Here is a 72,089-nt window from a genome sequence, read left to right on the forward strand (position 1 = left end):
TGTTCTATCTTTTTTTAAAACGGTCGTTTGATCTGTATTAATGTTTAATTGGAAAATGAGTTGTTGTCCTATTCAAACACCTTTCTTAGGTTTATTAAAATTGAACTGGAGAAGAGTCAGGCGTGGGCTGGCACCCGGCAGCGACATAATTTTTTTTAGCCATGGAGTAACGTACGTGTGAGCACAGAAGTGAGTGGGCTAAGGGTCGGGCCTCAATAGAATGGGCCAGACCAAAACTAATGGGGAGAATTTTTGGCTTTTTATTATTAGGGGTATAGAAAATATTTTGATAGTAATTTTCTCTCGTTTGCAACGCTCGCTAGTGGAGGCCATGGAGAAAATGTTTGACGAACGTTTTCCTATGGTGCGCGGTCGGGCTAAACAACATAGCTCAGCCAACTCTCGCCGTGGTCTCTTTGGCCACAGTGGACAACATGGAGGAGGTGCTTATGGGCATAGCATTCGCCCCCGTGTGCTCATTGATGATGAAGATTACTGCGTGTCCCCTAAAAGAAAAATTCAGCAAGAGTGCCACCAACCAAAATTGAGTGAGAAAAATCAAAAGGAAAAGATGAGACATTCCACCATACGTGAGAAAGAGTGGCACCAACCAAAATTCAGTGAGAGAGTTCAAAATAAGAAGATGAGGGATTCCACAATATTTAAGGAGAGCCACCAAACTCTACGTGAGAGTGATCCATAGAAATTGAGAGAAAAAAGAGATGAATCATGTGAGGAATTATGTACTTCTAACATCATAATACCTTCTATTCTTGTTCTTTTTGCGATGCAGGTTCATGAAGAAAATGATGTTGTGAATTATGATCAACCCCCAATCTTCGATGAGGAAGAACAAGTGATTGTCAATGACAATGATACACATGCATATGTGGCTTCACAAGACGTTGAAGTAATTGTGCATCAAAACCTATGTGAGAATGAGAGCCACATTGCCAAAATGAGAGAGAGTGAAGACAAAGGAGAGTTGAGTGATTCCACCCACTATAAGGTTGATAGTGTCAACAATGAGAGTGTGAGGGATACACCACAAAAAAATAGATATTTAGAATGCAGGCCAAGTGAGGATATCTTTGAAACTAACACTCTCATCTCTACTTCTAGTTTTGTCTTTCCAAATGTGCAGGTTGGTGATAGGAATAGGGAAGAGATGGATGCTCAAGACAACACCATACTTGTTGAGATAAATCAGAAGGTAGCCATTCAACTAAACCCATTATGTGTTGCCCAAAATCTAAACCCTGACATGGATAACGGTAAGATTGCGGGTAACTAGCTTTATACCTAACAAAGGTTGGATGCGACCAAGCGACGGGGAGAGAGGCACCGAAACCACGAAGACTTCGACTCGATCTCCAAACGACCGCAGAACCACAATCCGGAACTAATCCACACAATACGGCGTAGCCGAACGGAAGCCGTAGAGCACGAAGTAGGGGAACCCAGAGGATTCACTTCACAAGTCCAAGAAGAACAAGGAAGAACCAAGGTTGATAGGTTACCAATATGGATCGGTACGAGGGTGGCCCGATCTTCACGACAGTAGATCAAAAGAACAAGGATAACTTGCTGCGAACAGCGGGTAACTAGCTTTATACCTGACAAAGGTTGGATGCGACCAAGCGACGGGGAGAGAGGCACCGAAACCACGAAGACTTCGAAACGTTGTAGATTGGTACAGTTTTGCACGGCAAGTTGCACCAACATTCTGTCACGGCAGACAGTTGATCTTCTGAGCAGTCTGTACTAATTCTGTTCTGCAGGCAATATGGAGTATCAAAACTGGTCGCCACTAGATTCATTGGAAAGTAGACTTGACAAGCTTTCCAACAAGTCCTCATGGGCCTTCATAGCTTTTGTGATTAAAAAGTTATGAAGATTTCTTTGCACTGGTCCGTTTTTGACATCCACTGGTCCGTTTTTGACTTCCACTGGTCCGTTTTTGACGTGTCTTCTAGGACTTGCACTGGTTCGTTCTTCAGGGTCCGATTCATCCTTCTCTTCTTCTATATACCTGAGTACAATCAAGGTAGAACACTTAGGTAGTATATAATTCTCATTAATGTTAAAATGAATCTCACAAAGTAGCGCGTGGACCTCTTGTTGTAGCTTCTTTGCACGACTACGTGTAGCTGGTCCATCGATGACTTGGGCTGGTGTCGGTGTAGGTAAAACTTGAGTGGTTGTAGCTTGACTTGGAGCTTGTGACATCTTGCTTGCTGGCATGGTCATATCATCCTCCCCCCTTCAAAAAGAGTCGTCCTCGACTCTTCCAATCCAAAGAATGGAGAAAGGTCGGAGACATTGAAACTTGTACTCACACCATAAGTACTTGGAAGATCAATTTCATAAGCATTGTCATTGATCTTGCGAAGCACTTTGAATGGACCATTGGCTCGGGGTTGCAGCTTGCTCTTGCGTTGTTCAGGAAACCGATCCTTGTGCAGGTGCACCCAAACCAAGTCTCTCGGTTCAAATAACATCTTCTTACGACCCTTGTTGGCGTGCTTCTCATATAACTTGGTCATCTTCTCAATGTTTGCTTTAGCTTGATCATGAAGCTTCTTGACAAATTCTGCTCGCTTGCTTGCATCAAAGTTCACATGTTCCTGCATAGGCAAAGTCAAAAGATCGATGGGAGCAGTAGGTTTGAACCCATAGACAATCTCAAATGGACAAAATTTTGTGGTCGAATGTACTGCCCTGTTGTATGCAAACTCCACATGAGGCAAGCTTTCTTCCCACAATTTCAGATTCTTCTTTACGACAGCTCGCAGCAATGTTGATAATGTGCGGTTCACAACTTCAGTTTGTCCATCCGTTTGAGGATGACACGTTGTGGAGAACAGCAGCCTTGTCCCCAGTTTTCCCCACAAGGTTTTCCAAAAGTAACTCAAAAACTTGGTGTCACGATCAGACACGATGGTACGTGGCACTCCATGTAGACGCACAATTTCTCTGAAAAACAATTCAGCAATGTGTGAAGCATCATCGCTCTTATGACAGGGAATAAAGTGTGCCATTTTGCTAAATCTATCAACCACAACAAATATGGAATCCTTTCCCCTCTTGGTTCGTGGTAAACCAAGGACAAAGTCCATAGAAATGTCCTCCCAAGGGACACTAGGGATAGGTAGAGGAGTGTATAAACCATGAGGATTCAAACGGGACTTAGCTTTATGGCAGGTTTCACAGCGAAGAACATGCCTCTCCACATCTCTTCTCATCTTAGGCCAAAAGAAATGGTCAGTCAGCACTTGTTCTGTTTTCTTTGCACCAAAATGGCCCATAAGTCCTCCTGACCAAAATGGCCCATAAGTCCTCCTACATGAGCTTCCTGCACTAGCAAAATGCGAACAGAGCAATCTGGAATGCAAAGTTTATTAGCTAGAAATAAGAAACCCTCATGCAAATGGAATTTTTCCCATCCCTTGCTGCCACAACACTTGGAATATGGTTCAGCAAAATATGAATCCTTAACATATAGTTCTTTTATACTTTCTAATCCAAGAATTTTAGTATCAAGTCGTGAAAGCAAAGTATGACGTCGAGTCAAAGCATCAGCTACAATGTTATCTTTCCCTTTCTTGTACTTGACAACATAAGGAAAGGACTCAATGAACTCACTCCATTTTGCATGTCTTCGGTTCAGTTTTAGTTGGCCTTTAAGATGTTTCAAAGATTCATGGTCTGAATGTATCACAAATTCTTTAGGCAAAAGGTAGTGTTGCCAAGTTTCCAAGCTTCTAACAAGAGCATATAATTCTTTATCATAAACTGAGTAATTCAGAGTTGGACCACTTAGCTTTTCACTGAAGTATGCAATCGGCCTCCTTTCTTGCATGAGAACGCCACCAATTCCTATACCACTTGCATCACATTCAATTTCAAATGTCTTACCGAAATCTGGAAGTGCAAGAAGTGGGGCTGTTGTCAACTTCATCTTCAGTTCTTCAAATGCCTTCTCTTGTGCTTCTCCCCAATTAAAAGGCACTCCTTTCTTTGTCAACTCATTGATTGGAGCAGCAATGGTGCTGAAATCTTTCACAAATCGCCGGTAGAAACCAGCAAGTCCAAGGAAGCTACGCACTTGACTTGCATTCTGTGGAGGCATCCACTCACGAACAGCTTTGATCTTATCCTCATCCACCTCCACACCATGTCCTGAAACAACAAAACCAAGAAAGACTACCTTGTCGGTGCAAAATGTGCACTTGTCAAGGTTAGCATACAATTTTTGCTCACGTAGGACAGCAGGCACACTTTGGATATGCTCAACATATTCATCAAGAGACTTGCTGTAAATTAATATATCATCAAAGTAAACCACAACAAACTTGCCAATGAAAGATCTAAGCACATGATTCATCAATCTCATAAAGGTACTTGGTGCATTAGTCAATCCAAAGGGCATTACCAACCATTCATACAACCCAAACTTGGTTTTAAAAGCTGTCTTCCACTCATCTCCTTCTCTCATTCTTATTTGGTGATAGCCACTTCTCAAGTCAATTTTAGTGAAAATTGTTGCACCACTAAGTTCATCAAGCATATCATCAAGTCTAGGAATGGGATGCCTATATCTTACTGCGATGTTATAAATAGCTCTACAGTCAACATACATTCTCCATGAACCATCTTTTTTTGGAACTAAAAGAACAGGGACTGCACAAGGTGAAAGACTTTCCTGCACATACCCTTTTCTCATCAATTCTTCCACTTGTTGCTGAATTTCTCTTGTTTCCTCCGGATTGGTGCGGTATGCAGCTCGGTTTGGAAGTGAAGCACCGGGAACAAGGTCAATTTGATGTTCAATTCCTCTCTTGGGTGGCAGCCCTGGTGGTACCTCCTCTGGAAAGACATCCTCATATTCCTGTAACACATTAAAAATAACACTTGGCAAAGTAGAGGATAAGTCGTTAGGGGAAAGAAAATTTTCCTTGTACAGGAGTACAACGAATGTGGCATTGGGTTCACTCAATTCTTTTAAATCCCCTTTCCTAGCCATCATAACTAATCCCTCTTTTCCCTTTGTCTTGGTCATTTGTGGCTGTGGGGTTTTAATTGGCTTTGGAAACACTCCCTCACTATTTTTGTGGGTCACTCGCAAGTGGTTGTCACTCTCTCGCTGTTTTCTTTTTAGATCATCATTCAAAATCTCCTCCGGTGTCAAAGGGAGCAAAGAAATTCGCTCTCCTTTGTACATGAAAACCAGCTTGTTGGTTCTTCCAAAGATCTGAACATCACGATCATATAACCATGGTCTACCTAGCAGCAACTGGCATGCTTGCATAGGCACCACATCACACTCCACATGATCATTATACCTCCCAATGGAGAAAGGAACTGTCACAACATGGCTCACACGCAGCGCACCACAATCATTCAGCCACTGCATCTTATATGGATTAGGATGACGCCTTTGTTTTAGCTCCATTCTATCAACCAATTCTTGGCTAGCAATATTGTTGCAGCTGCCATTGTCAACATTAATTCTACACAACTTCTCTTTGATCATGCCTCGAGTGTGGAAAAGATTGTGTCGCTGCCCATTCTCTTCCTTTGCAGCAGTAACACTAAGCACACGAAGAGAAATAAAGCAGTTGTTATCACCTTCATCGGGTTGGATCTCATTATCATGGTTCTCATGATCCTCATCATATCTTGGACCTTCTTCCTGTCGATCACTTTTAGATTCCCATTCACCATTCTCATTCACAATCATGGTCCTCCTACTAGGACATTGTGCAGCAATATGTCCACGACCATGGCACTTGTGGCACACAATTTCTCTACTACGTGCAGAGGAAGTAGTAGCTGAGGAAACAACAGTTGGGCTGCTACACTTTTAGTAGGTCGCTGCTGATATGCAGGGGATGATGCTGTAGAAACCACCATCTTTGAAGGAGCATTAGATGAAGAGGGCCTAGCTGCAGCACCTTGGGAGCGTCCCCCACCAAAAGAAGTGCTGGACTGCTGCTTGCGCCATGGGGCTGCAATAGAATGACTTGTATAAGATTTTCCACGTGTCTGATTTGATTATTTCACATGTTCACCCGTGTGCTGGAATTTTGCAAGTTGATAACCAAAGTTCAATCATACATGATCTTTTCTATGGTTTGATATGGTTCATGTACATGATGATTTGCATTCACATGTGTGATACGATGCATTATGTTTCAATACTCATACATCTTAGAGATGGCTGCACATTTCTCAACCCTTTAGTTAATTTATCAAAACCATCTAAGATCAACAATGATGGTAAAAATTCAGAGATTCAAACCTTGATACATGTAGAGTCATTGGATTTAAAATACATGAAAAATAAATCAAATCTGATTGTTCAACACACACTGAGTACCTGTGATATCACTGTTTCAGCAATAAAACATAACCAAAACATTTGTGCTGATTTGGCTGGAACTCATGTTGATGCAAGTGCTGAGTTTCTTTTTGATGAGAGTCTTTGTGCTTTGAATGATCCTTGCAACACTTCATATAACAACAAACACCTCATCCAGTCGGTTACTTGTGCTGATTTGTTTACAAGGATATCTCCTCTTGAATGTTTGTGTTATATTATGCTTAACATGCCTATCAATATTGAACAAATGCTTGAGAAAATTTCTAACATAACATCTTTGAGTTCATTGAATACTACTCATAGCTTCCAGTTTACATTTGTCGTGATTGGAGAACATGTTGTAGATACCTTCCAGGTTCATGCAATTTGTGTAACATATAACAAGCTTGCTGATTTAGACTCAAAAATGTTGAGAGATAAACAAAGTGAGAAATCTTTTAAGATGCCACAAATGCTTGGTGCTTATGGTTTCGATCAATTCATGTTGTCAGTATGTTCGTACCATCCACTTAAAGATAGAAATCTTGTGCAAAGCAAAGCCTATACACCGAAAAGTTGTTCATCCACACCTTGGAGCATTGAGTTTAAAAATTATACTTCTAAACCCTTCAATAAATTTTGCTGCCACAATAATTTTTGGAATAACATTAGTTCTCAACATCCATTTGATGAAAAGTTTGATCTTCTAAAGATAAAACATGACAACATGAATCAAATGATTGGATTGGAAGAAATTTTTGTGCTAACATGCATCCTCTAAACTGTTTGTAGGTTCACCAAAGTTGAGAGAATGTTTCTTACATGGAAAAAGAAATAATGCAAAAATAATTCATAATGGCACAAATGAACAGAACAAAAGGAATGATTATTTGAATTATCAAGTACATCCACCCTCTATTTTGTCTAAGCTGTTTTCAGGTAAACAAAAGTCGTGGACGACTTTTCTTGAAGGGAGGGAGGATGATGAGACCATACCAAGGCAATCAACATTCAAGCATCCACTCAAGGTGAAAGCTAAACTTAATTCCAAATCATTTAGGTTTCCACATTCAAGGCTACTACTTGGTTTATATGATTATAGATTCAAACACCTTGCTATCATGGAACAAGAAGATTGCGATGTTATCACAACATTACAAACCGATGTCCTAGCACAACTCTTTGGATCAAAAGAGTTAGAGTCGAGGACGACTCCTTTTCAAGAAGGGGAGGATGATATGACCATGCCAACAAGCAAGATGTCACAAGCTCTAAGTCAAGCTACAACTACTCAAGTTTTACCTACACCGACACTAGCCCAAGTCATCGATGGACCAGTTACACGTAGTCGTGCAAAGAAGCTACAATAAGAGGTCCACGCGCTACTTTGTGAGATTCATTTTAACATTAATGAGAATTATATACTACCTAAGTGTTCTACCTTGATTGGACTCAGGTATATAGAAGAAGAGAAGGATGAATCGGACCCTGAAGAACGAACCAGTGCAAGTCCTAGAAGACACGTCAAAAACGGACCAGTGGAAGTCAAAAACGGACCAGTGCAAAGAAATCTTCATAACTTTTTAATCACAGAAGCTATGAAGGCCCATGAGGACTTGTTGGAAAGCTTGTCGAGTCTAATTTCCAATGAATCTAGTGGCGACGAGTTTGGATGCTCCGTATTGTCTGCAGACCCGAATTGGTAAAGACTGCTCAGAAGGTCAACAGTCAGCCGTGACAGAATGTTGGTGCAACTTGCCGTGCAAAACGGTACCAATCTACAACGTTTCGAGGTACATGGCATACATTGCTGGAAAGCACTTCGAGTCTGATTTCACACCCAAGAAACGGTTCGTCATTTGGACATCCCAATAAAAAGTTATGGTCAGTTTATTGAAAACTGCTCTGGAGGCCAACAGTCACGCGAAGCCAGTTCGGGAATCCTTTCCGAGGGGTCTTTTCACATTGCCTTCACCCAGAAACTCAATTTCGTTTTCATACCTATCTAGGAGGGTTGACAGAACAAGTGCTGACTGACCATTTCTTTTGGCCTAAGATGAGAAGAGATGTGGAGAGGCATGTTCTTCGCTGTGAAACCTGCCATAAAGCTAAGTCCCGTTTGAATCCTCATGGTTTATACACTCCTCTACCTATCCCTAGTGTCCCTTGGGAGGACATTTCTATGGACTTTGTCCTTGGTTTACCACGAACCAAGAGGGGAAAGGATTCCATATTTGTTGTGGTTGATATATTTAGCAAAATGACACACTTTATTCCCTGTCATAAGAGCGATGATGCTTCACACATTGCTGAATTGTTTTTCAGAGAAATTGTGCGTCTACATGGAGTGCCACGTACCATCTTGTCTGATCGTGACACCAAGTTTTTGAGTTACTTTTGGAAAACCTTGTGGGGAAAACTGGGGACAAGGCTGCTGTTCTCCACAACGTGTCATCCTCAAACGGATGGACAAACTGAAGTTGTGAACTGCACATTATCAACATTGCTGCGAGCTGTCGTAAAGAAGAATCTGAAATTATGGGAAGAAAGCTTGCCTCATGTGGAGTTTGCATACAACAGGGCAGTACATTCGACCACAAAATTTTGTCCATTTGAGATTGTCTATGGGTTCAAACCTACTGCTCCCATCGATCTTTTGCCTTTGCCTATGCAGGAACATGTGAACTTTGATGCAAGCAAGCGAGCAGAATTTGTCAAGAAGCTTCATGATCAAGCTAAAGCAAACATTGAGAAGATGACCAAGTTATATGAGAAGCACGCCAACAAGGGTCGTAAGAAGATGTTATTTGAACCGGGAGACTTGGTTTGGGTGCACCTGCACAAGGATCGGTTTCCTGAACAACGCAAGAGCAAGCTGCAACCCCGAGCCGATGGTCCATTCAAAGTGCTTCGCAAGATCAATGACAATGCTTATGAAATTGATCTTCCAAGTACTTATGGTGTGAGTACAAGTTTCAATGTCTTCGACCTTTCTCCATTCTTTGGATTGGAAGAGTCGAGGACGACTCTTTTTGAAGGGGGGAGGATGATATGACCATGCCAGCAAGCAAGATGTCACAAGCCCCAACTCAAGCTACAACCACTCAAGTTTTACCTACACCGACACCAGCCCAAGTCATCGATGGACCGGTTACGTGTAGTCGTGCAAAGAAGCTACAACAAGAGGTCCACGCGCTACTTTGTGAGATTCATTTTAACATTAATGAGAATTATATACTACCTAAGTGTTCTACCTTGATTGTACTCAGGTATATAGAAGAAGAGAAGGCTGAATCGGACCCTGAAGAACGAACCAGTGCAAGTCCTAGAAGACACGTCAAAAACGGACCAGTGGAAGTCAAAAACGGACCAGTGGATGTCAAAAACGGACCAGTGCAAAGAAATCTTCATAACTTTTTAATCACAAAAGCTATGAAGGCCCATGAGGACTTGTTGAAAGCTTGTCGAGTCTACTTTCCAATGAATCTAGTGGCGACTAGTTTTGATACTCCATATTGCCTGCAGAACAGAATTAGTACAGACTGCTCAGAAGATCAACTGTCTGCCGTGACAGAATGTTGGTGCAACTTGCCGTGCAAAGCTGTACCAATCTACAACGTTTCGAAGTCTTTGTGGTTTCGGTGCCTCTCTCCCCGTCGCTTGGTCGCATCCAACCTTTGTCAGGTATAAAGCTAGTTACCCGCTGTTCGCAGCAAGTTATCCTTGTTCTTTTGATCTACTGTCGTGAAGATCGGGCCACCCTCGTACCGATCCATATCGGTAACCTATCAACCTTGGTTCTTCCTTGTTCTTCTTGGACTTGTGAAGTGAATCCTCTGGGTTCCCCTACTTCGTGCTCTACGGCTTCCGTTCGGCTGCGCCGTATTGTGTGGATTAGTTCCGGATTGTGGTTCTGCGGTCGTTTGGAGATCGAGTCGAAGTCTTCGTGGTTTCGGTGCCTCTCTCCCCGTCGCTTGGTCGCATCCAACCTTTGTCAGGTATAAAGCTAGTTACCCGCAATCTTGCCGTTATCCATGTCAGGGTTTAGATTTTGGGCAACACATAATGGGTTTAGTTGAATGGCTACCTTCTGATTTATCTCAACAAGTATGGTGTTGTCTTGAGCATCCATCTCTTCCCTATTCCTATCACCAACCTGCACATTTGGAAAGACAAAACTAGAAGTAGAGATGAGAGTGTTAGTTTCAAAGATATCCTCACTTGGCCTGCATTCTAAATATCTATTTTTTTGTGGTGTATCCCTCACACTCTCATTGTTGACACTATCAACCTTATAGTGGGTGGAATCACTCAACTCTCCTTTGTCTTCACTCTCTCTCATTTTGGCAATGTGGCTCTCATTCTCACATAGGTTTTGATGCACAATTACTTCAACGTCTTGTGAAGCCACATATGCATGTGTATCATTGTCATTGACAATCACTTGTTCTTCCTCATCGAAGATTGGGGGTTGATCATAATTCACAACATCATTTTCTTCATGAACCTGCATCGCAAAAAGAACAAGAATAGAAGGTATTATGATGTTAGAAGTACATAATTCCTCACATGATTCATCTCTTTTTTCTCTCAATTTCTATGGATCACTCTCACGTAGAGTTTGGTGGCTCTCCTTAAATATTGTGGAATCCCTCATCTTCTTATTTTGAACTCTCTCACTGAATTTTAGTTGGTGCCACTCTTTCTCACGTATGGTGGAATGTCTCATCTTTTCCTTTTGATTTCTCTCACTCAATTTTGGTTGGTGGCACTCTTGCTGAATTTTTCTTTTAGGGGACACGTAGTAATCTTCATCATCAATGAGCACACGGGGGCGAATGCTATGCCCATAAGCACCTCCTCCATGTTGTCCACTGTGGCCAAAGAGACCACGGCGAGAGTTGGCTGAGCTATGTTGTTTAGCCCGACCGCGCACCATAGGAAAACGTTCGTCAAACATTTTCTCCATGGCCTCCACTAGTGAGTTTTGTAGTTGACGTAACTCAGCCCGCGAAACTGGTGTTTCTTTTTCTCCATATCGACCACTACGAACGCTCGAATTGGATCGTGGCATGTTAGCACTTATGCAAAATATAGTAGAATGGGTAATTTTGTGGAATCACACAATCTCACCTCTTACTTACCAATGCTCTTTCATGTTCTCAAGGACAGTGAATTGTGCTAGTGTAGCAGCTTAACAGAAGTGATTCTGAGGTCGCAAGGATTACGAGTCGAATGTCCTGGTTTCAGTTTTAGGTGGAGCTATAGGTGGCTAAACAAGGGAGGCTACGGTACTGAAAATCAAGTGGTTTTATGTGCTCAAAAGATATAATTTTGCTGGTATATAGATCACCGAGAATCTGAATGTGTAAACTGATTTTTTCAGTGAGCAAACCGCAATATAACCCCTTTCCTCTTCTTTTACTTTTCTTTCGGATCTTTCTGTTCTTCCTTTTTTTCTTTCTTTCTCTGAATTTTTTTTTCTCTGATTTTTTTGGACTCTTTTTTTATACTAACAGGGGTGCGGATAACAAATGAAACACAACACAATATATGTAAAGAGGGTGACTAGCAACTTGATGAACACAAAAAACACAAGATAACAGTACCGTTCAAAGGGCTCTAGGATTTTTTTTGTGGCTTTTCAGTGGACTACAGGTGATGAACAAAACAAGTAGCAAATGATAGATAAACTAAATGCAGATAAGTGGATGATTGTGAGACCTACCGTGACAACGAAACCATGCCAGCAAGCAAGATGTCACAAGCTCCAAGTCAAGCTACAACCACTCAAGTTTTACCTACACCGACACCAGCCCAAGTCATCGATGGACCGGTTACACGTAGTCGTGCAAAGAAGCTACAACAAGAGGTACACGCGCTACTTTGTGAGATTCATTTTAACATTAATGAGAATTATATACTACCTAAGTGTTCTACCTTGATTGTACTCAGGTATATAGAAGAAGAGAAGGATGAATCGGACCCTGAAGAACAAACCAGTGCAAGTCCTAGAAGACACGTCAAAAACGGACCAGTGGAAGTCAAAAACGGACCAGTGGATGTCAAAAACGGACCAGTGCAAAGAAATCTTCATAACTTTTTAATCACAAAAGCTATGAAGGCCCATGAGGACTTGTTGGAAAGCTTGTCGAGTCTACTTTCCAATGAATCTAGTGGCGACCAGTTTTGATACTCCATATTGCCTGCAGACCAGAATTAGTACAGACTGCTCAGAAGGTCAACAGTCTGTCGTGACAGAATGTTGGTGTAACTTCCCGTGCAAAACTGTACCAATCTACAACGTTTCGAGGTACATGGCATACATTGCTGAAAAGCTCTTCGAGTCTAGTTTCACACCCAAGAAACGGTTTGTCATTTGGACTTCCCAATAAAAAGTTATGGTCAGTTTATTGGAAATTGCTCTGGAAGCCAACAGTCACGCGAAGCCAGTTCGGGAATCCATTCCGAGGGGTCTTTTCACATTGCCTTCACCCAGAAACTCTATTTCGTTTTCATACCTATCTTGGAGGGATGTTCCTAGTATAAATATCCCCTACCTCTATCTAGGAGGGATGTTCCTTTGATCATTTGATAAACTACATGATATTGCAGCCGCGCTGCTGAGTGCCTTACTCAACCTTTGTTCTTCCTTGTTCTTCTTGGACTTGTGAAGTGAATCCTCTGGGTGCCCCTACTTCGCGCTCTACGGCTTCCGTTCGGCTGCGCCGTATTGTGTGGATTAGTTCCGGATTGTGGTTCTGCGGTCGTTTGGAGATCGAGTCGAAGTCTTCGTGGTTTCGGTGCCTCTCTCCCCGTCGCTTGGTCGCATCCAACCTTTGTCAGGTATAAAGCTAGTTACCCGCTGTTCGCAGCAAGTTATCCTTGTTCTTTTGATCTACTGTCATGAAGATCGGGCCACCGTCGTGCCGTTTCATATCGGTAACCTATCATTTTCATACAGAGCAACACATGTGTATTAAGGTCAACACAGAGTTACAATCAACGTAGTCAACAGATTTCTAAAGGCAACACCGATAGTCCGTTTTGGCTTGCACAGTGCTGGTCCGTTTTGTTTCAGCAACATGCTGCTGCCAGGAAGATTGGTTGTGATGTTTTTGTTGTGATGTTCCCTTCCAGAATCAGCCTTCTTGCGCATTGCTCTGGGCGGCACCAGCGACCCCTTGCCTTAATCTTGGCTGGAGGGATGCGCGCGGGCTGCTGCCACGCGCTCGCTGTGGTACGCCTCGATGAGATCGAAGAGCTGCGCACCCCTGCGGCGGCGGTGGTCTCGGCCGTACGTCGGAGGCTGCCACGACCTCGCACAGCGGGGGGCCGCCGCGGCGGACGACGAGTGCGGAGTAGTCTTCTTGTCTATGTCACTACTCTATAAACTGTTTGTAAAACAAACTGGCATGTAAAAGGTATAAAGTGGCATGTAAAAGCGACAGGTACTGTTATAAGAGACATAGACAAGAACAGCTACATATCCGTTAAAGGCGATATATTGGTATCAAGTGCGACACAACTCTTTGTTTTACAAACTGGCACGTACTAAGAGAGACAGGTCCAAGCACAAAGTAGTGTGCAGCCAATTGTTAAAGTGTTTTGTAGTGCAGTGAGGAGCGCCAAAGCTTCTGCCTCTAGTACAGAGTAACAGGAACTGAGTTTAGCTGCCACAAACAATGTTTCCTTAGCAGAGCAGCTTTCAAAGTGAATGCCGATTCCCACTTTCCTGGGAGTGAGGTTGATATCATCTGGCAAGATGGCTGCATCGGTGTAACAGGAGAAGCCTTCAGCTGGGTCCTGAGAAATCTTCTCCATCGGTATATTTACCTGCATTAAAAGATGTAATAGCGAAGCGTCCTCCTTGTTCATTTTGGACTTTATGCATTTCCCTGCATTCTGAGGCAAGGGAGACAGCAAATTGCACACTGTCATGGTGGAGTGAGTCGCCTTAGAAAAGGCAGGCTCTCCTTCACATTTGATCTCCATTTTGAATGTCGCCATGAGAGTTTTAGCGGCATGATGAACCTGCAAAACAGACCACCGTTTTCCCCCAAAGCGAAGCTCATTTCGAGCTTTCCAAATATACCATAATGTAGATAGTAGATCAGCTAAGCGCACATCGCTGATGGTGGATGGGATCATGGCAGCCAGACTCCTTTGGACACCATCATGCTCAACTGGCAAATCAGTAGAGCGCAGCGGTGATTTTGAGGAAAACCAGACCGCCCTTGCAAAGTCACAAGTGAAGAAAATGTGAGCATCAGTTTCGAGTGCACCGCAAAAGGTGCAGTTCGTGCTGATTTTAGGAGCTAGGCTGCCAGCCCTATTGCTAGTGGCAAGAGCACACCGGATGAGTCTCCACAAAAAGGTTTTAATGACCGGAGGGAGGTATTTGAGATTCCAGGTTCTCCTGAGCAGCATGAGGGAGTGAGCAGAGATGCTCCTAGGTCCCTGGGCGGGAAGGTGTACCTGCACATGGTTGTTGAGGAACTTAAAAGCATCTTTAGTAGAGCATTCCCCTTTTTTTGAAGGCATCCAAACAATCCTGTCATTATGATTGTTGCTTATCGGCTTTAGACAGGAAATAGTTGAAGCAAAATTATCATCGAAAATAGCATGAATAAGATCCTGGTTCCAAAGATCCGAGATTTTGCTGGGAGAGGTCTAACAGTGACGGGGAGTTTTAAGTGGTCATGTATATTAATCCAGTCAGAGCACCAAGGGGTGGACCAGATGCACGAAGAACCGTTGGAGATTTGGACCTTGAAGTTTTGAATTAGGGTGGCTTTGACTGCCATCGCAGATGACCAAAATGCCGAAGTGACAGGGTGACTGGTGGCTTTCCAGAAGCTAGTGTTGGGATAATATTTGGACTTTAGGATGGCAGAAAGATAAGAGCTTTTACCTAATGCAACCTTCCATGCAGCATTAAGAATGAGGCTTTTGTTGACTAGCCTGAGGTCTCTGATCCAGAGGCCTCCTTCTTCCTTCGGTCTGCAAATATCCTTCCAGGATCTGAAACTGAAACCTGACTCTCTATTTTCATCCTGCACACCAGACCACCAGAATTTCCTAGTGATAGAAGTGATTTTGGCAATGAAACCTTTGGAGAAGAGAATGGTGGCCATGTAATAGATAGGAATAGAGGCAAGGACAGAATTTATATATGTGAGTCTGCCGGCATGGTTTAATTTATTCGCTTTGAGCTTGGTGAGTTTCATTTTAAATTTGTTTATAACAAAATTGTAGGCACAGGTTCTGTCCTTGTGGTTAAAAATCAGAGGATGACCTAAATAGATAGTATTTGGACTAAGATCCTGCACAGGGAACACAGATCTTACCTGTTGCTGAGCAAAAGAATCGACATTCTTGCTCAAAAGGATAGAGGATTTGCTCAGATTAGGTGTTTGGCCAGAAGCTATGCAAAAGTTGTGAAGAACTTTTTTAATTTTCTCAGCTTCGGCATGAGTGGCCTGCCCACAGATGATAAGATCGTCGACAAACATGAGGCAATGAATCTTGGGGCAGCCAGGGCCCAGAGTAATACCCTGAATATCATGATCAGAAGACATATGCTGTAGCTTGATAGCAAGTTCATTAACGGCAAGAATGAAGAGGTATGGAGACAGAGGACAGCCTTGCCTTATACCTCTTTGAGGGATGAAGTAGTCAGTTAGAGAGCCATTAATATTAACAGCCATGGAAGTTGAGGATATGCAACTGTAAACTAGAGTCACAAATTTATCAGAAAAACCTTGTCTTTTGAGAGCCGAAATGATGAAATGCCATTCAATACGGTCAAAAGCTTTAGCAAGATCTACTTTGAGCAAAAAAGCTTTGTGCTTCCAGGATTTAAGATTGAAACTGTGGATGATTTCCTGGGCAATAATAATGTTGGTGGCAATGTGCCTCCCTTGGATGAAAGCTGTCTGCGAGGGATGAATGATATGAGGTAGATGGGCTTTAATTCTGTCAGCAAGTGATTTGGCAATGACCTTATAGATAACATTGCAAAGACTAATGGGCCTGTAATCTTTAATAGTTTGGGGGGCATTAACTTTAGGAATAAGAGTGATGTGGGTTCTGTTTATTTCAGGGGGAATACAGGCAGTGTTATAAAAGTTACTTACCAAGTTCGGGGGAATTCCAAGCACCATTCAGAGTTTGCAAGAAATCTATTTAATCCTGTTCAAAGTTCTTCACTGACTCCAAGCTTCTTGCTGACTATCTTAGAGAGCCTAACAGTGACAGTCCTCCTGAATGGAGATGTGCAAGCTCGCTTTATCACATTCAAAGGAAAATTGCTGAACTCAAAGTATATGTTCAGTTTGTGCCTAGAGAGCAAAATCTACAAAGTCACTTCTTGGCCTCCCTTGCTTACGGCTATAACTCGGAGTGCTCCACATCTGCAAACTTTAGATGACTCAATCAGGCTCATCTAGATTCATGTCTATATGCTGAGCGAGTGGCTGATGTATCGATTGCACATTGTACCAACTTTGCGGCGGCTTGCCGTTAATTAATATAAGTTTACCTTGTCAAAAAAAAATTGTTAAAGTGTTGGAATTACAAAGGCACAAAGCACAACATATTATTCTAACCTGATAGCAACGTACCCACTAGGCCGGCCATGTAAATAAAGAGCAATTACAAAGGACTAGGCAGCAGGCTAGAAGCAAAACAGTTTTACAGTGACACCAGTACCAAACGGGCAGAGCACAAAAGGAGATAGCCACACCAAGCGCAGATGGAGGCACTCGATGGTAGGGGAAGAAGCCACTGTGGTGGAGGTGCCCGCCGTCATCAGGTGCGCCACCAGCCCTCTCTTTCCCTCTCTCAGGTCTGCCTGCTAATGCTCCCATGGCTAGGTTGAGCTAGTGGGCCTCTGTTTCCCTCTCTCAGAAAAAGCTGGGATCAAGCTTATCTCCTGCTAAGCTGTTATCTCCTTCTGCAGCTTACAGTTCAACCTCTTGATCTCAGCTCCCTGCACAGAGACAGACACCTTGGCCAGCAAAAGCTAGCCAAGGTAGTGCGACACTATTGACTCAAAGAACAGCTACATACTTGAAAAACAGCAACATTTATGTGAGCGACAGATGTGTACAAAGTGCGATACTACTGTTAAAAATAGACAGAGACTCAATTCAAATTGGATACTACAACTATGCCAACGAGAAGAACCTCCTATGATACTACATATAAAGTTCACATTACAACTTTAAGCACCACTGTTCCATAAGTATTTCAAAAGCAAAGTTTTTAAAAAGACCTAGGAGAGAAGCATCTCCTAGTCCTGCCATATTACATCCTCAAAGCATCTCTTCTAGCCTTGCCTTCTCTTAGCCTTTTTTTCTTGCCACCTTTCTAGGCTTCTCATTTGACTAAGACACTTGCAAGTCAGGCAACTTCTTCCGGCATTTCATTTTTCCTTGTGCTTCAATGCAGTTTTTCAATGCACCGGTCAAGGTTGCTTTGTTTTCCTTGTGAACTAAAAGGTATGTCACAACTTCTTTCTTGTATTGTTCAAACCATGTCTTCAACCTTTTCTGCAAAGAACGTTGAAAGCAGAAGAAGCTGTCAAGTTATGGCTGCTAAATCCTCACCACCATAGTTGAAAGATAAACCCCAGCCCTGCCCTTAAGAAGGAAACTTCACTAACCTCTTCCCATTTCTTTTGTTTCATATAGTTTGAATCACGTTCGAATTTTTGGAAAAAATGTATGACAGCAATATAGTCATCAGACTGGAAATTGTTGAAATAAAGCGTTGGCACTAGATTTGGCTTTTTAGAAGTTTCGATGCCAAAGACTCTATCTATTTGTGATGAAAAAGAACAGCACATTTCTCCAATCTTGTTGGTCAGGTGCGGAAGGTGATGTATAGCAAAGATTTGGTGGTTTCCAGACTGAATTAGGATACAAAACCCAATCCATTCTGTATAGAAGACAGCGCCAAGTATCTGCAAAAATGAACATTGTATCATGGCCCCTAAACCCTAAAACAAACATGTAATAAATGCTCCAGAACTTACGTTAACAATGGGCAAGTTTATCACATTTTGGGGGAGTGCAGATAAAATATCTTCATCGGTATATTTCTGCACTCAGAGCGAAATGATAAGTGCAAGGGGGTGAAATGATAAGTGCAAGGGATACAATATTTTCTACAGAATACTTACATCAATCACTGGCGGGAGAAAGAATTTGGGTATAATACTTGTCTTACAATCTTGCTTGAAGCATTTTATGAATGCCTTGAGAATGAGAGTGGCCTTTTCACCTCCCTGCTTTAAATACTCTTCCATTTGACCACCCGTCAGTGTTGAATCTGTTGATTTCTCATCCAAAGCAAGTATTACCTGTTTCCCACTTCTTCAAATTGGGAACATGATGTCAGTCCCCAGAAAATATCATGTAAGTCACTATAAGTTCTAAAACTCAAACTTACTCCAAGGCTATTCTGAAGATCTTTTCCATCAAGTCTCCAGGTACACATTTCTCTATTGCTGTATTCTCCACTGCTTTTTCGTTAACATTACATGGTGTCTTTCTGTGCCTCTTCGCCCCTGAAGCTAGTACATCGGAATGATCAGGGAGATTTTGATTTCGCTTTCGCCCATTTTTTTTAACTTGCTGGTGCTTCTTATCATCTGTATCCTCCACATTGTCACATTTCTGATTCTCCTTCTCATGATCTGTCTCACTACTGTCCTCATCTGTCTCATCGCCAGTCTTTGTCTCACTACCCTCATGCTCATCCCTACCTGTCTTATCGCCGGTCTTTGTCTCATCCGTACCATCCTGGTCCTCCTCATCCTGGTCACCTGTACGTGTGCCATGCACACTGGCATCACCCTTGGTGTCATCCTCCGCACTACCCACAACACTGATCAGGGGCTGGCCGTTTTTCTCCTCATCTGTCACCCTTGCCTGTTTCTGCTCACTCTCAGCATGTCATGGAATTGTCGTCATTGAGCTGCTTGGCATCCTTAGCATCACCCTGGCTGCCATCCTCTGCACCAACCACTTCAGTCTTGGCCCTTGCCTGTTTCTGCTCACCATCAGCATCAGTCTTGGAATGGTCGGCACTGTGCTGGTTGGCATCGTCAACATCACCCTCACTACTGTCATGCCCGTCACTCGTCTCCACCTCCTCCTCATCATCTCCTTCATTTGCCTTCTTTGTCTTCTTATTCACATTCACAAAATCGGTACCACACACAATCTGGTCACCTGTGCTTGGAACATCCACACCATCAGCATCAGTCATTACATGGCCACTATCCGAGGGATTCCCAGCAGCAGCAGTCACTCTATGGTCAGCAGCAGTCATTCCCTTGTCACCATCAGCATCAGCCGTAGCAGTCATTTTCTTGGTGGTCAGGACGGCATCCTCAGTATGCACACTAGCACTGGCATCACTCTTGGTGTCATCCTCCACACTACCCACAGTATTGATCAGGGGCTCGTCTCTGCTCACCCATGCTTTTGTCATGCACACTGGCATCACCCTGGCTGCCATCCTTCTCACCACCCGCAACAGTCTTGGGCTGGTTGTCATGAGGCATTTCAAGGGCATTGCTCACAACGAGAACATCCTCTTCATTTTCCGTGCTTGAAAAGATATCCTTCGCACCACCCGCAAGAGTCTTGGGCTGGTTGTCATGAGACATTTCAAGGGCATTGCTCAGAAGGAAAACATCCTCTCCATTTTCCATGCTTGAAAAGATATTGTCAAAATGACTCTCCATATACATGAAAGGATAATCTGACTCAACATCCAACTCATCATCATCAATGTAAACTCTTGGAGCTCTTTTGTTGGTGATCAAGTGTTTAATCAGGTCGGTTGCTAACATTATCCTAAAATTTCTCACTGTTTCCTGCAATTTAAAGGTATAAGTGATTCTGCAATTTAAAGGTATAAGTGTATACATGAGTAGAAATGTTTTAGAAAAAAAAAAGCATTTACCTTGCCAAAGTCATAGATTTCACATTCTCCATAATTTTGAATATACAACAGAACATGGAAACCGCAATCGTACCTGCAAAAAAAAAAACACACACACACACAAATCTTGTCAAAGACAGCAGGAAATTGAATGACAGGTAAAAAGAGACAAGGCCAGTAACAAAATTACCCGTTTCTTTGTCTCCTACAATTTGGTATTTGAGGCTTGTAACTCGAGATATCAATATCCATGTAGGATTTAATGGGATTGGTCAGTTCTAAAATCTTTCTTTTGATAAACTCAATGCGTTCCTTGCAAGGTAAGGAGTCAAACACGGATATGGTGTTAAGCTGAATATCATTCACTATTAGGAACCAATGGTTAACATGCCAAATTGGGCAGAATATCTGGGGAAAAAAAATCCTATTGTCAAACTCAGAAATATATAAAAAATAGAACTGTACTATGCTGAATTAGTACATACCTGTGTCGCTTTATTTTTCTTTCCTTCTTGAAGCTCTGATTCCAGTGATATTTTACCCACATTCTGAGAAAGGAGGATAATTATGTCATTCTCAGTTTTATAGACACATAAAATAAAATCAAATAAAAAATCGTTGATAAAAGAAAATCAAATAAGTTGAACGACTACTTACAAGTGCAGCTTGTGAAAGGATTACGATTTCCTTCCTTTTTTCACCCCATATCTTGCATTGTACATCTAATATTTCGGAATGCATGCGTCCTTCATATTTAAAGCATTCAACAAACATTCCTTGCGTCACATTATGGCCAAACATGTCTAATACTGTGTCATCCCTTGTTTGATCTAAAACATATTTTTGATACAGAGCTTGTAGATTCATAGATTCTTTGTTCCTGAAAAGTTGAAGCGGAGGTTAGGAAAATTGTTGGAAGCGAAGGTTAAGAAAATTGTTGTTAATGTCGCAAACATTGAAGCGGGGGTTAAGGAAATTGTTGGAAATATCTCAATAATTTTAGATAACCTTACCTCTGTTCATTCTGTTGAGACGCATGTGGCTCTTCCACATTATGTTGAGACACAACCATGTTATTTTCATCTGTTGGCACCGGTTCTGCCACATTATCCGGTGGCAGAACATCCTCTATGAGGCTGTCCATGTTTCCGTAGCAAGTGTCTTTGGAATTTAGTAACTGAAAAGCGAAAGGGATATGTTAAAAGGGAACGGGATATGTTATGTAATGTTATGAGAAAGGCACAGGGATATAAAGGAAAAGGGACAGTTGATCTTTACTTACTTCAAGGGTTTCATACTCCCCTGGAGTGGAATCTCCAATATGTTTGGTTAGTTCCTTAATCAATTCGGGGGAAGCATATTGACGAATTCTTGGGAAGAGGTAGGGATTCACTGCAGTGCCATCTTGCCTCTTTATGTGGTCCAAATAAAAAACCTGTGGAGCATGATTCAGTAAGATGGTTTTCCACCCAAAATGAGAAAAGGTTAGTAAAGATACTTACCATTGGTACATCTATACAGCCTTTAATATTATTCGTTTTTCTAATCTGACAGTCTTTAATACCCTCCTTCATCCATTGAATACTAACTTGCACCAATTAACATCCTTCAAATTCTCAAGGTCATGTACAGCATACCTCACTTCTGCGGATATAAAGTTTGATGTTCTTGGGACCAGCAATCTGTCGAGCAGCACCATTAGAAAAAACTTGGTTGCCATGGTGGCATCAAGTTTTCCATTCAACAAAGGAGAGTCTGCATTTTCCAGCAAACTCTGGATGATGGATGGTGTGAACAGTCTTCTTTTTTCTTTCATTTCATGCTCAGCCGTAATTAGAGGAAGTGGAATCTTTGCCTGTCTTGTTTTTGGCTTTCTTGACTTTTTTCGCCGATTGTCCTCCTCCTCCTCCTCCTCCTCCTCACCATCCTCCTCATCCTCGTTATCCCCCTCCTCATTCTTACCCCTATCCTTCTGCTCCTCCTCATCAACATACCAGTTATTCACAGCGATCTTTAATAAATTGAACATTTGACAAAATTCCTCCTTGCATGCCTTCTTAGCTTTTTTTGCTTTTCAGTCGCAAATCTTTCAGATCATGATATTTGCCGTTTTCTTTATGAATTCCCAGGACTGGTTTCACATAAGATTCTTTGAACACAAGGGTTCTGTCACCAATCTCCCATTTAATGACTTCTGCATTGCCTTCGCTTTCCAAGTTAATCACTTGTGCTGTTTGTACCAAAAAGCCCGGGAAATATCGGCTTGGAAGACTTCCCCGCGTCGATCTGAGACAATGGCCCAAACCCAGGTTTTTGACCATAACCCTTGCTGCTGGTGGCAGTAATGACGCTGTTGTGTAGACAGTGGAAGGATCACCACGAGGCTGCACCTTAATGGGTCTTTTATTGCTCCCTTCTTGGCTGGGTGCTTCCTGGCTGGGTCTGGGTCCTTTTTGGCGCTTTCTTTTTTGCTCTTTCCTTTTTCGCTCGCTTCTTGCTCATGGTTTTGGCTGTTAACTGGTTCATCCTTTTGGCTGCTGTCAACTGGTTCACTTGTGCTCATTTTGTGCTCACCATCCATGGCTGCTTCATCCTTTTGACTGCTGTCAACTGGTTCACTTCTGCTCATTTCTTGTCCACCATCCATGGCTGCTTCATCCTGTGCACTTTGGTTGTGCATTTTTGACATGGCCTTTTGTTCCATGCCTCCTTCCTTTTCTATATTGTGGCATACGAATCACGAAACCAAAACACCAAAATAATAAGCAATGTATATGATGCAATTAATTAGTCAGGAATTTATTTGTAGGATACAGTAACATGGTGAAAGTTCAAAGTAGTATCAAATGAAAACATATACTAACTTTAAATGCCGTCCCTGTGCATGAGATTGATTATGAACATATCACTGAAGACTTCATTTCAAAGAACACTAAACGAGTGATGCTATCCAAGTAAAGACAATCACTATGCAACATAGGTACCATCCTTTATATATCTTATTGTAGTAATCTTATTTTCACTAAGTTAGTATGCCTCATTTTTTTTTAGTTTCATACAAGGCCTCCAATTTTCCCAGGACGGCCTGACCATATATAATCAGTGAAGAAATGGTGGTTGGGGGGAGGGGAGGACAAGGGTGCTAACCTGGCGAGTCGCGTCTCTCACGGCGAGTATGGGCCGTCGGCAACAATCATACCCGAAGGGGAACGGCGGCCAAGGGGAGAGGAAGGGATTTCACACAACTGTCGCTGTTTTAACACAATGTAGTTTTAACGAACCCTAAATAATTAGTGAAGAAAATGTGACAGAGCAGGGGGAGGGGATTCAAGGGCGCTAACCTGGAGAGTCGCGTCTCTCATATGGCGGCAACGATCGGCGGCGAATGGGAGAGGAAGGGATTTCACACACTGTCGTTGTTTTAACACAATGCGGTTTTAACGAACCCTAAATAATCCGTGAAGAAAATGCGAAAGAGCGGGGGAGGGGGGATCAAGGGCGCTAACCTTACGAGTCGAGTCTCGCACATGGCGGCAACGATCGGCGGTGAAGGGGAACGGCGGCCAAGGGGGAGAGGAAGGGTTTTCACACAACTGTCGCTGTTTAAACACAAGGGGAGAGGAAGGGTTTTCACAGCGACAGTGCGGTTTTGTCATCTGTTGCGTTTCTGTCATGGTCCCGACACGGGCCAGACCCTACGCCGGAGGAAGCGGGGCGACTTGGGCCCAGACGGGAGCCCTAGCTGCCGCCCACGACATACACGACGGGCCAGGAGGGCCCTGAGCCCCCCGCGCGCATTGGTGGTATCCGTACGCCTGAAAAGTCTTGTGTATGTATGCTGGCAATTTTGGATGTGGACAACTCTATGCTTTCACCGCTATTTAAGATGTTCTATGTGTCAACCTATGAGAATGAGAGTTTTCTGTTATCTTCAGAAATTATCCCTTCGTTCTGTTAGTGGCAATGATAAACATATGTGTATCTCATATAATCATTTGATGACAGCAATGTGATAATGGGTTAAATGTGGTCTATGCAGATGAACACTCGCAGTGGACGTGGGTATAGCAGTGGCCCCACTGGTCGTGATGATCCTATTGGGAACAATGGCAATGGTGGGAATGGTAGTGGTGGAGATGCTGAACACCGACCTCCGCCTCCGCCTCCTCTCACTGCTGAACAGTTCATGGCAGCTATGCTAGGAAGTCAACGCAATACTGAAGAATCACAGTGTGAGATGGCTGCATTTATGCGACAGGTGTTTGAAAGAGATCAGGGTGGTGGTCGCCGCCGTGATGATGAGGTCAACCAATATAGCAATTTCAAAGACTTCCAGCACACCAATCCTCCTGTGTTCTCGGATTGTGTGGAACCGCTGGATGCTGAAGAAAGGATTGGCTCCATAGAACAAAAATTTCGTCTCCTGAGTATGACAGAAGAGCTGAGGGTGGAATATGCAGCGCATCAGCTGCAAGGACCTGCTGGTACTTGGTGGAGGACCCAGCGTGCATCTTATGGCGCTGGTGTGCCAATCACTTGGCAGAGGTTTACTGAGGACTTCAAGAACAATTATATCCCTCCAAGCCTCTTGACTACGAAAGTGGAAGAGTTTTTGTCTCTCTCTCAAGGCACAAGCCTGTCAAAGAATACCTGCATTAGTTCAACAATTTGTCTCGCTATTGTCCAGAGTATGTCACCACTGATGCTAAGAAGATTATTTGTTTCAAGCGGGGCCTGAATCCTGAAATGAAACAGTTTATGGACATCAATCATGCTGCTACTTTCCATGAGTTGATCAGTGACTGCCTGACTCAAGAGAGGAACAACTTGTCTGCTGCTGCTGCTGCTGAAAAGAACAAGAAACATTTTCCTTCTGGACAGTCCCATCAGAAGCCGCAGTTTGGCGGACGTGCCTATGTTCGTCCTCCAAGTGCGGGTGCTCGGTTCAAACCTCCTGAAAGGTCCTAATATGGCTAGAGGGGGGTGAATAGCCTATTTAAAAATTCTACAAACTCACTAGAGCAAGAGGTTAGTAAATAACAAAGCGAAGCTTTTTGCTCTAGCTCTAATGGGGTGATTGCAAGCGATCTATCCAACAATTCTAGTTGATATAATCACTAGGCACACAAGAGCTATGTCACTACTTACACTAGAAAGCTACCTAAAGTTTCTATACAAGTTAGTAAGCTACTCTAGTTTGCGGGAATGTAAAAGAGATGGTTTGAACTTTATACCGCCGCGTAGAGGGGATGAACCAATCAATAATATGAAGTCCAATCACCGGGAGAAATCCAATGAACAATCATAATGGAGACACAAAATTTTTCTCCCGAGGTTCACGTGCTTGCCGGCACGCTACGTCCCCGTTGTGTCGACCAACACTTGGTGGTTCGGTGGCTAAGAGGTGTAGCACGAACCTCGTCCTCACTAGGACACCACAAGAACCTACCCACAAGTGAGGTAGCTCAATGACACGAGCACTTTACTAGAGTTACCTTTTGGCTCTCCGCCGGGGAAGGTACAAGACCCCTCACAATCACCGGGAGATGGCCACGAACAATCACCAACTCGTGCCAATACTCCTCCGCTGCTCCAAGCCGTCTAGGTGGCGGCAACCACCAAGAGTAACAAGAAAACTGCAGCTAGAACGATCCCCAAGTGCCACTAGATGCAATCACTCAAGCAAATACACTTGGAATCACTCCCAATCTCACAAAGATGAATAATCTATGAAGGAGATGAGTGGGAGGTGTTTGCTTAGGCTCACAAGGATGTCAAGTATGTTAGAATGCCAAGAGTGTGAGCCCTAAGCCGGCCAACACGTATTTATAGCCCCTCAAACAAATAGAGTCGTTGGCTCTTTTCACTGGGCAAAACACAGGGTCACCGGACGCTCTCAAGCTGGCACCAGACGCTCAACCCCTGCGTCCGGTGCTCCAAAGTCAGCCGCGTGTCAAAGTCTAACGGTAACCTGCAAAGCACCGGACGCTGAGCAAGTTGGCACTGGACGCGTCCGGTGCACACCGGTCCAAAACACAGAAAGGTCTGCAAACGCGCGAGGTCACCGGACGCTGAGCACCGGACCGTCCGGTGCGCACCGGACTCACACCTAGAGAGGTTTGCAAAACGCGCGGACACCGGACCCAGAGCACTAGACGCTCCAGCTTGTGTCCGGTGCCTAGCGTCCGGTGCCTAACCCTAGATGAGCCAGGCAGCCTGCACACCGGACGCTCAGACACAGCGTCCGGTGCCTCTGAGCCGGCGTCCGGTGAGTGTTTCTTAGCGAGAAACACTCCCACGACTTGTCCAACTTTCCCAACGGTGCAATAGAAAATATGCACTTCATTTTCTCGAAGTGCTCCAACACCATAAAGTGTGAACCAACATGTACATGTGTGTTAGCATTTTCACAATCATTTTCTTCGAAGGGGTTAAGTTAGCTCACTAGGTTCTAAATGCATGCACATGAACAATAACACCTAGTGGCACTCGATAACCGCTTAGCCAAAGAATTCCCCTCTTTATAGTACGGCTATCTATCCTAAATGTGATCACACCCTCTATGGTGTCTTGATCACCAAAACCAAAACCGTAAGCAATACCTTTGCCTTGATCTCCATAGGGTTTTGTTTTTTCTCTTTCTTGTTTTCCAAGTTGAGCACTTGATCATCTTGTGGTCATCACCATCATCACCATGATCATCACTTGCTCCATCACTTGGCATGTACCAACCTCATTAAGTCTACACACACTTAGCATAGAGGTTAGTACTAGGGTTTCATCAATTATCCAAAACCAAACTAGGGCTTTCACCTCCTCAGAAATGCCATCATCCGTATCAGAATCAGAGGAATTTTCGTGTCCCAAGTCACTCTGGCAAGTCTGTTGCTAAATCAAGCTCTAGCAGTCAAAGCAGTAACAACAACAATAACAACAGCAACAATGTCAGTTGGGTCAAAGGACCGTGCTATAATTGTGGGGACCATGGACATTTCTCTAGAAATTGCCCGCAACCTCAGAAGAAGAGGGCAAACACCTACCCTGCTCGTGTGCACCACACTACTTTGGATGAAGTTCCTTAGGGCAAACCCGTGACTACTGGTAAGTTTTCAATTGACCTACACCCTGCAGTCGTTTTGTTTGATTCTGGATCATCTCATACTTTTGTTAGTCAAGCTTATGCATGTAAATATGAGTTCAAAATTAATGAAATGAAGTATGCTTATTGTATTAGCTCGGCTGGAGCTGATACACTTTCAAATCAAGTAGTGTTAGGGTCAGCTCTTGAAATAGAGGGTAGAACTTTCCTTGTGAATATGATTGTGATGCAAGGTCTGGGTGTGGATGTGATACTTGGAATGGAATGGATGAGCAAGTGGGTGTTATGCTTGATACACCAAGGATACTAGTGACTATTATGGAACCCGCGAAGGCAGGTACTTTTCTAGTATCCTTGCCTTCTCGGACTGAGTTACAGAGTTCCTCATATGCTACTGTGGCCAAGTCAGTAATGGATGTTCCTATTGTTTGTGAGTTTCCGGATGTGTTTCCTGATGAATTACCTGGTCTACCTCCGGATAGAGATATTGAATTTGCAATTGAATTGGTACCTGGTACTGCTCCTATCTCTAGAAGACCATACAGAATGCCTCTCAATGAATTAGCAAAGTTGAAAAAGCAAATCCAAGAATTGTTAGGCAAGGGTTTGATTCGCCCTAGTACCTCGGATTGGGCTTGTCCTGCCCTATTTGTGAAAAAGAAGAAAGAGGGTATTTTGTGGATGTGTGTGGATTACCGTCCGCTGAATGCTGTCACTGTGAAGAATAAATATCCGCTACCACGGATTGATAAATGTCCCAAATCAATTAATGGATCTAAACTGTTGCATCAATATATCAAATTACAAGAAATGAGTCTAAAAGTCACAAGTTGAAGGATGTGCTAAGGTAGTAGGAAGCAGAAAATAATTAAAGTAGAAACAATGTACCTGAATAAGGTTTAGCATTTTACGAGTCCGTGAAAATATTAAAACATGGTGATCGTCTCCAACAAGGTTCTGCGGCAACATCAGGTGTTACCCGCATATTTATATATAGTATTACCACAACATATATATAGTGAAACATTTTTTCTGTAAAACATTTTTTCATAACGCTACATTTTCTTAGAGATCAACACATGTGTATTAGTATATACCGCAACATATATCTAAAAGCAACATATTAGTGTATACCGCAACATGTAAATAAAAGCGACATTCTAAAGGAACATATTTGTGGCTACCGCAACATATATCTAAAGGCGACATTCGTTAGATCAACATATGTATATTAACTGCAACATATAGTGAAAAGCAACCTATATATGGAATCAACATATTAACATATAACTAAAAGGAACATATTCGAATGAGACAATACGTACTGCAGTTCCATACTATATACTGGCAATGCGTGTGTACCATATAAGGGATCGAACACAAATACAGAAGTAGCACGGATTTCAACTTTATGTACCATACTTACAAACTATAGTTCCATACTAGATCGAGGTTGAACGATCAAATTTCTCCAGGATCGATCGGATCAGCTGTCATCACTCTCAGTCTCATCAACAAGAAAGACATGGTTGTGTAGCAACAGCGTGTGGCGTCTTTTGCTCTCGCTACCATGTTTTTTAGAAGAGGAAGAAGAAGCAACATTCACAACATGGAGTAGGGCATTATCCCACGTCCAGTTCTTGAACCCTGCAGGGGCAAGATACACAAATGACATTTGCCGCAACACAAATAAAAAAAATATTTGTACATAAAATGGCATTAATAATCATTTTATAGCAGTGCTTCCTAGTTCTAGATCAGCCCCTGATGAGTACCTGGCGGGCAGGCTGGGCAGGCATTGATCCTCTTCGTTTGCTGGTGCTCGACAAAGAGCAATTGCACCTGTTGACCTCCACCGGCGTGAACAGGAGACTGGCAGGCGTGGAGATCAAAGTTATACGGCTGGCTCTGCAGCATCTCCCCGACCTTGTATGACACGAAGGCGTCGGTGCATGCGTACTTGATCTGTTCATCCGCCAGACTCTTCTTATGCCAGTCTTTATAACGTAGTTTGGGATTATTCTTTCCAGCGACCACGCCCAGCAACTCTAGCCCGATGGACGCGAGGCTTGGCACATTGCACCACTTGCCTTGGATCACGAAGGGCACCATGGCCTGTAGCTCCACCTTCTTGGAAAGCTCGATGTTGTGGTGTTGCCTCAGTAGATCCATGTCGTTGGCGATTGCGACGCCGACGAAAACGTGGTTCTCGCGCACAAAGAAACTCTTGATGTCGTCGGGGATGCAGCCGCCGGCGACGCCCACCTGGAACAGAAGGCACCTCGTGTTGACGCATATCTGTATGAGGGCTATCTTTTTCTTCCCCTCATACTCCGCATGCTCGGTGTCTAAACCGACGATCAGCGGTTTAGGCTCCTCGCCGCGGACTTCTCTCAGGAAGCCCTCCACCGTCTTTGTTGAGGACGTGACCGTAACCAGGACTTTGTGCTCCTCGCTGACCGAGATCGTCATTTCCATGTCCGTGTAGCGGGAACGGGAGCCAGAGGGGCCGTCGTCGTACATGGAGCCTAAACCGGTGGGGTGGCGGGAACGGGAGCGGGATGAACTGGCCAGGGAGCGGGAGCGAGATGAACTGTCCATGGAGCCGGAGCCGGAGGGGCCGCCGTCGTACATGGAGCCAAAACGGGTGGGGTAGCCAGAACGACGGCAGTGGGAGGATGATCTGGCCATGGAGCGCGGGAGCGACGAGATGGACTGTCCATATGGAGCGGGAGTGTGACGAACTGGTGGGTGCGGGGCCTGGAAGACGAACTGAGCGGGAGGTTACAGAAGACGGAGTGGCGTGATGCCAATCAAGGCCAATGGCAAGCAAACCGCCCCACATCGCATCGATCGCTTAGTTTCTCTCAAACCGCCCCATTTCATCTAATCCATCGAAAAGAAAATGATTTGTTTCTTTGCCAATGCACAACCGTCGAACATTTCTTCATAACGCTACATTTTCTTAGAGATCAACACATGTGTATTAGTATATACCGCAACATATATCTAAAAGCAACATATTAGTGTATACCGCAACATGTAAATAAAAGCGACATTCTAAAGGAATATATTTGTGGCTACCGCAACATGTTAGATCAACATATGTATATTAACTGCAACATATAGTGAAAAGCAACCTATATATGGAATCAACATATTAACATATAACTAAAAGGAACATATTTGTGTATACCGCAACATTTAACTAAAAGGAACATTCGTTTGTCTAGTGAAACACATATATATAATGTAATATTTCTTCGAAAAGCTACATTTTCGTCGATATCAACACGTGTTATCTAAAAGCAAGCAACATATTAGTGTATATCGCAACATGTAAATAAAAGCGACATTCTAAAGGAACATATTTGTGGCTACCGCAACACATGTGAATAAAAGCGACATTCTAAACGAACATATTTGTGTATACCTAAAAGCAACATTCTTTTGTCTACTGAAACATTTCTTCAAAACGCTACATTTTCTTAGAGATCAACACATGTGTATTAACTTCAACATATATTGAAAAGCAACATAGTTGTATACGCCGCAACATATTTCTAAACGTATCGCAATGTATGAAAATGTAGCTTTTTTGAGAGATGTTGCTGAGCCAAAACGGACCAGCAGTGTGCTAGCCAAAACGGACAAGCACTATGCCAGGAACGGACTATCGGTGTTGCCTTTAGAAATCTATTGACTTATTCATAAGTACGTTGATTGTACCTCTATGTTGACCTTACTACATATGTGTTGATCTGTATAAAAATGTAGCGTTTTTTAGAGATGTTGCTGAGCCAAAACGGAGCCTGAACGGACTATCGGTGTTGCCTTTATAAATCTGTTGACTTATTCATAGGTACGTTGATTGTACCTCTATGTTGACCTTACTACATATGTGTTGATCTGTATAAAAATGTAGCGATTTTAAGAGATGTTGCTGAGTGAAAACGGACCAACACTGTGCCATCCAAAACGGACAAGCACTGTGCCAGCCAGATTGGACTATCGGTGTTGCCTTTACAAATATGTTGACTTATTCATAAGTCTGAAACGGATCATGACATGTATTATCACGTTTGACGATCTGTATAAAAATGTAGCGTTTTTAAGAGATGTTGCTGAGTGAGAACGGACCAACACTGTGCCAGCCAAAACGGACAAGCACTGTGCCAGCCAGATTGGACTATCGGTGTTGCCTTTACAAATCTGTTGACTTATTCATAAGTATGAAACGGATCATGACATGTATTATCACGTTTGACGGGCTGCCAATGGCAAATAAAATATGAACACACGAATTCTGTGTGAAAAACAAACTGAAAACATCCCTACTATCTGTGTGTTTCTTGATTTTTATGCATACTGGGGGTGGCTTCTCACCCCCCTTCCAGTGTATGAATATTAGTATCTATCTGAACACATTGAACAAAATGTCCTGCCATAGTGTCCACCCCCCTCTCTCTCTAATTTTTATGTATAGTATCACCAGTTTATATACATTGGTGCAAATGCCTTCTCCAAGAGAGAGGCCCCCGTTTAAGGAGGTACTAAGACGCTTTGCACATATGTATCTAATTCAGTGCCATATGAAAAGATGCATATAAACCATTTTCATAGTTGCTTTTCACTCATGGCCCCTGCCTCCCCACTGCTTGCTAACTTATTATTTTCGTGTATAAAAGAACGACCTTTGATCCAGCGCAATGTCGAACAAAAAAATAATTTCTATGCATTTTACTGTTTCTGTTTATACGTTCTCTGATGGGTTCCAGGTTTTTTAATGCATACTAGGATCAAAAATGCAAAAAAGTAGATGGTGGCCTAGTTAAACTTTGCGTAAAAAGAAAGACAAATACTTACAGAGCCACCAGATTTTTCGCCCCTTGCAGTCCGTCGTGCCTTGTTTGCCGCTTGGCGAGGGTGTGCGTGCATCTAAAAATTTAGTTTTCCATGTATAAAAACATGTTAGCAACATGTGTAGCCAAACAACCAAGATATATTGTAAAACACACAGCGAGTCAGGGGAAAGGTGTGAAAAAAACACATTGCACTTACGTCGTCCACCTTCCTCTTTCTCTTATCCAATGATAGTGCGTCCTGCATTTCAAGAGAAAAATGTCAAGCATCACAAAAGAATAGAATGGTTTTTTGGGCCACCGAAAAATATAACATTGTGCACCTTGAAGGTTACTCCTCGCTTCCCTGGGGCCTGCGCGTTATTCGTTTCCTGAAGCCGCCAAGCAGACAGGCGAGTGTGTCGTCCAGTCGGCGGAGAAGCTGTTTGCGGTTGACGACGTGGCGTAGCAGCAGTCTTGCACGGGACAAGGACAAAGTCGTCGTCGTCGTTGGAGCTCGACTCAGGCTGTTTTGTGGGTTGCTTCTCGCGCACTACAGTTCTTTTCTGCTTGTTGTTCTGACCCCAAGAATACACATTGCCTTTCAGTCTTCCGCTGCCGGTGAAAGCTTGCTCCTCCTGCTCCGTCCGCCATGGGGTGCCGCTGGGGCTGCGCCGCTGGTCGGGTTTCCGGTGACATCGTCCCCACCCGGCTGTTGGACTGAGCCGGTCCTCTCCACCACAACCGACGGCCCTCCTCTCGGGAGGCATGTGCTCGCCACGCCGTCCTCGACACCTTGACCGCCTGGACCACCGGCGCCGCCCCCGGGGCATCCAGAGGCGCCCGTACCCGGGCCTCCGGTCCCCACATCATCCTCGACGCCTTTGCCGCCTGGGACGCAGTCTCCACCGCTTCGGCCGGCGTGAGCGACCGGACACCCACCGCCTCCTTGGCTGCTGACGTCATCCGCGACGCCCTGGCCTCCCGCTCCGCCGTCGGTGCCCGCTGGACATCCTGGAGGTGCCTTTGCGGCGCGCGGTCCTTCCGCTGCGCCGGGGTCCTCGGCCCCGTGGGTGGCGCCGCCACCACCGCCGTCGGTTCCCCCGCCGCTCATGGGGGCCTAAGAACAAAAGACGCGATTTTGGGCGCGTTTAGGAAAGAAATCGAGCACTTTTTCCCAATAGAATCGGCGAGAAAACGGATTGAGAGAAAGGGAGCATGAACATCCTCACTGTGAATCCCCTCCACGACCACGCGGGCAGCCTCGATTCCGTCGGCGTCGAGAATGGGATGGGCGGCAGTTTTGGATGCGCGGAAATGTGGGGTTTTTTGAGAACCCTGTCTGAAGCGGCGTGGTGGGGGAGTGGGGGATAAACGACGGCTTTTGAAACCGAGTGGGTGTCCGAGCGGTTGTCATGATTAATAATTATTATATAAAAAATAGCAAAACGGTAACCGCGCGCGATGACGTGCGTCCTGGACGCCCCCTGCGATTCACCTCGCCCCGTTTAAAATAGCTATAGAACTCTGTATAAAAATACCACTACACCAGTGCGTAGAGCATTCTACTCTCCCTCACATTCAAAGAAATTTACTTGCTGATGTATAATTAATTTTGGTACATATTAATATAAACCCCATCCGCCAAAAGTTAAGAATAAAATCCCGAGAGGGCATCCAAGGTTTCGACGGGGTTCGATGCATAGAAACCTTTAAGAGAGTGTATAAAAACTAACAGTTAAGTGCATATAAACCATTTTCGCAGTTATTAATGGGCGTTTTGACGGGGTTCGATGCATAGAAACCTATTAGAGAGTATATAAATGCTAACAATCAAATGCATATAAATCATTTTCGCAGTTATTTTTCACTTATGTAAGGCACACGCATGGCCCTGCCTCCTACCCCTCCCGCTTGCTAAATATTGTTTTGGTGTATAAAAGAACGACCTTTGATCCAGCGTTCTACCGAATAAAAAATGTTTTCTGCGCATTTAATTGTTAGTATTTATGCGTGCTCTGATAGGTTTCCATGCATTAAACTTGTCAAAACCTTGGAACTTCAGAGAGGGGTCTCAAAACGCCCATTTTTCCGCCATCCAAACTGCCGCCTCATCCTGGTCTGGAAAAATCTTGGGTTTATGGTACTGTAGCATTTTCATTTTTTATTTTGCTAAAAAGAAATTATCTAAACATGGACTAGTTAGGCACGAAACGATTCACCTCGCAATAAAACAAGCAAAACTATGCAAAAATAGTTTTGGTTTTTTTGTTTATATTTAATGTTTCACGCATATGACACAAAAACGATGTGATGGGGGATCTTGAAAAAAAAGTTTGTATATACCAGCCAGCGTGGCATATATATATTGACAAAATGTATGCATATCACACCGTCCCACTGCTACGCTCGTATGGGTATTTCTTTTGGAATCAATACCATACTCACTAATACGTTGTATTCAACTAACATCAAACTGTAAATGTCAACGATTCAGTGCGTAAAAACTCATCTATGGAAATTTTTATGCTCTTGTGATTTATTTTTTGAATGTCCATGAACTTTCTATGCTGTGTGTACGTAGCTATTATACCTACAATTATACGGGGCGCCCGCTCTCAGGCGCGTGGCGCCAGGGGCCACCATTGGCCTGTCGTGGGGGAGGGGACAGGACCCTGCCGCGTTCCTTTTGTCTGCTAGTGGCGGGACTGGGGATGGCGGGGGGACCGCACGACGAGCCGTGTTCGCGCGGGTTTGGTGGAACCAGCCCAGCGAAAAGTGCGTCGGGCTTCCACTATCTATTCAAAGCCCTAAGCTTATATATATATATATATATAGCTGACCGGGACGTTTAAGAGTTACCAGAACGACGTCAAAACACCTTGCCTGCATCAAGCGCCCGAAAAAGAGAGCTACTATGAAAAGAACTGATATACGAAAATAACCTGCCCAACAGCTAGACATTTTATCAGCAAAAGGGTCATCTATTTCAGCTAAGACGCCTCCAGCTCTGAAGCCAACAACAACTTCTCATTTCAATCTTATCATCATCTTGGTTATCTTCCAGCATGAGTTGTCGGCGTTTCTTCTCCTTGGCAATCAGCTTTGACGTGATCACCAGCATTAATATTGCGTTCACCACAGCTTCCAGATTGACCTTATCATTATCTAAGAATAGACCTGCCTAATAATCCATGAGCGGACATGCATAACATACAATCGAAGCAGGGTTATTCACATTTTTCCTTTAAAACAGATATAATTGTGCATTTTCCAAATGGCCTAGCAGATAGCTGCAATCCCAAGGTATGAAATTGCTTCACAGGAGGGAGCCAGTGCTCACACCATTTCCAACACTGATCAAAAGACTTAGGGATGTTATTAGCACCGATAGCATAAGCAACAATAGACCATACCACTTTGGCTGTGGAACAACGAAAGAAGAGATGTTGAATGTCTTCATCAATGTTACAGAAATAACAGGTTGGGGTTCCAGACCGTGTTCTCTTAATCAAATTTTCTTTGGTGAGAATTGCATTGTTCACAATAAGTCATATTGATTTTGGAGGTAATTTCCCCCCTCCAGATTCTTTATGATATGGCCCCACATCACTACTTGTCATGGCTTTATAGGTGGATTTAACACTAAAGTGCCCATTAGTACCAAATTTCCACATCATAAAGTCCTCACCATTCATCAAATGTGTGCAATCTATTTCCCTCAAAATATTTAGCCAACAAAGCCTAAGATCATCAACAAGCCATCTAGTAAAAGTCAACTGCTAGGATCAGTTTTCACAAGATGCACAGAAATATCAGGCTGTTAACGAATTTTGAAAAGATCAGGGAACATATTATTATGAGATTTTCCATGAAACCAAACATATTTTCAAAAGAGAGTTTTCCTTCTATCCCTGATTTTTACTTGTCTACCTTTTTTTGAAAGGCGGCAAAAAGCTTTTGCCCAGAATTTATTAGACGAGGAAAACAAAAAAAGGAGAACAACAAGAGCCAAAAAGCTCTACTCAACTACTACAAACCATCCTGGCCACCCTAAAGGCCCAGAGGTGCAAAAAAGAGAAAGAAAGAAAACCAACTAGGCTGGGACAAAGGAAGACAAAACCTGAAGAAACCCACTAAGAGCTATTAACTAAGAGGAAACACCGTCCGCATGTGAAAGGCCACTTCCCTTGGCTAAAGGCTTTTGTGTTGAAACATTCTTCTATTTCTTTCTTTCCAGAGGTTCCACCAGAAGTAAATCATCAAGCCGTCAAACTTACACCTACGAGCTCTGTCTATCTTCACACGACATTTGCGTCAATAGTTGTGTAACAATCCATTTGTATTGATTGTATCTAACACTAACAAGTCAAACCAACCTTTTGGCCAGGTCCAAACTTGCCTGGTAAAATTGCAGTCTTTACACAAGTGTGTTGGGGTTTCCAGGTCACTTCCATAGAGTTTGCAGGCCGAATCGTTTGGCCATTGTTGTTTGATCAAATTGTTAGCTATTAAAATCTTCTTGTGCAAAAGGGTCCATGCGAAGAATCTGCACTTCGGTTCCGCTTTCGTTTTCCAAATTGGCATCATTTTTAGCTTGCAAAATGTTCCTTCAAACTGGATTTGATAAGCACTCTTCAAGGTGTACTCACCATCTGCCGTTCAATGCCAAACTATGTCGTCCTCGCTGCCTGCAACTAGATTGATTTGATGAACTATTTCCCAGATCACCACATACTCATTTGCCTCTATTGCGTTGGATATTGGAGAAATGTGGGTCATACATTTGTTTCCTTGTAGTGCTTGTTGTACTGAGATCTTCTTTCTCTTGGCCTTTTTGAAAAGCACTGGTGCCATATCTTTTAGAGTTTTGCCATGTGCCCATGAAGAGGTCCAGAACCGTACAGTGCGGCCATCACCTAAGTTACCCTTGCCGAAGCTACAAACAAGCCTCTGTCCTTATTATCGCATGGTAACTCCAAATTGATCCATTGTCTATCCTTTTGGCGCCATTGAAACCAGAGCCGACGTAGGCGGAGTGCCCTAGCAAAACGCTCAAGCTCCATGATCTCAAGCCCTCCTTTTATTTTTGGTAAGCAAGATGTGGGCCAATTGACAAGGGAATGACCCCCTGATACATTTTTTGGTGTCTCACTCTCCAGAAGAAACTTCTACGGATACGATCGATCCATTTTATTAACCATTTCATCTTCGGGAAGACTGTCATGTGGTAGATGGGCTGTGCCGAGAGCATCGTTTTAACAATAGTTTCTCTACCTGCCAAAGATAAAAATCTCCCTTTTCATCCTGGTATTCTTGCACCGATCTTGTCTAGCAGTGGTTGCACATCAATTTTCCTAAGTTTCCTCACATGTAGGGGAAGTCCAAGATACTTACCCAAGAAATTATATATTTTCTTGGGGAAGTTTTGGAGTAAGAGCGTGACCGTGCTGGTTGGTAACCGGATGGGGTAAATCTTAGTTTTGGATGTGTTGATTCTGAAACCTAAGCAGTCTCTAAAGAAGTTGAGTATTCTATGTAGGTGTTCAATCTTCGTGTTAGAAGGGGCAGCAAAAATTGTGGCATCATCTGCATATAGAGAACAATGGAGGTTGGCCGCCTTGGGTAGTACCAGTGACAGTATACCTCGATTAGCCGCCACCTCGATGATGCGCTGTAGTGGGTCGATGGCCAGGATGAATAGCATGGGCGAAAGGGGACCCCCCTGCCTATGACCTCTCATGTGCTTGATCTCATGTGTTGGTTGTCCACTGATTAGGACCCTTGAGGATGCCGTTCCTAGTAAGGTTGCAATCCAATCCCTCTATCTTGTACTGAATCCAAGCTTGCCAAGCACTTCTAGTAGGAAGCTCCAACCTATTGAATCAAATGCCTTCGAAATGTCCAGCTTGATGAAAAACGCCAGTTTCTTTTTCTTGTGTAATAATTGGATTACTCTTTTGTGCATAGATGAAGTTGTCGTGGACGCATCTCCTCTTGATGAATGTGTTTTGAGCTTAGGATACTAAGTCATTCAGCTGTGGTGCTAGCCGGTTAGCCAACAACTTCGTAATGATTTTCGCTACGCTATTGATTAGGCTAATTGGTCTATAATCTATAAGCGTTACTTGTATACCTTGAAGATAGACATCCCTGCTTTTTAACAGATCAGCCCGCATGGCAGAGTCAGTCTGCCTGTGATTCACAGTGCTATGATGAGAACTTGTTGAAGCAAATCGAACATCGAAGAGAGGGAAGCACAAGGTGCTGTCAAAAATGCTAGTACAGTAGAGTTGTTTGCTTAGGGAAATATGCTTCTGTAACATCTTTTTCGAGGGTCTTATGTTTTCTGAAAAGAAAAATGTTCATCTACTATATATATTACATGTACGGGTAAAGCTATAATGCAAGCATGAGGACAACAGGATAGCATGAGGACAACATTACTTCACCCTAGTAAACAATTAGGAGGTGCGCTAGAGTGTGAAGTTAGTCCTGTACGAAGGGGCAGGGGCTCCAGTAACTTGTCCACGGTCCACCTACATGTTTCTCCGTTACATTATCAGTTGATCATATTCCTCCACTTATCCTTCAAGTCCACCTACAATACATCATACCATTCATACATAAAATCCGTCAGTACCTTGATTGGCAACCACAGAAACTTCACTGCAACAACCAAGTACCCGACCACACCTACACATGAAACAAGCACAATATAACGATGTGGAACATACAACAACAGCAATCTAAACACCACTGTTTTAGAACAAGAAAGCTGAGATGTCAAACAATAATATATTAACATCAAGATAAAACATACTGTTCAACACCCTTTCTTAGTGTTTCTTCTTCTATCAAGCACCATTTCCTTGCCCTTCTACACCTATTTTTGTTTTCTCCCGGTGGCAAAGGAGAAACTGGTACTCTCCTTGGGCAAGGCAAGTGCGGTCTATGTACCGATGATTCTGAACTCTCAGGACCAGGTGACTCCTCCCACTGCAAACAAGTGTTTTCTTTCCAGAAACATGACGAATCTAACATTTTCCTGTTGTGATACTAAGCTATCCTATAGGCTAACTAAAAAGTTGTGAGGTATCTTGACTGAGCTCAAATTAGACTCTAATAAGTTTACGTTTGAGTGTAACACAAAGAGGGACTGTGTAGAGAATTCATGATCCATCTAAATTTCAGTAGCTACCTTACTGAAGTGAAATGCATATATCTTCAAACTATTTCATAACACATATCGACCAGATTTTGCAGACAACATAAGGAATGTAAGCTCAATCGATAGAGAAATGAATAAAATGTACACACAATGTTTAATGCAAAATATTGACATGATATAGGCACTGATATCGTTTTCAAACACAATGGAAACAAAAGCTAGTTATTACAATCAGAAATTCAATTTAGCAAAGATGCTCACCTGAAAGGTCCATGCTGTTGGGTTCCAATCCAATCCATAAGGTTGTGAGGTTTACCAGTACTTGGACCCTTTGTCTTTATCATTAGGAGCACTCGGGCCTGCAGTGCCACGAGTTGTTGGTTGACCTCTTACTTCTTCAGTATTCAAACTAACACCTTTCTCGAACCTTGAAGCCATAATACCTCATCTGCAACTGCCTTCGCAGCTGGAAGCAGATCCTCCACAACACTGTGAAGGTCAGCACAGTTTGTTTTGAGCGCGTCAATCACCTTCTCCACAGATGGCATTGAAATTGGGGATTTGCACTGGAGGTAGTTCTCCAAGTTTGCCGTGAGAATCTTGGCAAACTCGGCGACATCAAAGTCGGACTCGCTGAGACTGCGAGGAAGGCCACGACGGTGATTCGGGAGGCGGAGACAGGGAGCGAGGCCAAGAGTTAGGAGAGATATGTCGGCGGCGAGGCGGCGGAGGCCAAATCTCACATATAGCTACAAGTAAGGGGTAATATCAAAAGACAATGCATAAATATATAACGTACTTAGTATAAAAGAGATAACCTTTAATAGCAAACAGCGGATAGACAACTCTAAACTTCGGGTATTAACTCCTCTCCACAGGATCCAACTGACTGGTTGATCACAAGCCAAAAACTTCTCCTGAGGTGTGGGGGAAATTGCAAGAGTGAGCACATATCGTACTCAACAAGTATAACCAGGGGTTCATGAGGCTCAAATAGCTGACACTGGTTTGACTGCATTTAGCTTTTAGTAGTGGATAGCATGTTCATAATTATATAACAAATGTCAAGGTAGCATAAATAATCCATTAATCACATGATCAAGTGTAAGCATAATTAATTCATAACATAAACGATAATTAAATGGACATAACAACTTAACAAGCTCATCGTCGTCGCAGCAAGAACCCCCAAGGCCACTCATAACCGTGAGCACAGCTAGTATACTAGTTTTAACACTCTGCAGAGGTTGTACATCTTTACCCATGAGTCATGATTTACCCTTTCGCCCGAGGCCCGTCGACCTCTTAACCCACTACCAAGGAAGGTCGGCAGGGATCACTATGAAGCCTTTCAAAAGTTCGTCTAACATGTTAGGGCTGCAAGGTTTCCTTTGCGAGCAGATATAGATATCCCCTTCCGAATGGCACAATGACGCGCAGCCTATACACATAGGGACAGGGGCTCGCACTATACCCGTGTCGGTTCAGCCCCTTCGCCCTTTCGGGTAACCTCTAACAAGTTAGAAAAGGTCTTCATACTGAGCTAAAGCCAGAGCCATTATAGCCCTCATGGTTGCACTGTTGTCCTGGTGATCACTTACAGACAAGATCTCATATAGTTATATGTCATCTTTTAACGTTCATTGCATAGCTATTAATCATCTTACAAGATCATGGATTATATCAAGCACTAGCACATCTACACCAAATGCATATCAAGTAGGTAGCAAGGAATCCAGATAACAATCATCTATGATTTTGCTAAGGTCGACAAGGTGAAAGCATGCATATGATATATATGTGTATTTATAAGTAAATAGGTAACAAGGATGATACCAAGTTATACTTGCCTTCATCCAATTGCTCTTGCTGATCTTGCTAACTCTGCTGGTCTTACTAGTTGTCCAAGCTCTGATCTTGATCACCAAAAACTGCTCTCCGTCTAAACTCGATCATCGATCACAAACATACGGCAACAAGCATACACGAAGCAAACAAGGCTACAATTAGAACAGTACATCAATCATATAAAAACAGTATGAAATGTTTATAAAAATATTCTACGCATCGCTACGATCATACGAACGTAAAAGATCACGAAAATCGGAATTAAAATGGAGGAGTTATGAATATTCTAAGATTTTATATAGAAAAGTAATTAATTAATTAAAGTCACGAAATTTAAAAGTTTCAAACTGAGAAAACAATGTTACTAACATGTAGAGCTCATTAATACGAATCCAACGCAATTTGAATGGGTCAAAACGGAGTTAAGATGAATATTTTATGGCCAAAAGAAAGTCAGTGGCAATTCTGTAAATAGTGAAAACGTATTTTTAATCTAAAACCTAAAGAGAAAGTGATTGGGGCTTACGGGAGTAGGTTCACCGACAGTGACGCTTTCTTGGAGCTACAGCAACGCCCGAGCAGCCGACCGTTCGTAGATGTCGTGTATAGGCGAGACGATGGCGATCACGTTGTAGAGAAGAAAATATAAATTTTATTTTACTACCTTAGAAATTCTCAAATTAGAGGCTTCCTATATGATAGTTTTTTATGTGCTTTGCCTAAGAGGTTGCTACATATATATAGGGAGAAAAACTCCGCACCTCCACGTCAACTAGCGATATGGTACTAACTGATTTGCAACCTTCATCTTTACTAATAGGCCTAATTAATTATTAAAGCCCATTAGTAAATAAAAATATGGTCTTGGGATTTATTATGATTATTGTAACTGGGCTTTGACATTGGAAAATAGTAATAGATTTATTATTTTCGAAATTAATTATTTTCATGGATAAAATAATTCTAGAAAAGTCTAGAATTATTATTTAAACTATGAAAAATATTCTAAAAGCTCTGAAAATTCGGAGAAAATTCTCAGAGACATTATGGAATATGAGGAACTCAAATAACGTATTTGGACCTCATGATAAGATAATTTGGGGCATCTAAAAATTAGATTTATGCTCATAGAAAAGTGAGAATAGAAGATGGAAAAATTCCCGAAAAGTTTGTAGAGATTGCTTGATGGACGAGGAACTAAAAGAAGTGCTTTGAGTGACAAAAAAAAGATTTTAGGAAGCTCCTAATAAAAAATTGAGCTGAGAAACAAGGAATTTGGTTATAGATAAAGATAAAGACGTACTGGTCAAGGAAGATCGATCTACTAAACGCATTTTAAAAACTTTGCTCACTCAACACATAAAGGAGCAACAAGCCAACATCACATCAAAACATATGCACCAGCATGTATACGCAACAATATTGCTAAGGCTTATAATAAATTTTAATTTAATGAAAAATATTATTTTCCTTATATTTTCATGAGCACATAATACAAAACTAAATAAATTTTCATCTATTTTGAAAAGAGTAAATTTTAGGGTGTTACGGCGGGGTTGGGTCGGAGGGGAAGGAGACGGAGGAGATAGACAACAGGAGATGAGGGAGGAGGTCACGATGGCCATGCATGCACTGCTAGGGAAGATTTATATTTTTACCATTAGTAAGAATACCGCTAATATCATTTTAGAGTTGTGCTTACATATATACCATTGGAGAGAGAAGAAATCTTACAAGTTTGACAAAAATAGACCTTTTTGCTGCGTGGCATGCTAGGTCAGAGTGCCAGCATGGAGGCGCACTGTGAAAAGATGAAGTTGCCCCTGCCCAGCTCCTCTCTTTCTCTCTCTCCAAGAGCCGGGTCCCGCAGCTCATGTCACTGCTAGGTGGGACCCACTGATTCTCCAAAAATGGACATTTTAACGTAGATGATGATGCAATAACTTATATGAATAAGATATGGAGAAAGCTTCACAGTAACATGGAAATGGAATTTCATATCATCTTCGTGATCATTCCTAGTAGCATCCACAAGCGATGGTTCCAGAACGTTCATTGAATTCTTAACTAAATCATCCATGGTGGTGATTTTGAGCATCCTCATATTACGGTTCTTATCCTCGTCCACTCGAGCAACATAAAGATCCTTTGCCAGTTCCTCTTGTCCTTATAAGGAAAACCTAATTGTTAGTGACAGAATCAATAACGAGCATAACTACAGATGGACTCACTAAGATTCTATGATAGACACTCCGCTAGTATTTTTGATGTATACGACTCGCTCACAACTGCTGACAGCTTATATAAGCACACAACCGTTTGCATGTTTTGAACCAAGAGGAATCCAAGATTGTAGTTTGACCATTCAGTCTTCAATAAAAGTAAAAAAAAATAAATTATTAATATATATGTGTTGATAGTGATTACTTATGTAGAAGAGAGAGAAATAAAAAAATTGTGAATATACGATGGAAAAAATCAATATAATTAAAGGATAAGGTATTTATATATATACACGTATTTTGAGGAACTCTTCTGAAGTTCTGTTTGACTACGCCATGATGAACTCGCAAATGTAGTATCCGCAATAGTTGTTCCTCGGCTCCTGTCTTAGAACCCACTTTTACGACAAATTAAAAAGCAATTAGTTAGATGAATTGAAATCATCATATATTGTAAATTGAATATAAAGTAGTTATAGTACTTACTTTGTGTGCGGCGCTTTGCAATGATTCATTTTTTTGTTCTTCAATGAACTTTTTTCCAAACCCTGCGCCCAATAAAAACATAATTGATCTTTTAATAATTTTTGAGAGATCTATATATAGTTTTTATAGAGACACTAAATTAATTACCCTTGAATAATATCTATCATGTCTTGATAGTGTAACACCCTAAAAATTAATTTTTGGGAATTAGAGCTAAAATGATTTAACTACGAATTTTTGTGCTCATGGAACATAGAAAAAAAATAATGTTTTTCATTTAATTAAAATTTATCATAGGATGTAGCAACATTTTTGTGCATTCATGCTTTTGCATTAATTTTGGTTGACTTGAGTGGTTTGACTAAAGTTCAAAAGTATTTCAAAGTGATTTTTAAAATAGATTTGAAAATGGATTTGGAATAAAAGAAAGGAAAAGAAAATAAAAAAAACAAACAAACCTCTCCCTCTCCATCTCTCTGACCTGAGGCCCAGCACTCCTTCCCCTCCCCTTTTCCCCCTTTCGGCCCAGTATCCCCCACTCCTCTCTCCCCCGGCCTGCTCTTTTCCCACTCGCTCGGCCCAGGGCGCGGCCCAGTCTAGCCTTTTCTTTCCCCCGCGGCAGCAAGCCCAAACCGGGCAGCAGGCGTGCTCCCTCTTCCCACCTGCTGACACCCGGACCCCACCTGGCGGGCGCTGCTCCTCTTCCTCCCTGCGCCGTGGATGAGTTGGACTCGGCCGGATCGAGCCAAGCCCGATATCCCGGGATTCCCTGCTAATCGCGCCCAACCGAGCCCTATTTAGGCTCCTAGCTTCGCCCGCGCACCCCTTTCCCATCTATGCACCAAGAAAACCATCTAGACTCGTCACAACACCGACATTTGGATCTCGCCGAAACCGAACGTGTTCTGCCGCACGCCGCGAGCCCCGCCCCTTGCTCCTCGGCCCGGCAAACCACCCCAAGAGAGACCCCGGTGAGCTTCTCTACCCCCAGGCGTTGTTCTTTCGCGTTTTGGTGCTCGGGAGCGAGGGAACCAAGAACTCCGGCGTTTCCTTCCATGGCGCCGCCGCGGGAGCTCCACTCCGGCCGGACCGCCGCCGGTGTCCCCCCTGGTTTGTTTCCAACCGTAAGATCGAGATCTAAGAGCCAGAAACAAAACATACCCCTTCGCGGCTATTTTGCTAAAGAGTCCCTGGACTTTTCCAGGAATCAACCCGCGGTCCATGACGTAATCTCAGCTTTACGCTTTTCAGTTTGGAAAACGTATTTTCGTCGGTTCAGGCTGGAATACGCTTTCTGGTATTTACTAAATTGCCACTAGATTTGTTTAGCTCATAAAATCTTCGTTGTAATTCCGTTTTGACCCATTCCAATTGCGTTAGGTTCATATTCATGAGCTCTACATGTTAGTAAATTTAATTCACCAGTTTGAAACTTTTTAATTTCGCAGTAGCATTTAATTAATTATTTATCTATAGGAAATCTCAGAAAATCATAACTTCTCCGTTTCAATTCCGATTTTCGTGAACTTTACGTTTGTGTGATCGTAGCGCTGCGTAGAAAATTTTTATAAACTTTTATATTTTATTTCTCACTGTTTGGTGTATTGTTCTAATTATAGTTTGTTTGCCTCGTGTATGATTGCCTACATTGGATTGCGTGTTGTTGATTGATGATTGGGATTAGACGGTGAGCCGTACGTTGTTGATCAAGATCAAGTATTTGAATACCAGCAGGCTCAGGAGAGCTTTGACCAAGGCATGTATAACTTGGGACTATCCTTGTTACCTATACACAATTGAAACAATATATATCATATACATGTGTCCACCTTGATGACCTTAGCAAAATCATAGATGATTGTTATCCTGAATTCCTTGTTACCTATTTGGATATGCATTTGGGTAGTTCTTGCTAGTGCTTGAATATAATCCATGATCTTGTAACATGAATGTTTGGATAAACAATAAACAATAAAATAAGCTTTCTAGCAACTTGAATATAAAGGGTGGAAAGAACTCTGGCTTTTGCTAGATTGATCTTGACCCTCCATAAGGACTTATCCCTTGGCAAAAGCTGGGACAACTCGTACAACCATGAGGGCTATATGGCTCTGGCTTTAGTCAAGTATGAGTAACTTTTCTAGCTCGTTAGCGGTTACCCGTTGTGGCGCAATTGGGGAATAGCAGACCGTGGATTCCTGCGAGTGAATCACATGGACTGACTAATGAAACCAAGCGGCCCTAACGTGTTAGACGAACCTTTGAAAGACTTCATAGTGAACCCTGCCGACCTTCCTTGGTAGTGGGTTAAGAGGCTGATCACCTCGGGCGAAAGGGTAAATCACGACTCATGGGTAAAGATGTACAACCTCTGCAGAGTGTTAAATCTAGTATACTAGCCGTGCCCACGGATACGGGCGGCCCGGAAAACTGACGGAATAGATGGACACTGATGAACATGATTAATGATGATAAATGATGGTTTATTATGTTGTTTATTTGTGTTATTCATAATTATTGTATACATTTGATCATGTGGTTATGGGATTAATTATGCTACCTTGATATTTGCTATCCAATGCTTAAACATGCTATCCACTATTAAAAGCTAAATGCAGTCAAACCAGTGTCAGCTTATTGAGCCTCATGAACCCCTGGTTATACTTGTTGAGTACGATATGTGCTCACTCTTGCAATTTCCCCCACACCTCAGGAGAAGTTTTGGGCTTGTGATCAACCAGTCAGTTTGATCCTGTGGAGAGGAGTTAATACCCGAAGTTGGAGTTATTTATCCGCTGTTTGCTACCAAAGGTTATTTCTTTTATACTAAGTACGTTATATATTTATGCATTGTCTTTTGATATTACCCCTTATTTGTAGCTATATGTGAGATTTGACTTCTAAAACTCATATATAGTGTATATCTGGTTTTGTCCTTAAAATCGGATATTATAAAGTGGTATCAAAGCAATGCTGACTGTAGGACGCAAGCCTAGTTAGAAATTGGTCGTCTTAAGGTTTTGGAATTGTCATAAAATCCTTGCTCTATAAACCTTGGTATTTCCATCCATACTATATCCCTATCCTTGCTATTTGTCTCTACCTTGTTGCTTATTTTGAAAGTACTTGTTCTCACCTTCACTCCTTGATTTGGTATGCTATTAGAACCTTTTCTTACCACCTTCTGGCATCATTGGAATATGGTGTTTTAGGATCTTTACCCTTACTATGAAGAGAACGATAGTATCGCAAATTGAGTGAAGTGTGAACCTTCAATGCTTAATTGCTTTGTCATTATGCTTATGTTTGATTTGGATCTTTGTAATGAGTGCAATGATTTTGTGGGTTTCTCTACAATATCATTTAGCTTATAGGCCTAAGGCATAACGAGTAGTGAAATAAGTAGTTGGGTTTGGTTATATCCTGTTTCTATCCCTTGCTGATTTCTGGAGCAGTCTGCCATAATGCTGGTGTATCTCAAGTTATGATCATGCAAAGTTTATAAAATTTTTCTGGGAACAACTATACTCCAAGATCTTTCTTTGACCTCAAGAATGACCCCCATATCTATTTTGGAATTGGAGTTATGAAAATCACAAGTTGATGCAGCTGCGCTCTCAAGAATCTGTACCAGTTTCGGTTGCTTACTGTTTTAGACATATATAACTATAGAATTTGGAAAAGTATTCTATAGAAAAGTTGTAGACAATTTTCTAATATTTCCAACAGTATAAGCTGGAACTAATTTGGATAAGTAGAACCCGAGGTATAATATTTACAATTGGATGTCTCTGTTCTGTTTCCAAAATCTGGACAGATCTGGTATTTCCCATTTTCAGCAAAGTTAAAGACAGAATCTGGGAAAAAGTTATATACAAAAGTTGGAGGGGATTTTCTAAGCTTTCAAAAAATATAAGGATCATCTCCAGATGAGTTAAGTAGCTCGGGATATAACTTCTGGAAGTTACTGCACCTTTGCTGAGACATTATCAGGAAGGATATTAAGATTGATTGTTTTACCTAAGCTTAAAGACAGAATCTAAGGAAGTCTTCTATATGAAAGTTGTAGGGAATTTGATAAGTTTTCTAACGGTATAAGCTACAATTCTATTGGATTAACAGAACAAGAGTTATGCCTAATTTACTACACAGGTGTCTTTCATATCGCGAGGAAATTTCAGGATACCTGTTTGCTCTCTTGCACATAAGTTCTTTGGGATGTCAGAAGTTCTCAATGTTAGTTAACTTGTCTGGAAAACATGCAAGCTACCATCTTGATGAGTGTAACAAACTTTCTACTCATGACTTTTCAAGTTGGGGCCGTCTAGGGTTTCGAAAACGTGCGTGTAGGTGTGAAAACTTGAAATTTCAAAATTTGAGTGGTCCAAACTCTCTCAGATGAAAAGTTGACCATTACACCAAAGTGTGTCTTGATGATCTGGACAAACTTTGTATTCAGACTTTTGTAGCTGAGACCATCTAGGTTCCGGTCAAAGTGTCTTTTCTAAAAAATCGAATGTTTGACTTGGTCAAACTAGGTCAAACTAGGCAATAAAAGACCTCAAATGAAAAATTTTTGAATACAAAAGAGTTAGACCTCACCAAGGTCTACCTTTGATACATAATACATTTTTGCATTTGGAAAAGTTCTAGTAAACTCTAGTCACATGTTTTAAAAATCTGTCACACCCATATTTTAAGGACAAAATAGGATGCATAAAAGACTCATATGTGCCCCAGGAATAGTCGCACACATAAGTAGACAAATCTCAAATGTACTATTGCAGTGTTTATTACATAGCGGAACATAATAAATCACATAGTCTTACACAATAATGATAATAATGTTAAACAACGCTCTCGACGGAAGCTCCACATAGGGACACTGTTGACTGGTTGACTTCAAGCCTAATACTCATAACGGTAGTCCTCATTCCAATCATCCTCATTAGCATAACCTGGGGTGTTGGGAAATTGCAAGAGTGAGCACATATCGTACTCAACAAGTATAACCAGGGGTTCATGAGGCTCAAATAGCTGACACTGGTTTGACTGCATTTAGCTTTTAATAGTTGATAACTTGTTTAATCGTTGGATAGCAACTGTCAAGGTAGCGTAATTAATCCCATAACCACATGATCAATTGTAAACAAGAATTAAGAATAACACACATAAACGACATAATAAACCACCATTTATTGTCATTATTCATGTTCATCAGTGTCCATCTATTCCGTCAGTTTTTCGGGTCGCTCGTATCCGTTGGCATGGCTAGTATACCAGATTTAACACTCTGCAGAGGTTGTACATCTTTACCCATGAGTCGTGATTTACCCTCTCGCCCGAGGCTGCAAGTCTCTTAACCCCCTTTCAAGGGAGGTCGGCAGGGATAACTATGAAGCCTTTCAAAGGTTTCGTCTAACAAGTTAGGGCCATTAGATTCACTCGGCAGGCAGATATAGAGCCCCCTTCCATGGTACATAACCCGCAGCCTGTACACATGGACAGAGGCCACACTATACCCAACGTGTCTAGCCATTCTTACGCCATTTAAGGTAACCGCTAACAAGCTAGAAAAAAGTCCTCATACTGAGCTAAAACCTGAGCCATATAGCCCTCATGGTTGTACGAGTTGTCCCAGCTTTTGCCAAGGGATAAGTCCTTATGGAGGGTCAAGATCAATCTAGCAAAAGCTAGAGTTCTTTCCACCCTTTATGTTCAAGTTGCTAGAAAGCTTATTTTATTGTTTATTGTATATCCAAATATTCATGTTACAAGATCATGGATTATTAATCAAGCACTAGCAAGAACTACCCAAATGCATATCCAAATAGGCAACAAGGAATTCAGGATAACAATCATCTATGATTTTGCTAAGGTCATCAAGGTGGACACATCCATATGATATATATTGTATTAATTGTGTATAGGTAACAAGGATAATCCCAAGTTATACTTGCCTTGATCAAAGCTCTCCTGAGTCTGCTGGTCTTCAAAGGCTTGATCTTGATCACCAACGTACGGCTCACCGTCTATTCCCAAACATCATTCAACAATACGCAATCCAATGTAGACAATCATACACAAAGCAAACAAGCTATAATTAGAACATTACACCAACAGTGAGAAATCAAAGATAAAATTTATGAAAATATTCTACGCAGCGCTATGATCCCACAAACGTAAAGTTCACGAAAATCAGAATTAAAACGGAGAAGATATGAATTTTCTAAGGTTTCCTATAGAGAAATAATTAATTAAATGCTACAGCAGAAATAAAAACTTTAAAAACAGTAAACTAATATTTCTAACATGTAGAGCATGTAAAAACGGATCTAACGAAATTTGAACGGACAAAAATGGAGTTAAAATGAATATTTTATGACCAAAACAATTTCAATGGTAATTCTGTAAATGAAAGCGCATTTTACTAAAACAGTCGGAGAATACGCCTTTCAACTTGGAATGCATAATTCTCCAGGGCGCTTCGGGACTGCGGGTTGGATATTAAAAGATCGCAGGGGTTCTTAAGCAAAAATACCCCCCAAAGGGGTATCTCCTAATCCTGGCCACCGAAACTCAATCTGACGGTTCACGATCAATCAGGGGCGCCAGGCGGCGGGCCGGTCAGCCTCCAGCGCCCCGACGCGGTGGCGCCATTGCCGGTGTCCCGTGCTCGGCGGCGCTCGTCGCTTTGTCGACTCAGGGCCTCCCAGAAAGAAGGAAGCACACCGGGCGGAAGAGGAGCTCACCGCGAACTCGTCTGCGTCCTCGGTTCGGTCCGAAAGGGAGTAGGAGGGGCGCGTGGCGGTGGGGCTTGACACAACCTCGGTGAGATCCAAAAATGTCGCGGATAATGGAGCTAGGGCACGTTTTCGTGGTTTAGATGCAAAGGAAAACCCGCCGCGGTGCTTGGGAGTCTTATAGAGCACGGTATAGCAAGAAATCCCGGATTCCTAGGATTTGATTCGGCGCGGTTGGATTTCGGACGAGTCCAACTCGCACACGGCGAGAGGAAGGCGAAGGCGCCGCCAGGTGGGGCCCAGATGTCGGCCACCGAACAGAAGAAAGGGAGAGGCGCGCAGCTGGGCTGGCCGCTGGGCCGTTCTCGGGCCGAGTGCGGGGAAAGAAAAGGAAAGAGGGAGGGGGTGCTGGGCCTTGGCCAGCAGGCCATCAGGCCGTGGGGAACAAACCAGTGGCTTTCTCCTTTTTTTATTTCTAATTTCTTTTTCAAATATTTTCTAAAGAGAATTTTTGAACATAACCAAATAAGATAAAAACAGAAACAACAACACAACAAAATAAATGCTATTCTCAGCATGAATGCAAGAAATCATGTTTCTACCCTTATGATGAATTTTATTCTCCACAAAATAATTTGTTTGCTAAATTCAATGCTCATAAAAATACTTAAACAAATCCAATTAAATCCTATTAATTGAAATTCGAATTTTGGGTATTACAAACTCTACCCCCCTTAAAAGAATCTCGTCCTCGAGATTGAGCGAAACTTACTCAAACAAATATGAATATGATTTTCTCACATTATCCTCTCTTTCCCAAGTTGCCTCTTCTTCTGAATACCGATTCCATTGTACTTTGCACATTTGGATGACCCGACTTCTGGTGACTCTCTTAGCTGTCTCCAAAATCTTGACCGAATATTCTTCATAAGTGAGATCACCTTTAACCGAAAGCTCTTCCAATGGTATTTGCTCCTCTGGTACACGCAAGCACTTCTTAAGTTGTGACACATGGAACACATCATGCACACCAGATGGACTTCCAGGCAATTCCAACTGATAAGCTACTTCTCCACACCTTTGCAAAACTTTAAACGGACCGACATACCTTGGAGCTAGCTTTCCTTTCATATTAAACCTCTTCACACTCCGCATAGGTGACACTTTCAAATAGACATAATCACCTTCCTCGAAAGCTAGTTCTCTCCTACGTGTATCTGCATAACTTTTCTGACGAGACTGAGCAACTCTCAGATTATCCCGGATAGTTCGCACTTGTTGTTCTGCATGTCTAAGCACATCCATTCCAAACACCTGAGTCTCTCCAGTTTGATTCCAAAACAAAGGTGTTCTACACTTACGACCATATAATGCTTCAAATGGTGCCATTTTAAGACTTTGCTGATAACTGTTGTTGTAGGAAAACTCTGCATATGGCAAACTCTTATCCCAACTGGTTCCATACTGCAATGCACAAGCTCTCAACATATCTTCTAGTATCTGATTGATCCGCTCAGTCTGTCCATCTGTCTGTGGATGATACGCTGTACTAAAATTCAACTTTGTTCCCAAGGAATTATGTACTGCCTTCCAAAAAGTAGAGGTAAACTGAGTGCCTCTATCAGATACAATCTTCTTAGGCACTCCATGCAAACAAACTATCCGCTCCATATACAACTCTGCTAGTCGAGCTCCTGAATCGGTGGTTTTGACTGGCAAGAAGTGAGCAACTTTAGTCAATCGATCCACTATTACCCATATTGAGTCATAACCTCTCTGAGTACGTGGTAAACCCACTATGAAATCCATACCTACTTCTTCCCACTTCTATTCAGGAATCTTCATTGGTTGCAATATTCCAGCTGGCCTGTGTTGTTCAGCTTTCACTCGTTGACAAGTATCACACAAAGCAACATACTCAGCTACATCTCTCTTTAAGCCATACCACCAGTACTTCTGTTTCAGATCTAGATACATCTTTGTACTACCGGGGTGAATGGAATATGCTGACTCATGAGCCTCTCTTAGAATCATATCACGAATAGCCTTCACTTCAGGAACACATATCCTTTTTCCAAACCATAGTACACCATTGTCATCTATTCTGAATCCTGGTGCTTTGTCTAGTACCACATTCTGTGCTATCTCCTTTAGTTTCTCATCCTCTAGCTGTCCTTTCAATATCTCTTCCTCTAGAGTAGGAGTGACCTCAATTTTCATAGCATTTACTACAATCCCCAAGTTCAAATATGCAAATTCAGCACATAACTCCTCAGATTCAGGTGTCACCCGAAGCTCATTAGCATGTTTCTTTCTGCTAAGTGCATCAGCTACGACGTTCGCCTTTCCAGGATGGTAATGCACTTCCAAATCATAATCCTTTATTAGTTGCAACCATCTTCGTTGCCTCAAATTCAGATCTGTCTGGGTGAAGATATTGTGGGGGTATAGACCCCTATACCCTTACGGCTAGACTTGGGCCAGGAGGCTTGGCCCATTACGAGACAAGCTCAAGGTTTGATCCGACAGCTTGGAGTTTCGCGCAAGGAAACAAGACGTGGAGATCAAGCAGGATTCTAGTCGGTTAGAATAGGGATTGATATCGAACTATCTATGGCAATTGTAACCGACTAGGATTAGTTTCCAGATCTGTAACCCTGCCCTCCGGACTATATAAGGAGAGGCAAGGGACCCCCCTAGGACACATTATTCTCTCAACACAAATCAATACAATCAGACGCAGGACGTAGGTATTACGCCAACTCGGCGGCCGAACCTGGATAAAAAGCTTGTCTGTGTCTTGCGTCACCATCGAGTTCGTAGTTTGCGCACCGTCTACCGATAAACTACTACCGTGGGTATACCCCAAGGTAGACTGCCGACCAGCTTTCGTCGAGAGTGGCGCGCCAGGTAGGGGGTGTGCGTGCAACTTCTCTGGCGAACAAGATGGTTACGATCCCAGCTTCCGCGACCGTGCCTGAAGGCCTCACGTTCACCGTCGGCCAGATCACGTGGACGACGTGCAGCGACGGCCTCACGTCCACGGTTTCGAAAGAAACTCAAATCCGATCTGAGACCACGCCGTCTCCGACCACTCGCATGGCGGCACCGAGCGCCCGACCACCGCTCCCGCACTATAAGGGAAAGAAGATCGGCTGCTCGGACTTTCTCCAAGGGCTCGATCGCGCTGATTCCAAGCTACTTGAGGCCTCCCAACTAGTGGACGGAATCCTGCGTCAGCCTGATCAAGCTGCTCCAACGGATTTTTTCAAATCCCGTCGGCCAACTCGTGTCTTTACACACGAACGGCTGGGAACGCCCCTAACGATAACCTCAACTCCCTCAGGACGATCCGTCAAGCTCAAGAAGGGAGACTATCCTTGCGGCCTGAACAACTCGGCCTCTCTCTACTCGCGGCACATCCAATCCGTTTTCAGCAAAGCGGGTCAGTCGCCAAAAAGGAACGATCGTCACTACGTCAACATGGTGACAGTCCAAGAACCACGGTACGGCCAGACTTCCAGCACCAACTCAAGCACCGGTTCCGTCCCCACTGAAGTTATAAACACCGAAGACGAGGACTACGACCTGGATTTGCCCTCACACCCTCCGGGTTTCCCTCGTTTCCCGGTATTCCCTCCTCGGCGAGGAGATATTGTCTTCAACGTCAGCGCCGACGAACCGGTCGTCGATGGAGAAACGGACGAGCAGAGGCAACTCCGCGAGCAGCGCAACGCCGATCGCGCCCGACGACGTGCGGACGAGCAACAACAAATTTCACCGCATAATCTCAACGACGCTTTTGACATGGTCGGGGACCAGCCAGTCTACAAGACGCCAAGCGCCAACGTGGCTGTGGCCATGGCTAATCTAGATCGGCTCCCTGATACCCCTGAATGCCAAGGAGTCCGGACCAGCATCCGAGCACACCTGATCGCCGCAATGGGACAGACAGCCACTCTGCTCAAGAGAGCCCAGGACGTCTCTTACACGGAAGCCACCTCCGACCAGACCAATCGTAGCCGGACCTCACCACCTCCAAGCAGGCGTCGCCATAGCCGCTCTCCCGACAACCATCGAAAAGATTCACGGCGCGACGATGGTGGTCGGGACACTGACGGTCACCATGAGCAGAACCGCAGACGCGGTCAAGAAGTAAACCAACACAGGGATCTCCGGCACAACATCCCTCCCAAAGATGCCCGGGACCGCATCAACAGGCGTGCCACAGAGAGAGCAGCCCACGAAAACCTGCGCCGTATTGAGTACGATGCAACACACGGCCCCCCGGGCCTAACGCAATTCTCCTCACACCTCCGCCAGGTCGTGTGGCCCCGCAACTTCAAGCTCGAAAAACTTAAAAAATATGATGGCAAGGAAAATCCAGAGAACTGGATCACTCTCTATGAAATCGCCGTCCGATCAGCAGCGGGAGATGAGCACGTCATGGCCAACTACTTCCCCATAGTCCTCGACCAGGCTGGTCATCAGTGGCTTCTTGGCTTGCCCGAGGACTCCTTCGACTCTTGGGAAGAGCTACGCCAGGCTTTCATCGACAAATTCATCGCCATATGCGAGCAGCCTGGAAATAAGTATGACCTCGAAAGGATAAGGGACAGGAAGAACGAACCTCTGCGCGATTACATCCGACGATTCTCGGATATGCGCCTTAAGATCCCGAAGATTTCCCACGACGAGGCCATCTCTGCCTTCATCAAGGGCCTGCGCTTCCATGAAGCGCTAAGGAACAAGTTGTTGCGTAAACGGCCAACAACGGTGGCGGAGCTCCTCGCCACGGCCAAAAATTATGCCGACACCGACGACGCGGAGAAACTAATCCGAGACGATGCGAGAGGTCCCGACCAGCCTCCCCGGCGAGATGACGGTCGCGGTCGATACGACAATAGGAACAACCGCCGCCCCGACAACCGCGATCACAAAGAAGGTTGGGATCGGCGGCGCGAAAACCGCGACGATTTCAGAGGAAAGCGCCCCCGAGACTACGACCACGAAGTAAATATGGTCAAGCGTCCCAACGTGCGGCGGGACTATCAAGAAGACTACAACAAAACGTTAAAGGGACCGTGCCAACTACATCCAAAGTCTAATCATACCATGGAAGAGTGCCGCGTCCTCAAAAGCATCTATACACGGCGGGCCGCCCAAGACGACTCCGCTAAGAAAAATGGCAAGCGAGACGGGCACGACCACGAAGACGAGGATGAGTACCAAGATAGGGACCCCCGACACCAATACGTCAGCCCCACTGACGTGGTCCACTCCATCTTCGGGGGCAAGGTCTCCATCGAATCTAAGCGAGAAAGAAAGCTATTAAAGAGAGCCTGCCTCAACATAGACAGTACGGACGGGCTGATTGCAGATCCAAAAATTCCCCCGTGGTCGCACAGGGAGATCTCATTCAGCAGGAAGGACCAGTGGGCCGCTATCCCAGAGCCAGGTCGTTTCCCTCTGATCCTGGACCCTTGCATCAACAGCATCAGATTCGAGCGTGTGCTCGTGGACGGGGGAAGCTCCATCGACATCCTCTTCCGCAACAGCCTGCCCGCTCTCAAGATATCTCCTGCACAACTAAAACCCTACGATGCCCAATTCTGGGGGGTTTTGCCAGGTCAGAGCTCAGTGCCCCTCGGACAGATAACATTGCCTGTCCAATTCGGCACACCCGACCACTTTCGGACAGAGTTTATCAACTTCGTGGTCGCGGACTTCGACGGGACCTACCACGCTATACTGGGCCGACCATCACTGACAAAGTTCATGGCAGTCCCGCACTACTCATACCTGGTACTTAAGATGCCTACGGAGAAGGGTGTCCTAACCATCAGAGGCAACGTCTATACCGCGTATACCTGTGAAGAAGAGAGCTTCAAGATCACCGAAGCAATAGACCTCTCAATCCGCATGGCAAAAACAGCAACCCAAGCCGCGCAGCTACCCCCCGACCAGCTTCGACTACCAGAGCAGGAGACAGCTAGGAAGAATTCAAAATCCAAGGAGTACAAGGAAGTACAGCTGGTCAACGGCAGCCCCGAAAAGACGGCCCTCATCGGGGCCAATCTGGATCCAAAATAGGAAGACGCGCTCGTCAGGTTTCTAAGGGACAACGTGAGCGTTTTCGCATGGAAACCCGCAGACATGCCCGGCGTCCCACGAAACCTGATCGAGCACTCCTTAAATGTCTCAAAGACCGCAAGACCAATAAAGCAAAAGCTGCGACGGTTCGCTCGTGACAAAAAGGAGGCTATTAGGACAGAAATAACACGGCTTCTAGCAGCCGGATTCATAAAAGAAGTATATCATCCCGATTGGCTCGCCAATCCGGTTCTTGTATGCAAAAAGAATAATGAATGGAGAATGTGCGTTGATTACACTGATCTCAATAAACACTGTCCTAAAGATCCTTTTGGTCTCCCTCGCATCGACGAGGTGGTCGATTCAACAGCCGGATGCGAACTCCTCTCTTTTCAAGATTGCTACTCTGGTTATCACCAGATCTCGCTAAAGGAAGACGATCAGATAAAAACATCCTTCATTACTCCTTTTGGCGCATACTGCTACACGACCATGTCCTTCGGACTCAAAAACGCCGGAGCCATTTATCAACGGGCTATCCAGCAATGCCTCCACGACGAGATTCGTGATGACCTCGTCGAGGCCTACGTAGATGACGTGGTCGTAAAAACAAGGGACGCAAGCACCCTAATCGACAACTTAGACCGAACTTTCAAGGCGCTTAATCGGTACAAGTGGAAGCTTAACCCCAAAAAGTGCATCTTTGGTGTTCCTTCTGGTCTACTGCTCGGCAACGTTGTCAGTCGCGACGGCATACGACCAAACCCTTCAAAAGTAAAAGCAGTACTCGACATGCGGCCACCCAAGAATGTCAAGGATATTCAGAAGCTTACCGAATGTATGGCCGCCCTCAGTCGCTTCATCTCAAGACTAGGAGAAAAAGGCCTCCCTTTCTTCAAACTCTTGAAAGCGTCGGAAAAATTTTCTTGGACAGAGGAAGCCGACACCGCATTCACTCAGCTCAAGACTTTTCTCACTTCGCCACCTGTCCTTACAGCGCCTCAGCCCGATGAAGACCTACTCCTTTACATTGCTGCAACCGACAGGGTTGTTTCCACAGCAATAGTGGTCGAGCGAGATGAACCAGGTCATGCCTATAAGGTCCAGAGGCCCGTTTACTTCATAAGTGAGGTCTTAAACGAGTCCAAGGCCAGGTACCCACAGATACAGAAGCTCATATACGCTATCCTAATAACGTCAAGAAAGCTGAAACATTACTTTGACGGCCATCGAGTCTCGGTGACCACCAGTTTCCCTCTCGGGGACATTCTGCGCAATAAAGATGCCAACGGCAGAATCGTAAAATGGGCAATGGAGTTATGCCCATTTTCCCTGGAGTTCCAGAGCCGCACCACAGTTAAGTCTTAGGCCTTGGTCGATTTCATTGCTGAGTGGACGGATCTCAACGAGCCTCCCGTTCCCGATGTCTCCGACCACTGGTCAATGTTCTTTGACGGGTCCTTGAACATCAACGGTGCCGGCGCTGGGATACTGTTCGTGTCGCCTAACAAGGACAAACTGCGTTACGTCCTTAGGATCCTCTTTCCGGCGTCAAACAATGTCGCCGAATACGAAGCGTGCCTGCACGGCATAAGGCTAGCCGTTGAGCTAGGAGTCAAACGCCTCTATGTCTATGGCGACTCTGCTTTGGTTATCAATCAGCTCAACAAGGAATGGGACGCAACCCACGAAAAGATGGATCTCTACTGCAAAGAAATTCGCAAATGGGAAACCAACTTCTACGGCATAGAGTACATCCATGTGGTCCGGGATAAGAACCAGGCAGCAGATGCGTTGTCAAAGTTAGGATCATCTCGGGCCCAGATCCCGCGGGGTATTTTCGTCCAGGACATCCACGAGCCCAGCGTAGGCTCCTCCCTGGTCGACAAGCAACCCACTGAGGCAATGCTCATAGACGATGCCACTCCGACAACCGGTGGTCATGATTGGCGTACCCCGTTCATCAAGTATATAACGGACGGGACAGGCTTTCAGGACAAGACAGAGAACGAGCGCCTCATTCGACGGTCAAAGAACTACATCCTGGTCGACGACAAACTTATGCGAAAAAACGCAAGCTCTGAGGTACTGCTCAAATGCATATCCCAGGATGGTGGTATCAAGCTCCTAGAAGACATACATGCTGGATCCTGCGGCAATCATGCCGCATCCAGAACGTTGGTCGGAAAAGCCTTCCGGGTAGGTTTTTATTGGCCAACCGCGGTCAACGACGCAGAAAAGTTGGTCCGACACTGCGAAGGATGTCAGTTTTTTGCTAAGAGGACCCACGTACCTGCTCACGAAATTCAAACCATCCCGTCGTCCTGGCCCTTCGCTTGCTGGGGGCTTGACATGATCGGGCCATTTAAACCAGCTCCCGGCAACTTCAAGTTTGTTTTCGTATTAATCGACAAGTTCTCCAAGTGGATTGAATACATGCCTCTGGTCAAAGCAACCTCCGAGAAGGCTGTAGAGTTCCTCAATCAAATCATACACAGATTCGGTATCCCGAACAGCATAATCACCGACCTGGGTACTCAGTTTACTGGCACCACATTTTGGGACTTCTGCGATGACAGAGGCATAGTCATAAAATATGTGTCGGTGGCTCATCCACGGGCCAATGGTCAAGTTGAATGCGCAAACGGAATGATCATTGACGCCCTAAAGAAAAGGCTGTACACTGAAAATGACAGAGCACCCGGTCGATGGATGAAAGAGTTACCTGCCGTGGTCTGGGGCCTCCGAACTCAGACCAGTCGAAACACAGGAGTATCTCCCTACTACATGGTCTACGGCTCCGAGGCAGTCCTGCCGTCTAGGATCTCCTAGGATCGAACACTTCGACCAGGCGACAGCCGACAACGCTAGAGAACTCGAAATCAACTGCATGGAGGAAAAGCGTTTGAATTCTTGTCTCCGAACAGCAAAGTACCTTGCGGCAGTCAGGCGATACCACAACAGGAACGTCAGGGACCGTTCCTTCGTGGTCGGCGACCTGGTACTTAGGTGGAGAACAAGCCAAGAGGGAATGCACAAGCTCTCCACTCCCTGGGAAGGACCCTTCGTGGTCGCCGAAGTCACACGACCCACGTCCTACAGATTGGCATACCCAGACGGGACACGCGTGCCTAACTCTTGGCATATAGACAAACTTCGACGATTTTACCCATAAGTTCTAATAACTTTTGCTTGTAAATATCTTATAATTGTCAATAATAAAGTTTTCTATTTTTTGCCTATACTTTGTCACACGCAGAACTATTGGCAAACCTTCTGCAATGGAAGCTCCTAGCGACTACAAAGTCGAATACGGTGACACGTCACTCAGAAAGTTGGCCTAACTGCTCGGGTTGATCACCCGTTTGGCCCTGCTGCCCAGACGAAGGGGTCGGGGCCACCGGTGCCTGGCTGGTCGAGACCGCAGGCGTCGACCGCCCATCTCCCGCAACGGACGCGCCCGACAGCTCCCTGGTCGACCTGTCTGAGCCTGGCTGGTCGGGGGGAGTGGCCGTTCCGCACAGATTGATGTCGCCGATCACCATCGACGACAAGTCCAACAGACCACCCCGAAGCTCGTCCGCCTCCTGCGGGCCGACCTCCTTGGGGTACCCCTTCTCCAGCCTGGACAAGTCGATCAGGGGGCAGTGGGCGCGCACCATGCTAAGAACATGCGCGCCAGCGAACTCCCCAGCGTCCTTCACAAATTGCTGGAGCCAGTCCCGCGCCCGTTGCGCCTTCTCCACCGGAGTCAACTTCGGCGTGCGGGGCTGGCTCTCCGGGAGCTCGGGACTGATCAGATCAAGGACCGGGGATACTCCCTTCCAGATCTTACAACAGTTGACCTTCCAGGAGTCCCGGTCCTTGACCAGCTCATCCAGGTGTTTCTTGGCGTTCACCTTGAGCACTGCAAGTCAAAGCAGGACGTTATCTTTGACATATCAAAAGACAAATGGGGTGACAAGGGGCAGATAACGAGGCGATGCGTATTACCAGATAACTCCCGGTCCTTACGACCCAACTCCTCTCCTGTTCGACGCCCGGACTCCAGCGCACCAGCGAGCTCTTGGCTGAGCTGCTCCTTCTCCTACCGGAGGCGCGTCACCTCCTCCTCCAGGTCTAAATAAATCATAACCTGGTCAGCAAAGCAAACTACACAGATACACGCAGGTGCTCGGAGCACGTGACTAACCTTCTCGCTGACGGTACTGGTCGGCCAAGCGACGGGTAAGCTCAAGACGATGCTCCTCTTGGGCATTCATCTCGGCCACTTTTTCCCCAACCTCCGATCGCAGCCGGTCCACCTCTGCGGCCAGGGCCTTGTTCTCGGCCACAACGCCTTCTATCTGGTCGAAGCACCGTTTCCGGTACTTCGCCGTTTTCATCGCGCCCTACAAAACGAACATATGACAACCAAGCAAGACAACGCACAGAATGTACAATAGCGCAAAGAACCGCTTACCTTGACTTCGTCGACGAGGCGTTTGGCCGCGCGCTCGACCCTGGCAGCCTCCTCGGTCTCGGCGAGCTCCTCATGCCCGATGAAGTGATCCCCACGTTGGCGCCACACATACACGTGTTGGCGGCCATCGCGGGGACGACCTTCAATCTCCTCCACCTCGTCGTCGGAGGCCGCTTGGGTTTCCTCCTCAATCGTCGTATTGCCCCCGGTAGCAGTCGAAGGCATTACTGGCCCCCGGGCCAGACCCGGGGATCCAGCAGTCGAAGCGGCCCCTGCTCGGGGCGGCGTGGGGACTTCGCTCTGCTCGGCGGGAGGAGGGGTTGGGGCTCTCCCCTCCCTTTCTGTGGCGTTCGCTGGGGGAGGTGCCCCTGTAGCCTTCTCAGCCCTGGCCGGGCTGCTCGCCGTGGTCGGTGCCGCGGCAGGGGGCTCCTTGGTGCTCACAGGCACAGCTGCAGCCGCAGGCTGCTCCGTGGTCTGCGGCGCCGCATCTTCAGCAGCGCAGGCAGGCTCACCCGTCCCCTGGCCGGCGGCATGGCCGGGGTTGACATCCGACGCCGCGCTAAAAGAACAAAAGCATAATATAAAAAAAAACAAATGCCAAAATATGTAATTCGAACACTTACAGGTCAGATCGACGGTGGGTCGCGGTGAACCTCCTCCTCGTCCGGCCAGCTGGCACCTGCTCTCCCATCTCGACAACGCGCGGTGCAGGAGGGTCGCTGGCCACCCGATCAGTAGTGGCCGGTGCACTATCTGGGCGGCTCCGAGGACGTCGAACTAGCGACGGTGCGGCCTCCTCGTCGTCGTCGTCGTCAACAATCCGCACGAGCCGACGGCGCTTCGGCGCTTGGCTGCTCTCTGCCGGCAGTGTCGCCGCCGGCGACGGATCCGCAGGCATTAGCCTTTTCCCCGCCAACCTTTCCTCGGTGGTCGGGACAGGGCGGGCTTGTTCCTCCTCACTGCTGGTGTAATGAGTACACCGAGCAGCGTCCTCCTCTGGCGGGACTTCTCCCGCAGGATTCTCCATCCCCGGTGCCAGTGATATATACACTGTGCACCGGTCGACATCGCCGATCTGCAAAAGCAACAAAGATGAGTCAGCTGCAGACAATATACGAATGCTAAAACAAAATAATCTGCAACATACCTTTGGTGCTGGTCGTCCTAACTTGAAGGCTTGCACCCGATCACTACCACGGATGAAGCCTCCGTCCGCGAAGTTGAACAGCTCGTTCAACAGCTGCTGTACCTCCGCCTTCTCCAAGATCTCCGGTCGCATCCTGGTCGGGTCCACGCTTCCGGCATACTCGTACGCCGAGTGCACCCTCTTCTGGCAGGGCATCACCCGACGACAAATGAAGTTGCCGACCACGCCAAGCCCGTCCAGGCGCGACCAGTCGATCAGCTTCATGAGATCCGCCACTTGACCGTCGAACTCCGGGCGGTCGGTCCAGCTTACCCTCTTCTCAGGAATGTATCCCACGTCGCAGAACGTGGAGCTGCCCGGTTCCTCCCTGATGTAAAACCACTTCCTATACCATTCGGTCAAGGAAGTGTTCCATGGACAGTGCAGGTAGCGGTTCTTCATTCCATCACGAAGGTTGAGGTATACTCCACCTGCAACCTTGGAGCCTCCAACCGCTCCCTTCTTCCTCAAGCAGAAAAGATAACGAAAAAGATCGAAGTGCGGCTCTATACCAACATAGGCCTCGCACATATGGATAAAAGTGGAGATAAGGAGAATTGAGTTCGGGTGCAGATTGCAAATCCCGATCTCATAATACAAAAGAAGACCTTGAAGAAAGGGATGAACAGGAACCCCAAAGCCCCTCTTCATGAAATCCTCGAACACGACGATCTCACCGGCACGAGGGTCGGGGAAGCTCTCCCCTTCCGACGCTCTCCAGCCGCCAAGCTCCGAGCTATGCAGGAGTCCCATCTCGACGAGGTCACCGAGGGACTTGGTGGTGCTGCGGGACTTTTTCCACTCCCTGGCCATCAATTCAGCCCTTTTCTTGGAGTCGCTCTTCGCCATTGGAGGTGAGGAAGTGGACTTGGGCTACGAAGATGAAGGTGATTGAAGGAGGCAAAAGAGGAAGGCCTGATGGCAATGGCAGGGTAAGCAGTGCAGGCGGAACTGTCCAGCTCTTATAACCCGCAGCTCCACCCCTCCCACTTCCTGTATTCTCGGGAAGTGGGCGGGCCATGCGGCGGATGCGGCGTTTCGGTTTTCAATGATTATAGACAATTAATGCGGAGGAGTTTTCGTACCAATTGATGGTTTCCTTTTTTCAAACCACGCAAAGGGCGGCTGCACAGTTGCCAGGCGCAACTTTTCATGCATCCATCTGACACACCAACAGAAGGTCTCGTCACGTCAACTTTAACTGGAAAGATTTTTTTCAAAAACAAGAAGACACATATGGCAGAGAGTCAACAATCCGGGGACAGCACCGACCACCGAGCACTTGATGCTCGGGGACTGGTCGATCAGTCTATCAACTCGGACGCCAAGGACTGCACCGACCACCGAGCACTTGATGCTCGGGGACTGGTCGATCAGTCTATCAACTCGGACGCCAAGGACTGCACCGACCACCGAGCACTCGATGCTCGGGGACTGGTCGCCCAGTCTCTCAACTCGGATGCCAAGGACTGTACCGACCACCGAGCACTTGATGCTCGGGGACTGGTCGCCCAGTCTATCAACTCGGACGCCAAGGACTGCACCGACCACCGAGCATTTGATGCTCGGGGACTGGTCGCCCAGTCTATCAGCTCCGAACTTTAATATATCGCACCGACCACTGAGCGCTCGATGCTTGGGGATTGGCTGTCAAACAATTGTACACTCGGGGACTGGAAGATTAGTCTATCCAATTGCTGATGAACTAGTAAATTCAATTTTAATTTTTTAGACCTTGCTGCAAGGCTCATACTTCGCCTTCCAGCAAGCTCGGGGACTACATCGGTACGATGCATCTGGCGATGCATCTCAGTTCCAGACTTTCTTTGAGGACTTTTCTTTTGACCCTGGCACCACGTGCCTACGTCACCTACTACCAGGCTCGGGGACTAAGTGGGCACACTTCACCTTGCGGTGAATATGCTTGCTTTTTTGAGGTTTATACTTTTCTTAAAAGTAAAGTGGGCACACTTCACTAGGAAAGAAATCTTTTTTAATTTAGAGAACCATGCATTCTTCGAACAATCAGCTTCTTCGATGTCAATATTGATCAACTGTCTTTTGAGTTGGTCAAAGTACCGTTGCAACTGTTTGGGCGATTCTTTTGTTTACTGAAGACGTCAAGCCTCACTGATCGAAGAAGCTCAAGACGACGTGTTACATCACAATACATGGTGCTCGGGGACTAGCTGTGGGGGTATAGACCCCTATACCCTTACGGCTAGACTTGGGCCAGGAGGCTTGGCCCATTACGAGACAAGCTCAAGGTTTTATCCGACAGCTTGGAGTTTCGCGCAAGGAAACAAGACGTGGAGATCAAGCAGGATTCTAGTCGGTTAGAATAGGGATTGATATCGAACTATCTATGGCAATTGTAACCGACTAGGATTAGTTTCCAGATCTGTAACCCTGCCCTCTGGACTATATAAGGAGAGGCAAGGGACCCCCCTAGGACACATTATTCTCTCAACACAAATCAATACAATCAGACGCAGGACGTAGGTATTACGCCAACTCGGCGGCCGAACCTGGATAAAAAGCTTGTCTGTGTCTTGCGTCACCATCGAGTTCGTAGTTTGCGCACCGTCTACCGATAAACTACTACCGTGGGTATACCCCAAGGTAGACTGCCGACCAGCTTTCGTCGACAGATATACTTCAAACTCTTATGATCAGTGTATATGTCACTGTTATGCCCAATAAAATAGTGTCTCCAAATCTTCAATGCATGGACCACAGCTGCTAATTCTAGATCATGAGTAGGATAATTCAGTTCATGTTTCCTCAGCTGTCTAGATGCATAAGCAACAACTCTACCTTCTTGCATAAGAACACAACCCAAACCCAGACGAGAGGCATCACAATAGATAGAGAAACTCTTACTCAGATCTGGCAATACCAACACAGGTGCAGTAGTCAATCTCTTCTTAAACTCCTCAAAACTAGCTTGACACTTATCAGACCATACAAACTTAGCATTCTTCTCCAACAGTGCAGTCATAGGCTTTGCAAGCTTTGAGAACCCTTCAATGAATCTACGATAGTAACCAGCTAAACCAAGAAAACTGTGAATTTCACTTACATCTGTAGGCGGTTTCCAATTCAGCACATCTTTCACCTTACTAGGATCCACTGCAATACCACCATTAGAGACAACATGGCCAAGAAAAGAAACTTCTTCCAACCAAAACTCACATTTATTATGCTTAGCATACAGCTTATGTTCTCTAAGCTTCTGTAAGACCAATCTCAAATGCTCAGCATGTTCTTCCTTGGTTTTAGAGAATACCAGAATATCATCAATAAAGACCAACACAAACTTATCAAGATACTCCATAAATACTTTATTCATCATGTACATAAAGTAAGCTGGTGCATTGGTCAAACCAAAAGGCATAACTGTATACTCATACAACCCATACCTTGTTGTGAAAGCTGTCTTTGGTATATCTGAATTCCGGATCTTCAATTGATGATAACCAGAATGCAAATCAATCTTAGAGAACACACAAGCACCTCTTAGCTGATCAAATAAGTCATCAATCCTAGGCAATGGATACTTATTCTTGATAGTAACCTCATTGAGTGATCGATAATCAACACACATCCTCTGACTACCATCTTTCTTATCAACAAAGATAACTGGAGCACCCCATGGTGAAGAACTAGGACGAATGAACCCTTTATCTTGCAATTCCTTTATTTGTTTCTTAAGTTCTTCTAGCTCATTAACCCCCATTCTATATGGTCTTTTAGCGATAGGTGCAGTACCAGGTAGTAATTCAATTATAAACTCGATGTCACGGTCAGGTGGCATACCCGGCAACTCTTCTGGGAATACATCTGGGTACTCACTCACAACACGATCCTGAGGATTAGCATCATCATCCAACTGGTTCACTATGGCTATCCTTTGCTCCTGCACCTCAACCTTGAGTCGGTCCCCGGTTGATGATGTTAGTTCCATTACCTTCCCTTCACACTTAACCTTTGCATCATGTTGCATCATCCAATCTGTACCCAAAATAAGATCAACTCCAGCTGTCCTCAGCACTATGGGGCTCACTTTAAAGTCTACCCCCCTTAGAGTCAAATTAATTGGAAAGCAACAATCTGTAGCTGGTATAGTTCCTTCTGGTGAATTTACAGTTATAGCGCTTTTCATGGCACGAGCAGGTATATTATGTGTCCTAATAAAAGCTTGTGAAATGAATGTATGCGAAGCTCCAGAATCAAAAAGAACAGTAGAGGGGGTGGAATGGACATCAAATATACCAATCATCACTTTAGATTCCCCCATAGCTGTCCCTACAGACATATAATTCACTCTTCCAGTGTTGGGTGTTCGGCTGTTCTCCTGGTTGCTATTTTGCCCTTGGGAGTTATGTGGGTTGAAGTTCTCTGGACAATCATAAGACATATGTCCCTCTTTTCCACAGCAAAAACACATGTTAGGAGTCTTGGGAGCACTGTTCTTCCTAGGGGTGGCATTAGGATTCCTTGATCGAGGTGTCTGTCGACCATCCTGCTGCTCATGAGAGTTACGCTGCTGAAAATGAAAGCGCTGATTCCCACTCTGCTGTTGATTCTGGTATTGCTGAGGATACTGATCATGGTTCCACTGATAACTCTGATGGAAACCTTGTTGAGAGCCCAAGCACAGGCGGTTATTACTACCCGAACTTTGTCTTTGCATTCTCCTCTTCCGATCCAGACTCTTGCGCATATCATCCAGCACAATGGCACGGTTCACTAGAGCTTGGAAAGTAGGGTAAGTGTTTCCAGCCAACTGCAATCTGAGATCATAGTAAAGGCCTTTCATAAATAGACGCTGCTTATCAACATCTTCCTTGACCTCATTCGGAGCATAGCGAGCCAGCTGCTCAAAGGCATCATGATACTCTGCAACGGTCATAGAGCCCATTTTGAGTGATCTAAACTCCTCTTGCTTTATCTCTATCATCCCTTCGTTTATGTGACGTGCCTTAAAATCTCTATAGAATTCTTGCCAAGTGACGGCGGGAGCATTATCAGGACGAGCAGCTTGGTATGATTCCCACCAAGTTTGAGCTACTCCCTGCAGCTGTCCAGAAGCATATAACACCTTCTCCAGATCATTACACTGAGCTATGTTTAACTGTCTTTCCACAGCACGCAACCGATCATATGCTTCCATAGGGTCAGCAGAATGAGTGAACCCTGGAGGTCGTCCTTTCATAAACTCGCCGCGTTTATCCCTCACATAGACAGGTGGTGGTGGAGCTGCAGGCTGGTGCTGAAGTTGTTGTAGGAATGCATGCATCATCTCGTTCTGTGTATGCATAAGTTCCTCCACTGAGATTGGGGCATAAGCACCCCTACCACGGCCTCTACCTCTGCCTCTACCTCTTGCTGCCATCTGCATTCCAAGGTACAGAAACATATCTTAGTAACGTCCAACATGACAATTACAAGAGTTAACGGAATCTGGAATTTTCCTGGGTAACATTCAACATCAGCAGTTCAGAAAATATGTCATATCTCGAGTTCCAGAATTCAAAAGGATACATTCCATACACCGTTGGAAAGATAAAGAAATTATCCACAACTTTTATTTGCACCATATTGACAGATTCCATCGTTAAGTTAATCAAAACTGGGTATAACCAAAACTGTTCCAGAATTCCAGACTGCACAGAAACCTCAACTTTAAATGACCATAACTCCCAGATCATAACAGATAATAAGGTCATTCTTGCGGCATTGGAAAGATATGAAGGTCTACTTGTTCCCAGAAAAATGTGATGAACATTGCACGAACAGATTTCTAGATGTACCAGATTTATTGCAGACTGCTCTAGAAAACAGCAAATGACAGAAACAGAATTTTACCCAAACCCAACTATTTAGTTCATTAATCCTTATATCTTAGGCCTATAAACTAAATGAAATTATAGAGAAAGTCCACAAGATCATTACAATCATTACAAAGATCCAAATCAAGCATAAGCATAATAACAAACCAAACCAAGCATCAAAGATTCACACTTGAAGCATTGACTCAACTTGCGGTACTAACGTCCTCTTCTTATTATGGGTAAAGATTCTAAATCTCCTATTTCAATGACGCCAGAAGGTGGTAAGACAAAGTTCTAAAAGCATATCAAGCAAGGAGTGGGGATGAGAACAAGTCTTCAAAATAGGCAACTAGGTGAAGATGAATAGCAATGGAAAGGATATAGTATAGGAGAAAATATCAAGGTTTACAGAGCAAGGATAGTATAGCAATTTCAAAACCTTAAGACGGCCAATTTCTAACTAGGCTTGCGTCCGACAGTCAACAAAGCTTTGATACCAATTTGTCACACCCATATTTTAAGGACAAAATAGGATGCATAAAAGACTCATATGTGCCCCAGGAATAGTCGCACACATAAGTAGACAAATCTCAAATGTACCATTGCAGTGTTTATTACATAGCGAAACATAATAAATCACATAGTCTTACACAATAATGATAATAATGTTAAACAATGCTCTCAAGGGAAGCTCCACACAGGGACACTATTGACTGGTTGACTTCAAGCCTAATACTCATAACGATAGTCCTCATTCCAATCATCCTCATTAGCATAACCTGGGGTGTTGGGAAATTGCAAGAGTGAGCACATATCGTACTCAACAAGTATAACCAGGGGTTCATGAGGCTCAAATAGCTAACACTAGTTTGACTGCATTTAGCTTTTAATAGTTGATAACATGTTTAATCATTGGATAGCAAATGTCAAGGTAGCGTAATTAATCCCATAACCACGTGATCAATTGTAAACAAGAATTAAGAATAACACACATAAACAACATAATAAACCATCATTTATTATCATTATTCACGTTCATCAGTGTCCATCTATTCCGTCAGTTTTCCGGGCCGCCCGTATCCGTGGGCACGGCTAGTATACCAGATTTAACACTCTGCAGAGGTTGTACATCTTTACCCATGAGTCGTGATTTACCCTCTCGCCCGAGGTTGCAAGTCTCTTAACCCCCTTCCAAGGGAGGTCGGCAGGGATCACTATGAAGCCTTTCAAAGGTTTCGTCTAACAAGTTAGGGCCATTAGATTCACTCGGCAGGCAGGTATAGAGCCCCCCTTCCATGGCACATAACCCGCAGCGTATACACATGGACAGAGGCCACACTATACCCAACGTGTCTAGCCATTCTTACGCCATTTAAGGTAACCGCTAACAAGCTAGAAAAAGGTCCTCATACTGAGCTAAAACCAGAGCCATATAGCCCTCATGGTTGTACGAGTTGCCCCAGCTTTTGCCAAGGGATAAGTCCTTATGGAGGGTCAAGATCAATCTAGCAAAAGCTAGAGTTCTTTCCACCCTTTATGTTCAAGTTGCTAGAAAGCTTATTTTATTGTTTATTGTATATCCAAATATTCATGTTACAAGATCATGGATTATTAATCAAGCACTAGCAAGAACTACCCAAATGCATATCCAAATAGGCAACAAGGAATTCAGGATAACAATCATCTATGATTTTGCTAAGGTCATCAAGGTGGACAGATGCATACGATATATATTGTATTAATTATGTATAGATAACAAGGATAATCCCAAGTTATACTTGCCTTGATCAAAGCTCTCCTGAGCCTGCTGGTCTTCAAAGGCTTGATCTTGATCACCAACGTACGGCTCACCGTCTATTCCCAAACATCAATCAACAACACGCAATCCAATGTAGACAATCATACACAAAGCAAACAAGCTATAATTAGAACATTACACCAACAGTGAGAAATCAAAGATAAAAGTTTATGAAAATATTCTACGCAGCGCTACGATCACACAAACGTAAAGTTCACGAAAATCGGAATTAAAACGGAGAAGATATAAATTTTCTAAGATTTCCTATAGAGAAATAATTAATTAAATGCTACTACAGAAATAAAAAGTTTCAAAACAGTAAACTAATATTTCTAAGATGTAGAGCATGTAAAAACGGATCTAACGAAATTTGAGTGGACAAAAACGGAGTTAAAATGAATATTTTATGACCAAAACAATTTCAATTGCAATTCTGTAAATACTGGAAAGCGCATTTTACTTAAACAGTCGGAGAATACGCCTTTCAACATGGAATGCGTAATTCCCTAGGGCGCTTCGGGACTGCGGGTTGGATATTAAAAGATCGCAGGGGTTCTTAAGCAAAAATACCCCCCGAAGGGGTATCTTCTAATCTTGGCCACCGAAACTCAATCTGACGGTTCACGATCAATCAGGGGCGCCAGGCGGCGGGCCGATCAGCCTCCAGCGCCCCGACGCGGTGGCGCCATTGCCGGCGTCCCGTGCTCGGCGGCGCTCGTCGCTTTGTCGACTCAGGGCCTCCCAGAAAGAAGGAAGCACACCGGGCGGAAGAGGAGCTCACCGCGAACTCGTCTGCGTCCTCGGTTCGGTCAGAAAGGGAGTAGGAGGGGCGCGTGGCGGTGGGGCTTGACTCAACCTCGGCGAGATCCAAAAATGTCGCGGATAACGGAGCTAGGGCACGTTTTCGTGGTTTAGATGCAAAGGAAAACCCGCCGCGGTGCTTGGGAGTCTTATAGAGCACGGTATAGCAAGAAATCCCGGATTCCCAGGATTTGATTCGGCGCGGTTGGATTTCGGACGAGTCCAACTCGCACACGGCGAGAGGAAGGCGAAGGCGCCACCAGGTGGGGCCCAGATGTCAGCCACCGAACAGAAGAAAGGGAGAGGCGCGCAGCTGGGCTGGTCGCTGGGCCGTTCTCGGGCCGAGTGCGGGGAATGAAAAGGAAGGGGGAGGGGGTGCTGGGCCTTAGCCAGCAGGCCATCAGGCCGTGGGGAACAAACCAGAGGCTTTCTCCTTTTTTATTTCTAATTTCTTTTTCAAATCTTTGCTAAAGAGAATTTTTGAACATAACCAAATAAGATAAAAACAGAAACAACAACACAACAAAATAAATGCTATTCTCAGCATGAATGCAAAAAATCATGTTGCTACCCTTATGATGAATTTTATTCTCCACAAAATAATTTGTTTGCTAAATTCAATGCTCATAAAAATACTTAAACAAATCCAATTAAATCCTATTAATTGAAATTCGAATTTTGGGTGTTACAAAATCCAAGGCGTGACTTGGTCAAACTTGGTCAAACGAGGCACTTAATGATCTCAAATGAAACACTTTTGAACACAGAGCTCATCAAGATACAAGACATAATGCCACCATCAAATACTGAAAATACAAGATATAATGCCACCATCACAATTATTGCACAATAATATCTATTACACACTATTGAACACCAAGATATATTAAGCGGGCACAATAGTGAACTTTCCTTGACGTATGTCCCTTGGTTATGATCTTGTCGTAACCATGGAGTGTCCTCATCATTTAGTAGGATGCTTGGGTCTTTGTTCACTATAAAGGGTTGAATTCAGTCGTCCTTTTCATAATCTTCTGACATTTCTGATTTGTCTTCGATTCCAACGATGTTTCTTTTCCCTAAAAGAACTATGTGGCGCTTTGGCTCATCATTGATTGGGTGGTTGTCGTTTTTCTCTCTTAAGTTTTGTAGACATGTCCTTGACATAGAACACCTGAT

General features: G+C 44.3%; 2 protein-coding genes across 2 annotated transcripts; both read right to left on the reverse strand.

Moving 5' to 3' along the window:
- Nucleotides 17,304–19,741, reverse strand: LOC110432722 (protein bfr2-like). The gene is made up of 3 exons (XM_021453511.1): nt 19,397–19,741; nt 19,003–19,308; nt 17,304–17,357 (listed from the first exon to the last, which is right to left on the reverse strand). Exons 1-3 carry the CDS (start codon nt 19,739–19,741, stop codon nt 17,304–17,306), a joined length of 705 nt encoding a protein of 234 aa, XP_021309186.1.
- LOC8054556 (PE-PGRS family protein PE_PGRS26) lies at nt 32,868–33,377 on the reverse strand. Its single transcript, XM_002462171.1, has one exon. The coding sequence runs from the start codon at nt 33,375–33,377 to the stop codon at nt 32,868–32,870; it is 510 nt and encodes a 169-aa protein (XP_002462216.1).

The sequence above is a fragment of the Sorghum bicolor genome, chromosome 2, assembly GCF_000003195.3.
Source record: "Sorghum bicolor cultivar BTx623 chromosome 2, Sorghum_bicolor_NCBIv3, whole genome shotgun sequence".
Classification (NCBI taxonomy): domain Eukaryota; kingdom Viridiplantae; phylum Streptophyta; class Magnoliopsida; order Poales; family Poaceae; genus Sorghum; species Sorghum bicolor.

Bases quoted from the DNA above. Each gene is read 5' to 3' on its own strand.
- LOC110432722 (XM_021453511.1), bottom strand. From the start codon at position 19,741: ATGACTGCTACGGCTGATGCTGATGGTGACAAGGGAATGACTGCTGCT. The intron at 19,309-19,396 runs GTTGGTGCAGAG...GAGAGTGAGCAG, and splicing joins CAAGGGCCAAGACTGAAGTG to AAACAGGCAAGGGTGACAGA. The intron at 17,358-19,002 runs GTTAAAAAAAAT...GTCTCTGTGCAG, and splicing joins ATGATAAGAAGCACCAGCAA to GGAGCTGAGATCAAGAGGTT.
- LOC8054556 (XM_002462171.1), bottom strand. From the start codon at position 33,377: ATGAGCGGCGGGGGAACCGACGGCGGTGGTGGCGGCGCCACCCACGGG.